This window comes from Miscanthus floridulus, chromosome 6, assembly GCF_019320115.1.
Source record: "Miscanthus floridulus cultivar M001 chromosome 6, ASM1932011v1, whole genome shotgun sequence".
Lineage (NCBI taxonomy): Eukaryota > Viridiplantae > Streptophyta > Magnoliopsida > Poales > Poaceae > Miscanthus > Miscanthus floridulus.
In genome coordinates, this window is record NC_089585.1 from 141683875 (window position 1) to 141738329 (window position 54455).

At 47.5% G+C, this 54455-nt stretch overlaps 6 protein-coding genes and 1 pseudogene across 8 annotated transcripts in view; 1 reads left to right on the forward strand and 6 right to left on the reverse strand.

Moving 5' to 3' along the window:
* Positions 1-10160: 10160 nt before the first annotated feature.
* Positions 10161-13238, reverse strand: LOC136457172 (uncharacterized). The gene is made up of 3 exons (XM_066457217.1): positions 12693-13238; positions 11590-11826; positions 10161-10315 (listed from the first exon to the last, which is right to left on the reverse strand). Exons 1-3 carry the CDS (start codon positions 12857-12859, stop codon positions 10306-10308), a joined length of 414 nt encoding a protein of 137 aa, XP_066313314.1. The 5' UTR covers positions 12860-13238; the 3' UTR covers positions 10161-10305.
* A 4963-nt stretch (positions 13239-18201) lies between these two features.
* LOC136461393 (uncharacterized) lies at positions 18202-20247 on the reverse strand. Its single transcript, XM_066460706.1, has one exon. It carries the CDS (start codon positions 20245-20247, stop codon positions 18202-18204), a length of 2046 nt encoding a protein of 681 aa, XP_066316803.1.
* An 891-nt stretch (positions 20248-21138) lies between these two features.
* LOC136457158 (chlorophyllide a oxygenase, chloroplastic) lies at positions 21139-25000 on the reverse strand. Of its 2 annotated transcripts, none has more exons than XM_066457203.1 (9): positions 24771-25000; positions 24062-24304; positions 23776-23880; positions 23381-23662; positions 23129-23276; positions 22624-22808; positions 22423-22535; positions 22013-22307; positions 21139-21767 (listed from the first exon to the last, which is right to left on the reverse strand). In XM_066457203.1, exons 1-9 carry the CDS (start codon positions 24843-24845, stop codon positions 21546-21548), a joined length of 1668 nt encoding a protein of 555 aa, XP_066313300.1. In that variant the 5' UTR covers positions 24846-25000; the 3' UTR covers positions 21139-21545. The 2 variants fall into 2 exon arrangements, with proteins under 2 accessions (XP_066313300.1, XP_066313301.1); XM_066457204.1 differs by having other exon boundaries at positions 24062-24389; positions 24771-24908.
* Positions 25001-31000: 6000 nt separating this feature from the next.
* On the reverse strand, positions 31001-33436 carry LOC136461394 (uncharacterized; annotated as a pseudogene).
* LOC136457169 (uncharacterized) lies at positions 33164-37117 on the forward strand. Its single transcript, XM_066457214.1, has 7 exons — positions 33164-33590; positions 34092-34191; positions 34274-34394; positions 34960-35081; positions 35515-35636; positions 36028-36187; positions 36409-37117. The coding sequence occupies exons 1-7, from the start codon at positions 33452-33454 to the stop codon at positions 36533-36535; spliced, it is 891 nt and encodes a 296-aa protein (XP_066313311.1). The 5' UTR covers positions 33164-33451; the 3' UTR covers positions 36536-37117.
* Positions 37118-37321: 204 nt separating this feature from the next.
* LOC136457168 (pantoate--beta-alanine ligase-like) lies at positions 37322-40877 on the reverse strand. 2 transcript variants are annotated; one of them, XM_066457213.1, is made up of 5 exons: positions 40413-40877; positions 39606-40174; positions 39102-39215; positions 38093-38224; positions 37322-37682 (listed from the first exon to the last, which is right to left on the reverse strand). In XM_066457213.1, the coding sequence occupies exons 1-5, from the start codon at positions 40729-40731 to the stop codon at positions 37518-37520; spliced, it is 1299 nt and encodes a 432-aa protein (XP_066313310.1). In that variant the 5' UTR covers positions 40732-40877; the 3' UTR covers positions 37322-37517. The 2 variants fall into 2 exon arrangements, with proteins under 2 accessions (XP_066313310.1, XP_066313309.1); XM_066457212.1 differs by having other exon boundaries at positions 39606-40198; positions 40413-40552.
* A 7186-nt stretch (positions 40878-48063) lies between these two features.
* Positions 48064-54455, reverse strand: part of LOC136457170 (uncharacterized) — a 7760-nt gene continuing 1368 nt past the window's right edge. Inside the window, exons 2-7 of the mRNA XM_066457215.1 lie at positions 50135-50234; positions 49909-50029; positions 49327-49448; positions 49106-49227; positions 48609-48768; positions 48064-48376 (exon numbers count right to left, since the gene is read on the reverse strand). Of these exons, the coding sequence (XP_066313312.1) occupies positions 48253-48376; positions 48609-48768; positions 49106-49227; positions 49327-49448; positions 49909-50029; positions 50135-50234 (749 nt within the window). The 3' untranslated portion in view covers positions 48064-48252. The remainder of the gene's footprint in view (positions 48377-48608; positions 48769-49105; positions 49228-49326; positions 49449-49908; positions 50030-50134; positions 50235-54455) is intronic.

A 54455-nucleotide genomic window follows, 5' to 3' on the forward strand; every position in this document is an offset into this window, starting at 1 on the left:
TTTTTGACCATTTTCTATAAAAATTTCAAAAGCATATTTTGTCAAAAGTTTGAATACAAACTTTGCTCCAAAAATTGTGCTAAATAATTCTAGATGATTTACAATTATAGCCAAACATGTTTTATTAGCCTAGCAAGCATAATCAGGGCAAAAATAACTCTAAACAAGTATATGCAACATTCATGTTTCACGAGCATGTTTCATATTTTTTAAAGCATTGTTTCAGTTATTATTTATATGATTAGGCATGTATGATTAGGATGCTTGATGATGCATAATATGCATGATTTGCAGTGCCTAAATGCTTGCATAACATCGGGGTGTTACAGCGTGCATCGCATGACTACAAGAAGATGTGATTTATTAGATATTGTATAATACCAAATAGGATATTTTTCTTGTAACCCAACTCCTCCAGAGCATATAAGGAGGGGCAGGGGTCCCCTAGTCGATATCTCCATATGGATCATAGGCTTAGCCTAAGGCATCTAAACATACGCAATATCATACGATAGCCAATATAAACCAACAGACCATAGGAGTAGGGTATTATGTCGTGCTGACGGCCCGAACCTGTCTAACTCTTGTGTCTCTGTTGCCTTCTTGTTCTTGATTTCATGCACCTCTGCCGATCAATTTACCTCCGTAGGATACCTATCGGAGGACTGTCAATGATATTCTGTCAATAGTTGGCACGCCAGGTAGGGGGATGCGTGCTGTTTCCATGACGAATAAGATGGTACACTTTTCAAGCTCTTCATCCTCTCCAAAGCCCGGCCAGATCTTTACGGTCGGATCAATCTCTTGGATCATCAATGTTGACAGAGACGAAGAGATCTTCAAGCCAGTGTAGATCGATTCTACGTCGACCACACCAACACCTGCAATAGTAGATCCAATCTCAGAACTGCCTCCGAGGTCGTCTTCACTAACAACTCGCCGCCTGCTACCCCGCTACTTGAGGAAGCAGGTCAGCAACAACGATCTGATCGCATCCATCGACCAGGTCGACTAGAAGCTCGCCGACTGCATCTCCCTCATGGAATCGGCTCTGACCACTCCGGTTTGGCGCCGACCACCTTCTGGTTCTGATCTATTGGAAGCCGATCGGGAAACTCCAGGGGATATGGCCACCATCCATCAGGATGCCCTAAGGGACAAATTCACCAACTAGATTGGAGACATCTATCCTCTCGCTGACCCGATCATCGACCAGCTCTCGCCACTATCAATATGCTGCAAATCGACCAACATCCCGAAGAATCGCTCCACACCATCCTGGACGAAAATCCAAACTCTGAGTCCTAGGGCTCTATGGAGATTGTCGCTCAAACCGCTGCCGTCCAACCTCCTTTTCCACCCTTCCATGGAGGTAGGATTTTTAATGTCAGCATCGACAGCCCTCCATGGGATAGAGAAACCGATGAGGACCGCACAACTCATGTCAACAGAAATAAGGACTACGTGATCAACATGGCTACGCAAGCAAACAAGGACTACGTGATCAACATGGCTACGCAAGCTAATTAGGCCTGCATCAACGACGACAATCTAGAAGACGACCAAGAACTACTCGGCAGCTACTCGACTCGATCAAGAATATACCGAAAAGTAGTTTCGACTGCTCGACGTCGTGGCATAAGGATGATGTCGTCTGGACTACTCGCCCCGACCACCTGTCACATCGCAATGATGATCGTCGCAAAGAATGACACTATAACGACCGTGACCGCCGCCATGACGATTGGCCAGAAATCTTGAGAGCTGGACGATTTCGTCGACGCTGACTAGATGTTCTATCTAAAGCTAAGTCACACTTTAATATTTTTCTAAATATTCCCCAACCTTCATATATCTTCATGATGTTTCTTCGAGCTGTTTTCTCTATGTTTGTTCTCCAAACGATTTTCTTTCATGTATACCATCTTAAAGATGACATACAACTAAGTCTAAGGCAAATTTCCGAACAGTCATGTTGATACTCGGGTGTTCCTAGAGACAGTCCTGTCTCCGGCTTCTCCCTACATGTGCATGAATGCCTGCCCTCTGCGTTAGGGGTGGTCGGCAGTGGCTCCTTAGCGATGCCCTGCTCTTCCTACATGCACATGGGCTCCGCGCTTCGTGCTATGGTTAAGAGGCTAGCTAGGGCTAGAGACTCAGCTACACACTAACCAGTCGGACGGTCATATTAAATATAAACACATCTTCAGAATAACACTAAGTGTTCACACCAACTGATCGTCGAGCTGCATACACTATTTCATCAGCATTGCTGATTCTTCTCTGGAGTTCATATATTTTATTTTTACATAATGTACTACCCATTATACACATTTGTTTCGTAGGGGCACAGTTCGGTCAACGAGCTTACGCTCAGGGACTGGACAAGATGATCATCGTCCGGGTGGTCGGACCACCTATCGGACGGACTTCACCATCAACCAACTGGTTGGACTGCTCGGCACTCACTCCTGCTCAGCGTTCACTTCATCGCCAACCAGTTGGTTGGACTGCTCATCGCATGGGTTTCATCGTCAGCTACGCTGGGGCTTGCCAGCTACGTTGAGGACTCCTCGGTGTTTGGATTCTTCATGCAAGCATCGCCAGCTAAGCTGGGGACTCCCTTAGTGGTCGGATCTTACTATGTCTCATCGGTGTGCTATCAAGTTGCTCCATGTTATTCGGATCAGGGTGCTAATCTTGGGCAGCACGTCTAGGGTCTTATGAAGTACATGGCAGATGATGTTGGCAAGCTTTCATTAAAAATTCTTTGACCCTGCTACAATATATCTTCAAAATCTTCCAGCAGGCTCGGGGACTACATGCGTGCACGTCATCTCGCAATGACTATATTTATTTCTACACTGGTTTCCAGTGACATTAGGGACTGGGCCAGCACCTTATGACTACTATTTTGGACCCTGGCACCATGTGACTACTTCATCTACTGCCAGGCTCGGAGACTAAGTGGGCACACTTTATTTCACGGTGAATGTGCTTATTTTTTGACTTAATCGTTTACAAAGTGACTAAGTTCCTTCGTGCTGACTAAGTCAAGGACGCTAAGTGTCTAACTTCGGCGCCCGGAACCTAAGTGGGCACACTTCATCCAAGATGGAGACTTCAAATTTTTTTATTATGAGCCCCTTACATCCTTCTAGCAAACCTCAGCTTTGAGTAAGTCTGGGCTTACTCACAGTTGAACTGCTGGGACGCCGTTCCCACTGCTCGGACAACAGCTCAAATGACAGTTCAACTACTCAAACGCCTGTTCAACTGCTCGGATACTCGCTTCAACAGCTTGGCTCCCAGATAAACTGGTTGGACACCTGTTCTTGATGATCAACAACAAGTTGGACACCTCGAACAAGCTCAAGACAATGTTGCTCAGCGGATACAAGGTGCTCGGGGACAAGCTATGGGGGTATGACCCCCCGGTGTAACACCCTCGGTGTTACACTAAAAATCTTTAACTTAAATATGTCATGAGCATCATATTTATGTGTTAATGCATGTGATATAGTGTTTGGGTCGAATTCCGTAACTCGAAACGATCAGCAGAAACGCGAAATGAAAGTTAATTTCATAGTCACGTTATATTACTTAGGATTTGAAACTAATTTTTATTAAGCGAAAATGTTATAGAATGCATATACGAAACTTTAATAAAGTTAGAAGTATGAACTTTGTAGATGACGATGAAATACATGCGGTCGAGGATGAATTCACTAGCTAGCATACCTAATAGCTTAGAAATCGAATTTGACGCGAATCCAATCAAGACTTAGTCAAATTTCTTAAGTCGGAAAATGGTTTGACAAGGCTAAGTTTGGCAAATTTTGTAGAGTAATTGGATTAAGGAGTGGTGCGGTTTTATGGCTTGTTTTAGTAGCATAACATGCCTTCTTAAGGGTAGCATAGGTGGTTTGGCGATTGAACCAACGAATTGGGTTGTTTGGGATGCTTTAAAAAGCGTGCTTGGCGCGTTCCCGGTCGGTTTCATCATGTGGGCGCGGTCACTGTGCCTCGACACTCGGCGCCATAGTGTCGACCGCCTGACACACGTGCACGCACAAGCACACACGCGCACTGCCATGCTTGGTAGGACGCTGGGGCCGTTTGGCTGGGCCGCTCTGCCCCACCACGCCCCATCCGTTACTGTCGTGGGCCCGACGCCCTGGCCGGTTCGCTACCGCCTGGACACTCTACTTCGCTGTGTCACTACCTTGCATTGCATCGTGTCGTGTCTACGTTGCGCCACATTGTTCCTCTCTAACCGGGTGGGTGCCGTCCACGTGACCTTGCACGCCGTCGCGACACCATTAATGACACCACAGCGCGCGGGCCATGGCCTGTCGCCGATGCGCTCGCTTGTCCAATGCTTTTGGGGCGAGGATCCCTCAGCCATAGTACCCGCATCCCGCCAAGACACGCCCAGTTGAAGTCTGATGGGTCCCACAGCCGTCCCGTCCGCCTACGTGCCCCTGCTTCTCCTCTACTGCCGTCGTCGCCTTGCGCCCGCGAGCGTGCTAGAAAGAGGTCACCTCTCTTCAATTCGCCTCATCCGCATCTGCGCTCTCTTGTCCTCTCACCGCCTTTGCCACCCGTACCCTTGATGATGGTTGGTCGGGCACCAATTTGGCATTTTCGCCCTGGCGAGGCGTTAAGGCCGCGCTTGGTCGTGGGCGCGGACAGCTTGCTCGCCCGTCGCTCGCTGCCCAATTAGCTGCACCATTACCTTCGCTTAGGTCCTTCCTCCACCCCGCGCACCTCATCCTTGCCGCTACTGGCCTGCCTTGGTCGCTGACGCGATGGTGTCGCCATAGTGCGCCGCCGCATTCCACCCTCGCACGTGCCCAGCTCGGTTCGGGGAATCCCCGACCAAACCATCACTACAGCAAAAACTAGGGTACGCTAGTGGTGCTTTAGGGTTAGCTATCTCTCACGGCAGTGACTTAGGATGGCCGGCGTGGTCGTGCCGCCGTCGCGCATGGCCGCGCGCCGTTGCTGCGAGCTCCGTTGTCCCTGTAACGTTGGCTAGGGTACAATCTTGGGTCATAGGTGCTGTTTGGCTCGTTAGCTTGGGTGGGGAAAGGCTAGGTTGGCCGGCATGACCGCCCTGTGCCAGCGCCACCACGCTGGTGCGCGCGCGGGTGCCCTAGGGTCTGGCCGTTATGAAGATAGATTATTTCGAGGGCTAAATTGCTTAAGCCTAGACTATAGGAATAGTATGCATTGGGGTCAGGGGAATAGCAGTCAGTTCGGGGGCGTTTTTGCAAATTTGGCAGGCCCACGCGGGCCGCCCCATCGCGGGCCGTTGGCTTGCGGTTGGGCCGTGCCCCGCGCCGCGCCAACGAAGCACGCGTGAGCGCGCGTGGCGTGGAGTGGGCCGCATCGCTCGTGGGCCGCGCTGGGCTATTTCACCCTTTTTCTTTTCTAATGAAGTTGTTAATGCTTTTCTAATTAATTTGTGAACTGATCTTTGATAATTAATATAAAATTATGTAAGTGTCCAAAAATTGTGAAGTAAATTTTGTTAGGTTCCTAAATTCATGATCTATCATTTAGTGTATTTAGCTCATACAGTTCTGTGGTATCCTTAGGGTTACTTTATTTGTTTTAAAATGCTTGTTGTTATTATGATTATTTAGAGAATGAATTTTCGTGCTGAAATGGTAGAGGTGCTAGCTCTAAAAATTTTACAGTAGACTCCTAACATTATTAGGCACTCACTGTAATTTTTGTAGCCTTAGATGAGGTTTATAAATATGATAGCTAGTACTCCTTGTTTTATTATATATATAGTAAATCGGTATTAAGAGTGAGAATGCATTTAGTTGCTAAGTTAATACATGAAATGTTTCATACCTGCTTAGTGAAAATGATATGCAACTTAGCGTCTTAGTCGGTAGAGCTAGCTTAGTAGCTTGATAGATGTATTCTTATTTTAAGAGTTGCTGTTGCCGTATTACTAAGTGTTGCATCATCATTTCATGCATGTAGATAACGAGTTGCTAGAGTTCGTGCCTGTGGACGAGCAGGAGTACGAGGAGATCATCAAAGAGTATGAGGAGAAGATTCTCGTACAGGAGGGAGCCTCAGAGCTATCACCTGCTGACTTTGTTGACACCTCGTCTGTCCAAGGCAAGCCCCAGTGCATAACCTTTATTTTAAATGGTCACTGAATATATATGTGTTGTGCATTTACGTTACAGGCATTTTATAAAAACTACATGCATAGAAATACCTACCTATAAGTCTTACTAGCATAGGTCGAGTAGTTGCTATGCTTAGGATTTCGGTAGCGTGAGTAACCTGCCGTTATTCATAATAGGTGAATATTATTATTGCTCCTGATAAAAATGGTGAAAGAAAAAATGAAGACCAGGCAGGGAAAGGGTTTGGGTATTGGTGGGTATAAGGGGTTGTGTCCTGCGGCCAATGGGACATAGCTTGGTTATACTATTTCCCTGCCTGTATCGGTTAAGGACCGGCCATTGCATTGGGTTCTAGGCAAGTCACAGACTTATTATCCTGAGTATATACTTGTGCATGGGTGCAGAGAAGGCTTGTTGCTCTCTTATCGTGGGTTTTGACTCTTTTTGGACCGACTGATTGAAGGCGGGGATGGTGGAGGTCTAAGCACCGCACTGAGTCCGGGACTCAGGAGCGGGGGCTTGGAGTCCAAGTTTGGACAAGGACCTGGACCCCATGGCAGGAGAGTGGTGGGTTGGTCCTGCTTATGCCTAGGGTACAAGCGGAGCGTGTGTTTCGGGGTACCCAGCTAGGCACATTGATTCGTGAATCGCTGGACGATCCGGTATGGCTTGTCTATAGTCTAGCATCGTAGTAAGAACTGAAGATAAATGGTGGTGAAATGGAACTGCTTGCTCAACCCTTGCTTGAAAGTAGAACATGTGCTTACATAGAATGGTTAGGTAACAAAATAATTATGACTGCTACTAATAAACATACATATGGATTCACTACTAGTATTGCTTTCTGCAAAAAGAAAATCCAGCAAAACACAAAGCTTATCATATCCTTTAGAGTCGAGAAATTATTCCTACTAGTTGGGTAAGTCTTGCGAGTATATTATGTATTCAGGGTTCATTTACCCTTGTTGCAGGTGCAGCTTAAGGAGTAGCTGTTGTGTGAAGGATTCTTCTGGTGGGCACAGATGGATCCTTGTCTATTATCGATAAATGTTTATTTTAATTCCGCTGTTTAAATTTCACACTCTAAACTTGGTACTGTAATAGTGTATTTCTAAGAACTCTGGTTGTATAAAATGGACTAAGTATTATAAACTCGTTCTTATTATTGGATCCTAAGAGAAAAGTGTGGATTATTCGGGCTCTCTTTTGGGGTGTGCTCGATGGAATTCGCTCGATGTAGCTTGCCTTCGGTGTGCTTAGTGTCTGGTGAAAGATGAGTCCAACCGAAGGTGTGCTATTTTGGGCGGTTCTGTCACACCCGGTATCCATAAGACAAGACATGGGTCGCACTATCAGAGGTGGCTCAGCCCATAAGATCAAGGCGTGCACCGCATGGCTACTAAGAAGATGTGATTTATTAGATACTGTATAATACCTAAATATGATAATTTTTCTTGTAACCCGACCCCTCCAGAGCATATAAGGAGGGGTAGAGGTCCCCTAGTCGACATCTCCATACGGATCATAGGCTTAGCCTTAAGGCATCTAAACACATAGCAATATCATATGATAGCCAATACAAACCAACAGACCACTAGAAGTAGGGTATTACGTCGTGCTGACGGTCCTAAACTTGTCTAACTCTTGTGTCTCTGTTGTCCTTCTTGTTCTTGATTACACGCACCTCTGTCGAACAATCTACCTTCGTGGATACCCCTCAGGAGGACGGCTGACGATATTATGTCGACAGCGACCCTCGACATGGCGGCACAACAGCGCCAATAGCCCCGATCACGAGCGTACCAGCGTGGCAGGGCTAGCACAAGTGGCTCTCCGACAGATCTAGGCTCCCTCTCCGAGTCGTGCGAGCACGTCCTCGTCACGTTGGGCAGCCGCCACTGCCTCCGATGAACTCCACACGCCTACGAGGCCTCCATTCTCCTAAACAACATGGAGATGTTGTGCCTACGCTTAAAGCGCATGTTGCAAGCAGTTTGTTTTAATTATTTTAATTGTTTCAGAGGTATGTTGGAAGTATTTTATATGGATGTTGTAAAAAGTAGATCAGGATGTTGCATATATTACAAGTGTTTTAGATGAATGTTTCAAACTATTTGTTCAAAATATTCCATCTATTTCAGTCGTATGTTTGCAAGCATTTTGATATGGATGTTGCATATGTTTCACACATATTGTAAGAGTATGTTCCAAATGTTTTATTCTTATGTTACAGCAAGTGTTTTTCACTGTTGCAAGTTGTAAGTGTTTATCTGAAAGTTGCATATGTTGCAATAGGCCATACACGTATGTTGTTAGTTTATGTTTCAAATATTTTAGCTGTTTTCAGAAGTATGTTATAAGTATTTTATCTGGATGTTGTATCTGTTACAGTGACTATACACATATGTTACAAACGTATATTTTTAAATATTTTATCTGTTTTAGACGTATGTTACAACAAGTGCTTTATGTTGTTATCATCAGTGAGCTCGGGAAAGCAAGCACAGGCTGAGACGGTGCCCGCGTGCATGCCCAGCAGCATTGTGTGGATGCGCAGCAGCATCGCATGCGTAGGCGCGTAGCAACAGTAGGTTCATGCGGACTCGTGCAGCAGGAGCATGCGGGCAACTGCAGCAGGCGCATACGGGCGTGCAGCAGGCGGAGGCAGGCAACAACAATATGCGCATCAGCCAGGACAGCAGGCGTAGGCACGCAGCAGCAGCAGGTGCGTGTGGGCGTGTGCAACAGCAGCATGCGCATCAGGCAGATAGGCGCGGATGTCTGGACGGGGCTAGCGTCCGAACTTCTGAACGCTACCCACACCGTTGATTTAATATTTTTATTTGCTATCATAGATATTACTGTTTTATATGGATTTAGCCAAACTTAAATGCCCTGTTCGTTTGGCTTATAAGTCATAGCCTGAAAATACTGTTGGCTGATTTGTTGTGAGAGAAAAATACTATTCATTAGCTGAAAAAGTACGGCTTATAAGCCAAGCGAACGGGACGAAAATGTGTGACCATGGCAATAAATATTCAGGTAAGGGCCTGTTTGGTAGGGCTCCAACTCCAACTAAAACAACTTTGGTTGTGGCTTCTACGATGGAGTAGATTCTTTAGCGGAGTTGAAGCTATTTTGATAAAACGTTTGGTAAAACAGCTTTGCCTGGTATTGGAAGAAGTGAAATGTCCATAGCGCCCTTCTCTTTTTTTCTTTTCTTCCTTATTTTTCCTTTTTTTATTTCTCTTTTCTTTCGATATTGTTCTCTCTACCCTATCCCATTAACCCACCTCACGCGACTTCGGCATCTCCACGCATGCGACGGTCGTCTTCAACGCGGATGGGATCTCTTCCACGCACGGGATCCTCCTTCGCTCACCGCACCGGCCTCCACTCCCTCCCAGTGTCGGCCTCCGCGCCGTTGCCGACCCTGGCCTCCTCGCCCGGTCTCACCCCTCCCGGCGACGGCTTCCTCGTCCAGCCTCGCACCTCGCCGCGCCGCCCGGAGGCTCCTCTCCACGTCGGCCTCCTTGCCTTCTCGCCTGGCCTCGCCTCTTCACTACTACATAATCACTTTTAGGGGCGGCTCCAAATGATTTGTAGGGGCGGTTTGGCCAGCTACCCCTACCATACCGTCTCTACAAATCATGCATTTGTAGGGATGGTTCCCAGATCGTCCCCAAATCGATTTGTAGGGGCGACTGGTGTTATCAGCCGCCTGTACAAATCGATTTATAGGGGCGGCTGGTAACACCAGCCGCCCCTACAAAATCAATTTGTAGGGTGGCTACAGTACCATCCGCCTTTACAAATCGATTTATATGGACGGTTCAATTTAGAACCGCCCCTACAGTACATTTTTTCATAAAAAAAAATCAAATTTACAATTATATATATATATATATATATTTATATATATATATATATATTTATATTTCAAATCTGACCACAACACAAGGGCATTATATAATTCAAATCATAGTCTATATGCTTGTATCACCTACCGCCCATTATGCAACAAAGGTCTAACATCTCATATTGCAACTATGTATAGAACTATGCATAAAAATACTTTCTGCTCATCCAAGCAGTGAACGCATCCAGGTGACCACCACCATCCTCTTTTTCTGCTCTTTATTTACTTTCATGCACATCTACACAAGCAAGGCAACAAGGGAAATGATTATTTTCAATACTTGCTAATTGGAAGAGTGAAAAAATACTCAAAACCGAACTGAACTGAACTGCTGCTGCTATATAGCTTCACATATATGAGCTGAAACACATGCATATATTTTAATGGGCAAGAGCAAACAAGGATCAGTACAGAGATTAACTTAAAACTTGTAAAAATACTGCTCATATGCTAGTGACCAATTGAGATCAATACAGTACATATATGCATGCACACCGAGACATCACATGAGCTAGCTAAAAAGGCTTGTGAATGAACAAGGACAAGACCTTGCTCATTTGAGTAAATAAGCACTTAAGACAAGGCATGCAATAATTATTTAACTATTGACAATAATTATTTAACTATTTGTATCCAGCAATCACCCATCTGAATATTTCTATTGGCACAATAGACAAGAGCTGTCATGCAAAAGGAGAAAGAACTTTCAGCCAACTTCTAATGCTAAAGCAGTGTAGAAATGCTCCAAATCATTTTAACAGGTAATATACTAGTATTTCGTCAACAGAGAATCAGTAAATGACAGATATAGCTTAGCAAACAAATAATATTGGTAAATGGTGGTAGTAATGACCCTTGGAATTGATTGGTTTCATTTTCATACAAAAGCAATGCAAATTATTTAAACTCAAGCTTGCTGATTGCTTTACGGGTGTTAGAATCCAGTGAACATTTCCCACAGAAAAGGCCAAATCTCAAGCAACTTTAACAATAGGCCATAGTGGTACACAATTGTAAACTAAAAGAATTGTAATTCCTAAGTATATGTGCATTTTAGTAAGAACCTTACCGATGCTGGAATGAAGATGAAATTGGGTGGCGACTGCAAAGCAAAATCGGACCCATGAAATTCCTCAAAACCATACTCAGACATCAACATATATATTTCATCCTCTAAGCAGGTACTGCATAACCAAGAGATGCTACCACAGAATATTCGAATCTCCCAGCACCAGCAACTTGCAGGTTACTGGCCGTTTGATGCAATCATCTCATATTTCACCCCAATTAAGGAAGCAGTATTAAGCACAAACATAAGCGCTAGATGTAGGATTACGGAAAGCATCAAGAGCATGGCAATTTCCGATTTCCTAGCGACCACGCTAAACAAGTCAGTAACAACAGATTTTTGAGGCGCATCCGTGTCTTCAAGTCAATTTTACCCAACATATGGCAAAGGCAACTGATTCAAACATAGAGAATTCCCAAATAGTTATTCCAGTAGAGACTTACCGGCACTGATGACAGGTTTGGCCCCTCACTTGATCATAGATGCGCTTTCCATCCTTGCCATAGCCATCGACAAAGAGAGCCCAAGGAGTGCTGCATGTACCCAAGAGCTTGTCGTGCTCTTCAGTATATATTTCTTCCTTGGCTCCTATCTCTATTACTGCTGTTTTGCCATCTTCAGAGTGTCTCTCTTTCTTTGGCTCAGTTTCACAATAGCTTACTGGTTCCACGTCCTTCAACCTTAAAAAACAAAAAAAAAAAAGGTTTTAAGAAGATTACTGCTAAAACATCCAATGAGATACGATTGCAGGACATCTACATCCAGTGTTTATTAAACCTATTTAATTTATTTAACATGTGGCAAACAAATTTGGAGCAGAAAACATAACTGACAATTTTGTACTGCCTCGTGGAAAGGCGTTAGGTGTTAACGCCATTAGGACAAGATTGCGCACATGTTATTGACATGACAGTATCGTTATGGGAAAAAAGAAAGGACAGCCACATCCATTCAGATCCATACACACTGAAACTACAATACAAGCACGAGATGAAATAGACAGCGATACTTATACTGAAACGTGTTGAGCTAAGGTGTAAAGGGTGGAAAGAATAGTAAAACATTCCACAAACAGGAACTGCAGGTAGATCCGTTCAGATGACGAAAAATAAACGACTGTCAATCATCGCTATACTAGGGTACCGTTTAGGTGGCAAATTTTTTGGCGAAATGCCACTGTAGCACTTTCGTTGTTATTTGGCAATTAGTGTTCAATCATAGTCTAATTAGACTTAAAAGATTCGTCTCGTTAATTTTGTCTAAACTGTGTAATTAGTTTTATTTTTTATTTATATTTAATGCTTCATGTATGCGTCCAAAGATTCGATGTGACGGGGAATCTTGAAAAATTTGGCATTTTAAAGTGGAACTAAACAGGGACTAGATTCATGAAGACACAGGATGCGCTAAATAAAAAGAACAGATGTTTGCACATAACACAGACTCGCGACCCCAGCGTTCCGGAGGCAAGAACCCGCGGGCATCCCAAGAAAGTAATAATCAGGACACGCATCCACCACCGCAAAGAAGACGATTCGGTCCGTACCTGAGCGACCGCCGCGAGGGCGGCGGCGGCGCGGGCTTCACCCTGGCCACGTCAACGGACCCTGGCTCCACAGGCTTCCAGCGCCACCGCCCACTGCCCGAGGCGGCGGCAGACTGGCTGAGGGTGTGCGCGAGGTCGAGGATGCCGAGCCACTGCATCCGCTCCATGCGCGAGGGTGAACGCAAATGCGCGGGGTCTGCGTCGGGGATTTGGGGATTAGGGTTTAGACGACTTGGGAGAAGACCGCCGATGGGGGAGAGGATGCGTTGGGCAGGAGCAGTCAGCAGGAGGGTATAGGCCGGCTTGGACTTGACGAGGAACGGAGTGGAGGCCGGCCCTAGGAACGGGACTTGGTCGGAGACGACCGAGGCCGGCCATGGCGACTCGCAGCCTCCGCAAGCCGGCGGCGATAGGAGATGGCCCGATCTACGACCATGAGGGGGCGCACGAACGAGGAGCCCCGGATCCTTCGCTGGATCTGTCGCGTGGGGGAGACGAGGAAGACGAGAGGGGACGGGACGGGACGGGAGGCGTCTGCTGAGAGGAGTGGCTGAGGGGGTGTCTGGGAGAGACGTCGTTGTGGGATCAGGCTAGGGTTTGGGTGTTATTTTATATATCGGAGCATTGATCTCAGCCGAACATTAATTTGTAAGGGCGGCTGGTGATTGAGCCGTCCCTATAAATAGGGCGGCTGGTGAGTGAGCCGTCTCTATAAATCAGACCTATTTGTAGGGGCGGCTCGTATCACCAGCCGCCCCTGCTGTTCCCCTGCTGTTCTATTTGTAGGCGCGGTTGGTCTCTGGGCTCCCGAACACACCACTGTAGCGGCTCCGTCGTCGGCCGCTACTAAAAAAAAAATTGTCCCGTTGAACCGTTTTCTACGTGGTGCTTCCCGCGCCGGCTGGAGAACCCTCCCACCTCCCCGGAGCAGCAGCCAGTGTCTGTCCATGCGCAGCGTGTCGCGGCTGCGCCGGCGACGCCGTCGCGCTGCTCGGCCTCAACTGGTTCCTCCTCGGTCTGCTCACCTCGCCCATGCTGCTGGGCGTCGCGCACGCCGTCGTCCCGCGCTCACGTGGCTCGCCGCCGCCGCGCCCCTGTGCCCCGTGTACCCGGCGCAGGGAAAGCGGCAGCGTGCCCGGTGTCCCGTGTTCGTCGGATACACGTTTCTTTACGCTATATGCCCGTAACTTCACACGTACCGGTACTGTACTATACAATACAACACTGGCACATACGGTCATCGTCGTCATACTGAGTCACCTTGCCGTTTTTTGCTTTTGTGATGAACATTGAATTGTTCGGCTGGCTGGCCGGCTGGGGCTGGACTGGCCAGCGCACTCACATTTTTACTGTTCATATGAACAGTGTTTTGGATAGAACAATATTTTTCTTTCGCAACAATCAGCTGAAACAGTATTTTAGCTTATTTTTCAGTCCTGTCGAACAAGCTCCATGAAGCTAGCCGAAACATACTCTGACAAATCCTGAAGCCAGGCACAGCATCTTTCGGGACCTGATGTCTAAAACGGCAAAACCTGATGTGCATCTCGATTAGGGACAGATTTTTTTGAAGACATCACCGGAGGGGTGAGAGCCCCACCTGAATGGATTTTCCATTGATTCCGGCGAGCCGGTGGATGGAGGGTGCCAAGGCACCTACAGGGTCGAGGACCCGTAGTCATATTTAGATTACAAATGAGGAGGTAGGAGAGCTTAGTTCATTACAAACATTGCGCACCACTTGTCAACTATCCATCGATCTTCGACTTTTAGGCGGCAGCTCCAGAGGCGACATGCTTCTTTGGCAGTAGCAAGCAGCCGCCGAAGGCAAGGCTGTTGCTGACGGAAGACGACATCGTGCCTATGGTTCCAAACTTGCCAGCAACAGAGGAGAATCATTGTAGAAAAGAGCTTGGATGGCACCTCAGCCGGCCTGGGCAATTCCCAGAGCCTGTTGACAGGAGGGATAGGCAGGTCTCTCCATCCAAGGTGGTTCCAGAAAGATCTAGCGACCGTGCACTGGAAGATGAGATGGTCACATGTCTCAGCGGATTGACCGCAGAGTTCGCAAATGTCGTCATCCAGGACATGCTTGTTGTGGAGGTTTGCTCGGCACTGAATTCTTTCATGGAGCAGCAACCAACCGAAGAACCGAACCCGGGGGGGAGCACGGCTTTTCCAGACGAAGTTGTCGATCATACCGACTTGTCCGGAGTGTGTCGAGACACGGTATATGCTGCCGGTGTCCAGCCTGTTCGCCGTGCAAGTAAACTTGCTGGAGCGTTCGTCTGGCTGCTGTTGTAGGTTGATGGAAGCGATGATAGCCTCGACCTCAACCTTCTCGCTGCATGCCTGGGGAGAGAGTCGCGGCACCAGGATGGTCGCAAGGCCGCGAATGCATACTTCCCTGACTGAAACATTTGGCTGAGTGTAGTGACTGAGTAGGCAGGGAAATTTGAGTGCCAGCGTGGTGCCCTCTGTCCATGAATCCCACCAGAACGTCGTAGATGCACCATCTCCAATGACGACCTTGGTTATACATCTGTATGCTGGCAGTAGAGATTTCAGGCCATCCCAGTGGTTACCGTCATTGGCCCCCTCCAATGTTGATAGGTCTGTGTGTTGCCGTGCCCAGGCTGCCCATGCTGACTCTTCTGGATGGTGTAGGCGGTGCAGCAGTTTAAGGAGGAGGCAGGCGTTCTGTGTAGCCAGATCGCGCACCCCCAATCCTCCTTCAACTTTTGGCTTCTGGGCAACCTCCCATCGTACTAGGCATTTGCTTCCTGAGGTCTTATCTGTTCCAGCCCAGAGGAAGGCACGCCGTTTCTTGTCAATGGCCGCGATCACTCCCGGTGGGAGGGCCACAGCTTGCATCATATAGGTTGCAAGGCCGTCAAGTGCCGAATTGATGAGGACAAGCCGCCCTTGGTGGTTCAGGAGGGCTGACTGCCACCCAGCAAGCCGACGGTCCACTTTGGAGATGAGCGGGGTGAAAGCGGCGAGATTCAACTTGACATTGGACAGAGGCAAACCTAGGTATACCTGTGGGAAGGACCCCTTTTGACACTGCAGGATACGCACAACACGCTGAAGGCGGTTCTCAGGAACGTGCATGGGCACCAGAGTGCTTTTGGAGAAGTTGATCTTAAGTCCAGTGGCCAGTGCAAAGTCATCTAATGTTGTCTTTAGCCGCCTGACATCAGTCAGCTCCGCACGGACTAGCAGTAGCGTGTCGTCTGCATATTGTAAGACTGGGCATGGACCGTCAATGGAGGGGTGACGGATGCCCGAGTCTTGTTTGATCAGCTGCTGTAAGACATCAGCCACCAGAAGAAAGAGGTATGGGGACAGTGCATCACCTTGCCGCAGCCCCCTTCTGCACTTGATCCATCTTCCTGGACAGCCATTGATTAGGACCGAGGAATGAGAGGTGGTGAACAATTGGGTCATCCATTGAATCCACGTTGGTGGGAACCCCCTGGCATGTAAAATTGCGAGCAAGCTGTCCCAACTAACAGAGTCAAAAGCCTTGGCGAAGTCTAATTTGAGTACCAAAGTGGGACACTTTTTGCGGTGGCAGTATTGGACGAGCTCTGTTGCATAAACAAAGTTCTCTGAAATTGATCTGCCTTTGATAAAACCAGTCTGGTCGATGTCAATCAACTGCTGAACGTGCCTTTGCAGCCTGGTGGTAAGAATCTTGGTGATAATCTTGACCGGGCAATTCTGGAGGGAGACCGGCCTAAAATCTTTCGGAGCTGTGGCCCCCTGACATTTGGGCAGCAGAACAATGTATGCCCGGTTGATGCGGTCTAGATCCACCGTGCCGTTGTAAAAGCTTGAGAGGAAGCTGAGGATGTCATCTTTGATGGCAGTCCAAGCAGTCACATACCAGGCTGGGCCGAATCCATCGGGTCCAGGGGCGCTGTTGATGTTCATTGATTTAACTGCATTGAGAGCTTCACCTTCAGAGAAAGGAGCCACCAGGTCGGCCAGAGCAGCAGCATGCGTCACAGGGTAGAGTGTTGCCACATCGAAATTCCATCTCGTGTCGTCAGCCACACCAAGGATGCTGGTGTAGTAATTGGTCATGGCCTCAGACTTCGCCGCATGATTGACCAGAACTGTGCCATCCACAGTTATTGCCGCAATCCGGTTCATTCTTTGGCGGCAAGATGCACGAGCGTGGAAGAATTTGGTGTTGGCGTCACCTTCCTTGAGGCTTTTCATTTTTCCCCGTTGCTTCCAGTAAGCCGCTTTCTGGCTGAGGAATAGCTGCAACCGGTTTGAGCACTGGTCCCTGAGACAACGTTCACCTGGAGAGAGTGATCTGAATTCTTCCAAGTAGTCAAATAAGCAAATGAGGAAGTAGCAATTATGGTATATGAATGGGGGGGAGCGATGCTTACGCAGCCAAACCTTTGATGCTAGCCGAGCCGCCTTGACCTGTGCAACCATGACACGAGCAGCATCCCCAGTGCGAGAGACAGACTGCCAAGAAGGGAGAACAGAGTGTAGGAAGGAGGGGTCCAGGAGCCAAGACCTCTCCAGTCTGAAAATGCTGGGCTTAGGAATATTAGTTTGGATGGAGGCAAGGATTGGAGTATGATCAGAGGTTGGACGGTGGCCGGAGGTGAGAGTGGAGCCAGGAAAGATGTTTCCGAACTCCGTAGTAAAGAAAGCACGATCCAGTCTAGCGAGTGTTGGCTCAGCCCTTTTGTTTGTCCAGGTGAACAGTCGGTCTAAGAGCGGCAGCTCGATCAGCTGCAGGTCATCAATCATTTGGTTGAACCTGGAGGCTAAGCTAGAGTTAAATGAAGTCGTATTCTTATCCGACGGTGCCCGGGTGAGGTTGAAATCCCCAATAATTATCCAGGGGTCGTTAATGGTGCTGGCAACGTTGCTCAAGTCGCTAAGGAACTGATCGGTGAAAGCATGGTCCGCAGGGCCATACACGTTAGTCAGGGCGAGGCGAAGGTCAGAAGTGGTTGACTGTAGGACCACAGTTATAGTGTACGCCGAGAAGTCATGGTGAACCAGGGTGAAGAGGCTGGAGCACCAGGCAGTAACCAGCCCACCACGAGTATCATTGGCCAGTTTAGCACGGAAGGCGTCGAGGTTGGGGGGCATGAACGAGCGAAAGCAGAAACTGTCTACGACGTTAAGCTTGGTTTCCTGGAGGCAGACAAGCTGTGGGTGGTTCTTGTCGATGTTGTCTTTGACAACCACGCGTTTGTCAGACTGGCTGAGGCCACGCACATTCCAGGAGAGCACCACAAAGTTGTGATACGAACGATTCATGGATTCAGACTGAAACAACCAACGCCCGCTGAAGGCAGCAACAAGTTCCTGAGAGACAAAACAGACGGCGAGAGGACATTGCACGAACGAACAGAAACTAACACAGCAAGGTTCAAAGGCCTAAGAAAAAAGGACGGCGACGGAGAACCGCGATGACCGGTAAAGGCAGTGGCAATGCCAACCAGCCGGGCCGCAGGCGCAGCGTCGATCATGGGTAGCGACCGGTGGCCGCCGCCACCGCAACAGCACGCCTGCTGGGGCCGTCAAGACACGCGGCCTTGGCCAGACGGGAGAGGTCGAGCGCCATCAAAGGATTCTTCTTCTTGAGGATGCGGCAGGCAGAGACCTGCGCCTTGAGCTCAGAAGAGCAGAGTACAAGGCTCTCCCGAAGAGCCTTCCTGTTGACCGCCTTTGTGGTCATGTCGACGAAGGAGCCAGACTCCCGAGCAGCAAGCCTGGAGCTAGCACGCTGAGGTTGGCGCCCAGCAGGACCGCGACTGCGGCGAGGCTGCGGCAGGCGATCAGGAGCAACCGGTAGGCCCGAGGAGGCTTCAGGGGCACCAGAAGGACTCGGGCGCCCGACCGGGCGACGACCGCGGCGCGGCTGGAGGTGCTGGACCGCCGGGGACGGCGGCGGCGCGGGCATAGTGTTGTCGACGTCGTGCCAGGGGAGAGCGAGGAGCGAATAGGAGCAGAGAGGCGTGGAGGGCACCGGGTCCCACGGCTCCAGCACCGTCGACGGGAGGATGACCGGGAGGCGCGGCAGCGGTGCAAGCGGGAAAGGGCGCACCAGGCCGTAGAAGAACGAGTCGAAGCCCGGGAAGCCAGGGACGAGCCGCAGGTTGCCGAAGGGGCAGGGCAGGTCCCGGGCAGGGGGACGCACAGGGCCGAACCGCGGGAGAGGGGTGTCCGGCGCACTCGCGGGCTCGCGGGGAGGCGGTGCCGTGGGTGGTAACTGGGGTGCTGGTGGGTTGGCGCTAGAGGAGGCTACACGGTTGATGGGGTCAACGGTGGGGGACTGGAGGACCGAGGAGGAGGGAGGCGGCGACGCGGGGCGAGAGGGAACATGCAGGACGACAGGGACAGGCCTCGCCACCCCGTGCGAAGCAGGAGGCGGCGACCCGGGGTTGCGCGGGGAGCGTTTGACCGCCCAATGCAGGCGCGCCGAGCGCGGAGTTCTGCAGTTGCGAACCATGTGGCCGTAACCACCACAGCGCCGACACCGGACAGGGTCGCGACAGTCCTTGACGTGATGGTCGACGGCGAGGCAGCGGTAACAAGCGTTGGGGCTAGCACGGAAGCGTCTAGGCGCTGTGACCGGAGTAGGTTGAGGCGGCTTTAACACCGCCTGGAGGAAGGAGGCCGGCTGGACGGGCCTCGGTGCGCCGCACAGTGCAAGGTTGTTGGCACGGTAAATGCAGGGGTCGCCATTGTCAGCCGCGCCGCCTGACGTGGCGTGCATCGGGAGAGGGAGCAAAGGGGGGAGAGAAGGGGAGCCGGGCGTGCACAGCTTAAGCAGGTAAGGGCGCCGCGACGACGCGTTTTGGGCCGCCCTGGCATGAATGCTCTGTCCCCCAGACTTAGCAAGCGAAGCAACTGGATGTGAGAGGGTTACAGTGGGGGACCGTTGGGGCGCATTGAAGGCGGGCCCAGCCAAACGATCGGCCGCGGCCGCCGCACGCGCTTCGTCGCCATGGACGTCGACCTCCATGGATCCCAAACGAAGGTGACCACGCAGCGCAATGAAACGAGCGACATTCTCGGACGCGACTAACACGTGGAACAAGAACGGGCGAATGGATCGTGCTTTCAAGACCACTGGAGGGGACGTCAAGCAGAAGGAGAGAATATTGGAGACCTGGTTGGAGTTGAGGGTGGTGGGGGCGGAGGAGAAGGAGGGTGTAAGCCAGAGAGTACCTGGCTTGGGGAGAGGGACTCCCAGCAACAATGGCGCTGCCGTGGAGTAGAAGTCGCGGAGAAGCAGCTCCTGGAAGCGGTGGCCCGGCCTCCCGGCGGGAGCCTGAGCGGCAGACTTGAACGCAGCACGGGGAGGGACGACGTCGGGTTGCACAGGACAAGGCGACGGGGGCACCTCAGGCAATGACGGCGTAGCTGGGGTGGTGGAAGAGAGGGGGTTGGGCTCAGAGGGTGAAGGTGGCGGAGGGGTCTGGGCAGACGGCGGCGGCGGCGGCTGCGCGAGGGGCGTCGCCGCTGAGTCGCCCGGGTCGAGAGCTTCGGCCCAGAGGCACTCCATCTCAGCCAAGCCGTTAACTTACCAGTTAATTAAGAATTAATAAGATGCGCTTCGATTAGGGACAGATGAATTCTGCTTCCAGTTCCAGTTCCAGTTCCAGATGACTGGTGCATTTCCATATTGGAATCTCCCTTTCCAAGTTCCAACAATGGCTTTGAGTGACAATCTGTCTGTCTCTGGGACAGTTCCATCCATGCCAACTCGCTTTTTCTGTATTGTTTGGCACAAACAATTGTAAAAGTTCTTTCAATTTGTTACATTTTCTACAAATATTCGTATACATAATACAAGGAGGTAATAACTGCTAGCGTGCCAAAAGAATACCTGGAGCACTTTCAAACTGTTACATTTTTCACCAAGTCCTGAAGCCTCACGCCCAGACACTGCAATCTTTCGGGTTCCAGAGATCAAAGCAAAACCTACTCATAACGTGCAACTCGATTAGACGATTATTGATCCTGAAAACAAAGCCACAGATGAATGTTGGTTCCAGACAAGATAATAATTACTGCTGCATTCAGCAATCTTGCCTCTATCCATCTCGGAGTCTCCCCATGCAAGTTCCAACGATGCATTCTTTTGACAATCTGTCTGGCTGTACCTGTGACAGTTCCATATCCATACAAACATTTTTTTTCTTCGCGCAAACTCTGGCAAAAGATCCTCCACATTGTCAGATATTCACAGGGATTCGCACAAAAGGAGGCTAGCAAAAGAGGAGATCAAATACATGCCAAAAAAAAAAAACCTGGAGATACATCTGAAACGCAGAGCTGTTCGGTTGATAATACAGTATCATGTAGTAACATTAACTGAACTTTTCCAATAGACAACTTGCTTCCCTGAACTACAAACCAAGGGTGACTAAACCGAGTCAACAAACGGGACAGGTGTACTATAGGAATAGCTGCCATTTCTCATATGAACATGTCTCCGTAGTTGGTAGTATGATTATACATGCTTTGACAGAGTAACATTGCTTAATCTTTACACAAAAGGGTGAAAAAGAAGAAGAAAGGGACAAGAAAAGAAAAAGAAAAATAAAACGAAAAAGAAAAAAGATCAATCTCAGATTACAATTGCATCCCATGATGCCGCCGCTAGTGTACATTTCAAGACCAGAGACGAGATGTTGCCCATCCTCCTCTCCATCAGCCTGCACCTTCCAGATAGAATCCTTCAACGCGCAGCAGCATCAGGCCGCGCAGAGACGCACGCCTAGGTAACTAATTCTGGCCATCGTCTCGCGAAGAAATGCGACGAGGAAGAAACAGACTACGGGTGAAGAGGCCCACCGGCTATGATCCACTCCCAGCTTGGTTACTGAATGGCAACCGGTCGGAGCCCCTCTCAGCTTGGTTACTGAATGGCAACCGGTCAGATCCCCTCTCAACGGCGTCCCTCCACAACCGATACCGAATCCCGAGCTTGTCATATGATACCGGCCAGTTCCAGATGTTGGCGCCGTTGATCATTCGCTCTTGCTGACCAAGAACAAGCCGTAGGTCCTCGTTCAAGACCTGCACAATGATCATCCAGGAGTAGCACGATCAGATATTAGAGATTTCAAGAATATTTTGTGAATCAATTCCAGCTGCATTCTGGCTTACTTTAGAATCAGTATTCAGAGAGGTACTTTTAATTCAGTATTTCCTTGGTCGTATTGATTGATATCTTATAGATAACAATGGTCAATAAACTTAACCACCGTTAAGCGCAAGCTCAGCAAAATTAGCAAAGTAGTTGTCAAGAGCATGGAACTTGCCTTCTCTGCGAAATGTGACCACAGCAGGTGCATGAGTGGTACGTGCTTGAGCCATGGAGCAAAGTCTAGCGACATCCGGTACAGCAGCCTAGTTTTATTCCTAGAGGAGGGCAAGCAAACATGGAGTTGGTGGAGATGTGTAGAACATTGCTGGGTGCTCTTCCCTTCTAGCTTTCCAGGCTTTGAGATGCCAATGGTCGATAAGACCATGCACGGTGGTCGGAACTCCATGTCGATCGGGTAAGGATCCCAGTACCCTTGGAGCCCAGATGCAGGCGTTAAAAACTTCACCAAACTGACAGAAATAACACAATATCAGCATGTTGATTTGCACAAATAATATCACCATGGTTATGAAAGTGTATATTCGTCAGTCAGTCTTCACAAGTGAGATGCAAGGTATATAATACCTTGGAACACTCCAACCCTTGGCAAAGGTGGATGTATGTGTAAAAGGAGCATGAGCCAGGTCCAACAGATTATCCAGGAGGAGTCCATGTTCAACTGGCAGTTCCATCACTATCTGTGGATGATCAGAAGAACACACCGTTACAATATAATACATCTGTGCCATAATAAAATCGCTGCATCATAGGAGGATTTCCCTTTACCTCTGCATGAATCGTAAATCCTGAAGGAGGCAGCAGAGAAGGGATTGTAGCCTTTGGTGGGTCATCCCCAGGCCAAATCCAAACCATTCCTTCCTGCTCAAAGCAGGGCAATGACTGGATGCGCACGTTGAGCATCTTCGTTGATGGCATTTTTTCACATTTCCCATCAGTCGAGTACTCCCAACCTGGAGATCATTATAAATCCTAGATGTTAATTATGCATCATCCTTGCTTTTTTTTATATTTTTGTTGAAACAATATCACAAAAGAGCAATAAGAATGTCGAAAAAATAAATTTCCTCCTTTGTCACGGCATTTTTCAACTACTTTTAAGGTTGCAGAACTAAATGTGCAGGATCCAATACATCGACCTTTTAAGAGAAAAAATTGTGGTTTATAAGCATGAGAATCTAATTGTCACTACTAAATACTAATTCAGTTATTCAGACAGTGACCCCGAGAATCTCTGAACTAATTCAGACAGTACGAGACTTTCTGTTCTTACCATGGTAGGGGCACTGGATTCTACCCTCGTTTACTGAACCAAGATGCAGCGGGCAAGCCCTGTGAGCACATGTGTTCTGAACACACCCAGGCCTTCCATCTTTTCCTCGGAATATCACCCACTGCTCCTCGAAACAATCTATCGGCACCTAAGAATGCACATATGAATAGCTCATCAAGTAAGCACACACGATTCAGCAACTCCCAACTCTGACTCTGTAATGGCTTTGAGACATTCAGTGGTTTAGTTTACCATGGTGTCATCTTTCAGATCACTGGAGAAGGCAACTGGGTACCAGAAGTTCTTCAGGCTGGGATTGTACGGCTTCACTGGGCCGGACACGTTAAGACTCCGATGTGGCTGTTTCTTGGCTCGGACATGGGCGGTGGACGATGTGCTTGGAACCAGGGAAGTGGGCTCGGCTGTGGACGTACTGGAGGCTCCATCCGGTGGCAATAGCCTGTCGTTCACCAGGGTCTCCATATGCGCTAGCTTGTCAAGCGCAGATGAGACTCTAGCTTCCGATAGATGGACCTGCATCAGACATGTAAAACAAGCATCAGGTTAGGTTCCATGTGGTGGTATTGGTATTCCGTAATCCCGTATTGAAGGGTTTCCTGATGGCTTGTTCTGGTATGGTAGCATACCTGATTGTGAGCTTTTTCCAGCTCCTGCTGCAGCTCGGCAAGCTCTTTCCTCAAGGTTCCGATCGACTTGAACTCCCTCGCTAAGGGGTTGAGGACCTCCACCACCTGCATTTCAGTTGCAGCAATGCACCATGGCACAGAGTCTGTGTCAGTTCCTCACTACATCGATGGCTGAACATCTGATAGCATTCATTCAGCAAGTGAACTGAACTGAACTGAAACAAAGGTTGTGTTTCTCTGAACTTCGCATTGCTGAAACTGAACTGAACTGAACTGAATTTGGTACCTTGTTGTGGAGAACCATGATGGTGAGGAGATCCTGGCGCGCCCTCCAGTCGCAGTACTGGATGTCGAATCGGACCACCTCGAGGGCCTCGTTCACGTCCAGGAACTTGCCCTTCTTGATGGGGCACCTCGGCCCGGGGTCATCCACGTGGAACAGGGCCTCCAGGTTGTTGCTCTTGGCAAACTCAGCTCCGTCTTCCCTGAGCACGGCGTACACCTTGATTCCGCCATAGCGGCCAACGCCCTGCACAGCCATAGCATCATCGTCGTCGTCAGAACTAAGAGCTACCCTGGGTTACTGTCCGATTCCCACAAATCTAGTGCTGAAGCTGCTGGGGAGAAAGCTCAGCGATGAGCAGAGATAGGCCTCAGTATCCAACAGATTGCCAATTCCAAAAAAATTGACGCAAACGAATGAAGGAGATAAGAACCCAGTGAGAAGCAGGACTCATTCGGAACTTAAAATCGATTCGCACAGGAAAAGTCTTTGCACTATTGCGGCATCAGTCAGGACCGTTCGGCTTAGCTCAGAAGCCGGCCTGTGTGGGCTTCTTTTTTCCAGCCAAAATAATATTTTTCTCAGACACTCATAATAATTTAGCTTTATCTTATTTTTTCAGCTAATTTCAGCCAAACAACGTGAGTCTCAGAGAAGAACAAACAGGGAAGAAACGGAAGACGGTAACGAGGAAGAGGGAGAAAGAACCAACCTTTCTGGAGAAGCAGGCGATGGAGGGCTTAATGAGCAGGTGCGGCACCAAAGACAGCGAAGACACCGTGTTCATGGAGAAGGCCGCCGGCGCCGCCACTGCCGCCGCTACCGCCGCCGCCGAAGTTTTGAGCAGGGTGAATCCAATCCAAGAGAAAAGAAAAACGAAAATCGGGAAAAAGAAGCTGCTTGTGTCTAATTTTTTCTCGAAAAATGAAATCTGGCGTCTGAAGTTGACCTGTCGATAAGAGGCCGGAGGTTCTCGCGATCTCCATGAGCCTCACACGCGCCGCCACGTGTGATCCGGCGCGAGGCTCGAGCTCCGACGTGGCGGCCTCGAGCACCAAGGGTTGCGCGGTCGGAATTTTGCACCCACAAATCTACCGCAAATAGTGGCGGGACCCGGGTTGGAAAACTCATACGGAACCTTTAACTTTGTGAGAATATGAGATTAGGTTAGTGTTAGGGCCCAAACGGTATGGTGAAGGCAAATTTGACACCGCGCATTCTAATAAGCGCTTCATAAGGCCATGTTTGTATACTATATGAATTATTGGAGTTTTATATCAGTATTTTTCAGGATTTGGAATGAATTGAATTGGCTAGATTCCGATTTGAATCAAAACTACATGAACTACTCCCCCTATTTCAAATTAAGACGTTTTGACTTTATGTTTAGATTATAGTAGAAACTATGTATCTAGAAAAACCAAAACGTCTTATAATTTAAAATGAATGAAGTATGTCTTTAGGTGCACATGAATTTTCTTTCTAGGAATCAAATTCAGAAGCTTTTTTCTTTATATTCAACACAAACGATCACGTTTGGGACATAATGGCTGGCTACGCAAATACTTATGGCCTTAGGTGTCAGAAACTGGGCACCAGGAATGTTGCGTTGTTTGGGAAAATTCAATGTGTACTTAACCACACAACCCCTAAATCTGCAAGGGGTCATGGTGTATTGTTGGGTGCGACATTCATAAGATAACACACTTTTTTCTGGCGTTATGCTATGCCAATGGCGAACACCCCATACAAAAGCGGTAAGAACGAAAGGAGGCAAAAAAAAGGATGATGGCTGCGGGGACATGCACAAAGGCAGCGTTGGATGTGCTCCGCGACGTTGGAAAATCACTCGACGTGGAAATCACTCGATGGGTAGTATGTCTTAATAGGGTCGCACACGATCATAAAGATGGACTGAACTTTCCCTTTTTTCCACTTATAGAAAAAGTCACGTAGTTTTAGAGTATGTTTGGCATATGTCTAGTAAAAGTTTCAGCAGGGCAACTACATCAAACATCCTAAGAGGAGCCATTTTTTTCCTTGCACAGAATAAGAGCCAAAGCCGGAGCTGTCTTTTTATATATGGAATCAGAGCTACAATTTATGGCTACGACTCCTCCCAAATAGTATCAGAGGAGTAGCCATGTCGAACTGTCATTTAGTTATTATTGACTGCATTCAATCGAATTTGGATATTTGAATTCCATGCGACCCAAGCAATTCAAGAGCCTGTTTGGATTCTCATGTCACAAGTTTAGTCTACTAAAGTAGCCACTAAAGGTTGGGGTTTCCCTGCTGACTTCGGTCAAAAATATTTGGTGAGACAGTAACTTTAGACAGCACTTTAAACCTTTCATTTGTAGCCTCAAGAGCTAAAGTGATCTAAATTTTAATTACTGGCTAAACTTTAGAATATAGGGGGGTGGGTTTCAAAATAGGGCTTAAGATGAATTTGAATTATTTGTTCGTTAAAACTTTATTAATGGACAGTGAATTCCAGAGGACCGTAGGGACTGAATTGCAAAAGAGGGTCTGGCAGCGTAGCGATAGATCAGGCCCAGCGCGGGGATAAGAGGCCGGTTGCGTGTTCGTTGGGATGTGCTGACGTGGCAACAGGTTGGCAGCGTGGAAGATACATGTAGGTATGTGGTGATTTTTTTTATTTTTAACACTTTTTTAAAATTTTAAATCTAACGCTGTTAATTTTTTTCTCCAAAACTAACACTTTTGGCCACGTCTATTTCTCTGGCGCGGCGAAATACTTGTGCTGCACCATACATGGTGGCGCGTGCGAGAGGGATGACGTGGCGACGACCGGGGCGTTGATCGGTGACGTAGCAGGGTCTGCCGCGCCATCCCTCACGGCGCGGCAGGAGAGGCCAGGAGAAGTCGACGTCTACGAGGCCACTCGGTCAGCGCCCCGGTCGTCGTCACGTCATCCCTCTTGTCACGCTACCATGCATGGCGCGGCACAGATATTTCGCCGCGCCAGGGAAATAGGTGCGGTCAAAAGTGTTAGTTTTGAAAAAAAAAATTAAACAGTGTTAGATTTAAAATTAGTTCAAAAAGTGTTAAAAATAAAAAAAAATCTATGTGGTGAGATATTTTTTGGCTTTTCCGGTCGATAGTTTCTGGCGCGCCAGCGTAGGCGAGCGCTCTCAGTTTCGTCAGCCTTCCGTGCCCCGTGTAGAAGAATCTCAGACGCTCCCGCGACCATACTGGGATGGGCCTTCGTTCATTCGTTCCTAGTCCTATGGAATCGAGTTCCCAGCCCGCGAGCGATTCGGCACCTCATATCGGGCCGAGCGGAACGCCGAACGAAAGGCCCGGAGTGAACAGAGCATGCAGTTGAGCTAAGCCCAACCAAGGTCCACCATATAAAAAAAAAACTGATGTATCTTTTTTTTTTTCCCCGAAGTCAGCGAGGAACCCAACCTATTTTTTATTTTTTTATTCTACACCGGTTTAAATTCACTCCCACATGGAGTCGAACACAGGCCTGGATGCTACCCAGGTGCTCTAACCACTAGGGTAGATACCCTTTGGCAACGCCTTCATGTACTAGTCGTTTCCCTACTCCCTCCGTCTCATAATAAGTACACTTCTAGAATTTAAAATTTATCTCAAAATAAGTGTACATCTAGATAAGACAAACTTATTTATTTGTCTTTTTCTACTTTCTCCATTTTTAAGGCGCAATGATTATACCTTTATATGTAATTTCTCACAAACCCTGATCTCCTTGAGACGTCCACAATTGTGCTAGCTACGTAGGTAGCTTACATGGAGGTGAGACACAAAAACAAATACTATTTTATATATTTTTATTTTTCTATATACTATTAGACCTACATGTTTCTCTCTCAAACTCTTGGACTATATAAAATAGATCAACTATTTGTTCGTCGCGAGCTACGCGGATACTTCAAGAGGGGTTCGTATCTTGTATCCGACACGTATCGGATATGGATACGGCTCGGATACGTATCCAATCCGTACTGGGGCCTTGTTTAGATTGGGGTTAGGAATCAGTATTTGGCACTGTAGCACTTTCGTTTGTATTTGACAATTATTGTCCAATCATGGCCTAACTAGGCTTAAAAGATTCGTCTCGTAATTTACAATCAAACTGTGTAATTAGTTATTTTTTTATCTACATTTAATACTCCATATATGTGTCCAAAGATTTGATGTGATGGAGAGAGAGTGAAAAAAACTTGCAATCTAAACAAGGCCTGGAAAATATTGGATACGTATTCACTCAGATACGTGTGTCGGACACGTATGGACCAAATTAGATACGGCCTCTGAAGTCCCAACGTCGTGCGTGAGTGCGTGACGTAGCGGCCAGCGCTTCGTCGGTTCCTCCCCAATCCCCATCGTATTGATATTGAGGACGCCTCGATGCTTGCAACTCAGGCTGTCAGGCAAGACACTCGACGCTCAGGCTGTCAGGCAAGACACACAGTACAATATATGTTCTCTGATCTATTTTTTTCTTGTCTAATCTTTGTTGGCACGAGTAGATGGACCCATGTGATGATTGTTGAGTTATTTATATATGAATTATTGTTTTTATAAATATACTAGCCGTATCCCCGTGTCACTCTTTTTTAGCGAATTGCGTATCCGATACGTATCGTATCCGATACTCGTATCCATATCTTGGCAACGTAGGTCGCTAGTGACTACTCTCTTTTCCTACTTTTTTTCTGTCCATATCAGAATAGCTAGCAAAATAGCTACATATTGGGGGACGCTCTTACCTAAACTCTAGAAGTGTACTTATTTTAGGACCGATGGAGTACTTGTTTTTGATCGGCGTTCATGTTTTGGATCCGGTGTTGGTATATTTTAAACGCACATAGATAAATCTGTAAGCGTACGGATACCGTTGTAGTTTTCACCCAAAAATATTCCAGAGTATCGTATTTATCCACAGGGAAACAATGGTTAAAGAAGTTGATAATTCACCATCATGTATCTACTAACTATTATACTAACTAAACTAAAGTAGGGGTAAATGTTGTTTATGATAAGAGTTATGAATAATGACTCTCACTTAAGAGAATTACATAATAAATGAGTAGTCTAGCTAAGTTGAGAGGACAACGGGTGAGTTCAATGTTCATAAATACTTCTCTATTACTTTGGTTCTATAGGGTATAACTAATCATGGGTAAATATAGCGATCATACACAATAACATTTTGAATCAACAATACATTTCCAACTCTCGAGGGGATGAGAAATCGTAGTTGGGGGAAGGCTGCCTAAGCTTTACGAACATCAATCCTAACATGGTGGATTACAACGGCTGTCACCCCTAGGGCTGCCACAACTAACTATAAAATTGAGCGCAATCTCAAGTAACCTATAGTCTAGACACCATATTTATACTACAGATTACTGCTCTAGTAATCATGAGTTAGGACTGCCTTGGTTATCACTTTCTACTCAAGAAACCATCCATAGAAACCATGGGTTAGAACTGCCTTACATGTTATGTTAAATTAAAACATATTAAAAAACGAAAAAGGTAGAGGAAACAAAACTATAAAACCAAAAAAACTATAAGCTTGCCATTGGGGGAGATTAATGGATGATAGTTTTCTTTGCCCAATGGATAACCAGGGCAAACTCATACACCTGAACCTTGCATAGCATGACTTTTCCGGTGGCGGCGCGGAGGGAGCGCCCTTGCGTCGCCCTCAGTAGTCACTACGTTGGACACACGCAGTTTCTCTCTTTACCTAAACGACTAATTCCAAGGAAGAAAAAAAAAATCAGCCGCATTCTTGTGCACTAAAGTTTACAGTTGTAAAGTAATTACAGGTCTAAAAAAATGCCAGCTACCCAAACAGGGCCTTATGGTCCAAATGCTCCAGCATATTAAAAAAAAAAACTCGGCATACGGTGGGCAGACAGCCCCCGCAACTTTGTGTTTAAGGAAGAAGACCTTCTCACGCAGGCCGAGAAAACCCCCCAAACACCGTGTCTCGCCCTTACACAGGGGCCCGTTACCCTGTGAGTGGGCCGGTCTGTTGCCTGTGCTTTGGGAAACTCAAGACAGGCGAGGGGATTTTTTTAATGGGTACCAGAAATTCTGCCCTCGTCGGGCCTTGAACTCCGGTCGGCAGGTTGAGGCCTCAAGCCTCACCGCCTGACCAGTCGAGCCGAAGCTCGTCTCCCATGCTCCAGCATATTAACACAGCGATTTCCATATAAAATGTAGATTTGAACAACTCTAGAGTCTGGGCACTGGGCAGGCTATAGATTGCTTCAATCTAAAGCCAATACGATGCAAATATTATTATTTTGAGAAAGAGCAGTGCAAGAATTAAATTGCAAGAACTAAGGGTACAGAAGTTGGCGCTGCCAAGTAAGCAGCAGAGTGCTTTATATATATAATATAAGCAATAAATTAAATACAATGAAGAGATAATGACCCTATTGGTCTGGACATTATGGTCTCTGGTCCTACAAACTAGGATACGACTAAGCCCTTGTTTAGTTTCTCTGTCAAAACTTTACATTCTATCACATCGAATATTTGGACATATGCATAGAGTATTAAATATAGACTAAAAAATAACTAATTGCACAGATTACGACTACTTAGCGAGATGAATCTTTTAAGCCTAATTAGTCCATGATTTGACAACAAAGCGCTATAGTAACACACGTGCTACTGAACGGATTAATTAGGCTTAATAAATTCGTCTCGCGGTTTATTGACGGATTCTGTAATTTGTTTTTTTATTAGTATCCGAACACCCCATACGACATCCCATGTAACATCTATTGTGACACCCCAAAACTTTACACCCTGGATCTAAACACCACCTACCTCCTTAACTGACAGCATAACAGCCGCTGATACTGACCAAAGGAAGACTCAAACTGAAAGAAACTGAAACAAAAGGACTCGAGCCAAACCAGCACGTGGTTGGTTTTACAGTAACAGATGTTGCAAGCTTCATCCACACCTTCATCACAGGGCACACAACTGTAAGACTGCAATTGCATGCTTTTCTCCTGAGAAGCTCACGTGTTGACTCGGTTTCAGAGAAAGAAATTTGAGCTTGGCCTGACAACATAATTTCCAAATCCACTGGATAACCAGGTGGACTTGCGAATAACTGATCATTATTCATTACTCCATATGCTTTGACTCAGGAGAACTGTAATAACCCCATATGAACATCCACATCGTTATCACCGCAAATTGATATTTTGGAGTAGACCTTCTATCTGCTGCCACTCAGTGAAGGGTTGCATCGATGGTGGTAATTGAAAGAATTGCTGTGGCACCAAGGATGCACACCTTGTACAGGGTTACCCTCTTACTTTTGGCAAAAAAATACAGCTCTGCGAGGTACCCTTTGTATAAGTATCAACAAGCTTCAAAATGTCCCTTCCACCAGAACCCTTGGATGTTGCACCAGGGAGTTTGCCATTGGTGTAGTAATTCTGCCAGATAAGATTTACCGAGTGTAGGTCATGACTGTCAAGCAAGCTGTCTGCAATAATTTCCAGCCCAAGGGGCATCATTTTCATTGTCGCTCAGACCAGCACAGTAGGCATCAATGCGAGCAAAATAATTGTGCAGGAATTCCACAAGACCAGTATCCCTGTCGGAATAAAAAAAAAGGTAGTCCACGCTCAGAGTTGGCCCAAAATCCCACTCATGATCAATTGCACCAATCTCGTAGCACTGCCCACCAATGCAAAGATCATGAGTGTGATCTACAGGATCAGAAGCAGGGTGATCGATTTTGTATTCATGCATCAGGCATGTGTGGCAGTTATCTGCGTTATGCACAAGAAGGGTTAGCCATGTATAGACTGTATATATATTTATGATAACTTGAACGACCAGGAAGATAAACAAAATGCAGGCTTCAACAGAAAGCATCTGCTTCATTTCAGCAAATCATGTATTCTAGTTCAGCATGCCAGTTTTGATAAATTAGAATCGCACAAGAAATTCAAGTTTCGGACTTCCGGGGGTAATAGGCTAATCATCAGTTCAGAAATTTTGTTGTGAAACAACTGTGCCAAAACTTCTAGTGAAGACAAAAAATACTAGTCGCAAGATACTCAGGTTACCAGATATGCAGCTTAAACCCCACAAGATCAAGTGAGGGGTTACTAAATTTATGGCAGCAATTAGAATCCAAACTATACATCTTGCAATAAGGGTCACAGAAGTGACTGGTTCCACTAATGAAAACACTCTTCGCAAGTAAAGGGAAGCAAAAGCATTTTAAAAGGAACAAATCAATAAGTTCCACTACCAAGGTGTCAAAAGAATTATGTAACATATTTCTGGGAAATGTTTTGGTATGAGAAAATCTGCAATAATCTGAGGCAGTGTCTATTTGAACAGTTCTTAAGAAAAGGCTACAGATCAAAACAGCAAATATGGCAGCATATGCAGTCCTTAAGTTCAAAAGAAAAAAAAATGGAGAGAGCATTGAGATTTGACAGTACCAACATCCGGTGGTGAAGGTTCAACCAGGCAGCAAATGGAGATATTCTCTTCACGAAAGTTGTGGTGAAAAGGTGCTTCAGCAAAGAAAAATAGGCAACATCCCAGTCCTGCACCAGAACTAGAGCTATGATCCTCCTTTCGCTGCACCATGAAATTGATATGGCAATATTTGTTGAAGCGCTCATCATCCAGTAAGCTATCACCATATATGGTATGAAGCTCATAGTGTAGCCCAGTTTCGCTGGTAAACTTGCAAAGTGCGGCATCTGCTATCTCAAGCAACCCATTACACCATTTTGTGGCACCTCTCTTATTGTCAGAGATGAACTGGCTGACCTTTGGGCTCGCATCTGGCGGAGAAAGGTGTGAGGACAGTTCACTAGGTAGAGGCGACGGATGTCGAGGCTGCGCTTGCTGGCTAGCAAACGGGAGACATCAGGCTCCACATCAGGAAGCACTGATGACGCAAAGAGCGCAAAGGCAGCAGGGTTGGGATGCCTTGCTGCCACAGCAGCCATCTGAAAGGCAGCAGCTTTGACAACCTCTCGCTCCGTGGAGCGCAGAACTGATGGTTTGGCACACGGAACAGAGGCAGAGCCAGCGGAGGCGGAGGCAAGTTCAAAGGTCTGTTAAGAAAAACAAGATACATATTTTTAAAACCAAACAAGATCTGTTAAGAAAAACAAGGCCGTACGAGCGTGAAAGGTCCACCGCAAGAGTTAGCCAAGCGTGCGAACGGAAGCCAAGCAAAGAATTCCAAATCCCCACGCCGAGTCGCCGATCCGCCCCTCTCTACGGCTCTACCCCACCTCGCCGCCGGCCAGCCAGGCCTCTCCTCCCGAATCCCGATCCATCACCATTCACCCAGCCGCCGCCGGCCATCCGCGAGGAGGGGCCATGGACGCAGGCAGGAAGAAGAAGTGGGTGGCCTGGGCGGTGGCGGCCGCCATCTTCGTCGTCCTCATGCTCGTCACGCCCGCCATCCCGCAGGACGAGGCCTACCACGACTTCGCCGACCAGCGCACCCTCTTCCTAGGTACTGTACCCTCTACCCGCCACCACCATCCTCCGTGCCTCAATTTGCCCGCCCCCCCGTCCGCGCCTTAGTGCCTACTATAGTATGCCTAGCTTAGCTAGGAATTGAATTCCCAGTGGGCTCTGCCCTACCGATTTTGTTTCTTCGATTCATACTAAATGGAATCTCTACCTACGGATGAACTTGAGTTCAAAAGGGGAAACAAACTTGGTTAATTGGCGTGACCCTCGCTTGTTGTCATACTGCACGGTGCGTTTGATGGTTAATTGGCCACTACGTTCAGAAATTCAGAATTGTATCATGTTATTTTGATGCTACTGGCTAATTGAATCGGTAGCTGGATCAAATGCTTGTACGCTCTAGTCGATACTGATGGTACAGATAATCGACAGATGGCATGGACATGCTGCCATACTGAGTTTATATATTTATCTAAACAACATATTGCCATGCTGAAATTTGGTGTCACCCTTTCGATCTAACCCTTCATCTCTGCTGCAGGGATTCCTAACACCTTGAATGTGATCTCAAACATCCCCTTCTTTTTTGTTGGCGTCACGGGGCTCATCTTGTGCCACTACAAAAACTATTTCAGGCTAAGGTGCTGAACACCTGCTCATGCATGTTTCACTCCTGTTCTGAGTCACAGACTCAAAGCACTCTGACAGTAATCTTGCTGCCAGCTCGCAGGGGGAGCTCTGGAGTTGGACACTGTTCTTTGCCGGCGTCACTGCTGTTGGATTTGGTTCTTCCTATTACCATCTCAACCCAAATGATGCCACGCTAGTTTGGGACAGACTGCCAGTGAGTCTTTTTTTTTCCTCGCTCTACCTTATGTTTGCCTTATGTTCCATGGAGTCCCATAGTTTCTACTTGTGTTTAGTTCTAAGGAGTCCCATAGTTTCGGTGTGTGCAATGTACCACAATCATGGGAATTTTGGCAACGAAATCATGGAGAGGCCAACTGTCTTTTATTTCACTACTCAACTAGGATCAGTTACCTGATATTCCTCAACATACTAAGGGCCTGTTTGGATCCTCTCCTCTAAACTTTAGAGCTAAAGCTCCAAACATGTGGTGTAAAGTTAGCTCTAAACTTTAGCCCACCTCACATTAGAGCTTTAGACATCAAAAGTCATCTTACATTTTTATCATTACTCATGTTCTAGTTTCCCCCCCTGAACGAACCATCACCAGATCATGCCAATTTCTATTAACAAAATAAAGAAAGAACAGGTTTAGGTACAAGGACCTAAAAAGCAAGGGAAAAAACCTGCACAGTAACAAAACAGAGATAGAAGAAAGCCAAAGGAGATGTTCTAGATTTTTTAACATGGTGAAGGTTGACATAATTGTTTTCTTTTTCTAGATGACGATTGCTTTCACTTCTGTCATGGCTATATTCATCATTGAAAGGGTTGATGAGAGAGCAGGTGCAAAGTCCCTTGCACCACTTGTGATTACTGGTGCCTTGAGCATCATGTATTGGAGGCAAGTTTTTCCTATGTTTTCAAATATTCTTCCCTCAGAGAATATATATATATATATATATATATATATATATATACACACACACACACACACACACACACATACGGTAAGGCTATTCTATAGCTGGCTACAGAATAACTTATTCTATGGCCACCTTGATTTACGATAATGTTTGTACCAATTTACGATAATGACAATACACATTTACGATACATGGGTTACTATAATTCAAGATGATACTTACCATAATGCTATAGTAAATCACTTATGAGGGAGTTACCATAATCTCGTAAATTAGTATAGTAATTATCGTAACTCAAAGTGGCCACAGAATAACTTATTCTGTGGCCAACTATAGAACAGTAGATCTCTCTCTCTATATATATATATTGCTTTCAACCCCCTCAATTTTCACTGTCTATCCTCTATGCAGACACTTTGATGATCTTCGCCCGTATGCAGTGGTTCAGTTTGTTCCATGCATTGCTTTACCTGTGATGGCTATAGTAATTCCACCGATGTATACACATTCAAGCTACTGGTTGTGGGCAGCAGGTTTGTGAGCGTTTCTCAATGCCACTGTGATGTTTGTTCTTTTGGTCTATTGGAATTTGGACATTAATTTAAGAAAAGCTTAGGACTTACATTCAGATGGAGTAGAACGTGTATTTGCAACTTATTGAATTCTTCAATTGCACAGGCTCTCAGCAGCGGGAGTTTTTCTATCCCCACTTATCGTATATGATTTATCATTGACAAAATAATTCATGTCTTCTTTTTTCCCCCAACAAAAAAAATGATGTTTCCTGGATTTTGGTGCAACAGCAGCTGCCCACTCTAACGGATCTGTATTACTAACTGCTAGGAATTTCTTGGAAGCAAAATTTACCATTGATCCAAGTTATGCAATCTGGATTGTTCTGATTTGTCAAACAATTAATCTCAGGATTTTACCTCCTTGCTAAAGTGGAAGAGGCTGCCGACAAACCTATCTATAACTGGACTCTTCAGATTGTTAGTGGTCATACTCTTAAGCATCTATGTGCTGCGATGGTACCGGTCTTCTTGGCTCTCATGCTAGCTAAAAGGACTATTGAACCAGAAAGGTGAGCTTCTAGACTGCTTGTTGAAGAACAAACGTTGTTCGGTCCATCAATAAGAATGTACATGCTTTTTTTTTTGGTTGCATCCATCTTGGGTTGCTCTCGTAGGATTCACGACAACTTACTGCATTGAGTACGCTGTGGATATGCATAAATTGTCGTATTTAAATGACTGCATCTATATATGTGGTTTTTTTTTACTGTCGAAATTTTGTGGCATGCAGGGTAAGCTTGCTCCAGAAGTGGAAGATCAGTTGGGTTACAGTGAGAGAGAGGCGTTCCAAAGACAGCAGCACAGTTGATGTGGATTGCAACTACGCTGCTGTTTCAAATACTACATCTGAACAGTAAACATGCATCTAGCTAACATGCTGCGCACGTGTACGAGTGTATGGGAGAAAAGCAGGGCACGTCTGAAACATCAAGAAACCCAAGCTGTTGAGTTTTATCACTTGTGCTGCTAGTCAGAGTCGCTGATAAAGCTGTGGGTGCAGACAAATCTTGTACATAGCAATAGAAGCAGCATAAGTATCGGAAGCAATTATTTATTTCATCAGTCGTTCCATTTTTTTTATTTTTTATTTTTTGCGTTGGGATCAAGATGCATGATATAGTTCTGTACTCGATCGATCTATGAACATGAAGAGCGAGATTATATTGCTCCTGAAACAACGAACACACACTTGCCAGCAAATCGGCATCTCCCATACCCATACTGAGGGGTTAAAGTGCTGTTGAAGCCTAAAAGAAAGAGTCCTGTCCTGCAGTGCATGTGCATCGCAGACATCCGGCGGGTTGCTCACCTTGTGCCGTGAGCCTTTCTCATTAGTAATCTGAGTATCTTGTGGCTGATATTTTTGTCTTCATTGGAAGTTTTGTGTACATGGTATTAAAGCAGATGTTTTATGATTATTAAGCATTTATTTTGCTGTACGTATGTCTGTTCAAGTTATCATAAGTATATCCTACGTGCCTAGCTAATCCTTCTTGTGCATAGTGCAGAAAACTGCCACGCATGCCTGATATATAATCACAAAATCAATCACCCTAGTGCTGATCCTGTAGATCACACGTACTCATGATCTTGGCTTCGGTGGGCAGTGCTACGAGATTGGTGCAATTTGATCATGAGCAGAGTTTCGGGCCAACTCTGAGCGTCGACTACCTTTCAGTTTATTAGATTATATAATCATAACATTTTTGTTATTCAGAGAAAGAACTCTAGCCACTCAGGCAAAAGCAGGCATAAATAAGTATTTGAGACAAGAAAGGCTCAGCATGTCGGTATACTCGTTGCACAACGAGAAGCCGTCCGTGTCTACATCTTCCTTCATCAAGACTCAGCAGATAGACAAACAACGGAGTTATATTTATCAGAGGACGTCGACTGGATCTCGATATTGTCAATTAGCCTGACCTTTCCGAACCACGCCGCAACACAAATTACACAAGGCCGGTCTATCCTCTCCACAGGCACCAATCTTTCTTGCTCCACAATCTGCATTGACAACAAGTAAACGTCGACTTTGAATTGAATCAATAAATATGGAATCACTTGATCATCATCGATATATGCTTTACCTAACAGAATAGCCTAATCAAAACAGGTAGAAGTAGTCATCATATCAGGTAAGCACTGGGTTCTCATCATAACAAAAAAAGGGTAGGTTTAGTTGTACTGAATTCTCCTGTCATTTGGAGGCAATAAATTTGCAACATGTCAGTCATGCATATTTCAGCAGTTTCCCCTCCCCAGGGGGAACCCAGCACCACTACACTACTAAAAGAAACACAGTACGATGAAAAACCTATGATCGGTGAGATAGCAGAAAACTCAATCGCTAATGGAATAGCTACGAAACGTAGTATTGCTCAGGAGCAGCACAGAGACATAGTACAACATATTACCTCAACATAGTCAACCTGGCCACCAGCTTCAGCAAGTGTCTGCACTATTTGATCTTTTATATGTTGGCTATGATTGCTTCCACTGAGGGCGGCGGTTCTAGCATCCACCAGTGATCTACTAATTGATAATGCCTAATGAAGGAATGACCACAGTTAACAGCCAGGTTTCTTGTGAGAAGGAACAAAGATATTTACAAAAAATTGATTTACTACATTCCTCGTATGTTGTACCTCCGCAGGTAATCCATATATGCAGCAAAATTATTAACAGACAAATCAAATTGTTAAGTTGTAAAAGGGGGGGGGGGGGGGGGGGGGGGGGGGGGGGGGGGGGGGGAAGAAACGAACTGTTAAATTCTAACAATGAAACAAGAAAGCTACCATCATCTTCTGATCTATAGCATGGAAGGTACACCACAGCGAGGGGTAATATATAGTACATGTGAAAATCAGCATAATGAGTAACAGTTCGAAAATTATGGTTTCTTCTAGAAATTTTACATGCAGTCGACTACCACACTATACTATAGACCAAAATCATCATGTTTGCATTTGCAGATTAACTCTCATTCTTCCCTCCTGTCTAGTTCTATGAGCTGACTTAAGATTGCTGTGATGATAAACTGACAATTAAATCCCATTCTTCCCTTCTTATCTAGTTATATGAACTGCCTTAAGATTGCTGTGATGATAAATTGTCCATAACTTGGGTCGAAGCAAAACCCTTGCAACAGCAAGGCAATTTACTAGTTGTCTAACTTATTTCTGCAGCTCTTTACGTAGATTCAACAAACACTTCTAACAGAGTATAGTTTAAAACCATGCCTACTGCAGGTAAGCTGCTGCATGAGTCCAACCTGATTAAATTAAACACTGAAGAAACTGCACTATAATTTTTTTCTTCAAAATACTTAAAACTCACCTCTCTATTTTATGGTGACTGTTGTACAACATATTAAAAAAAAGGTTCATTGCAAAAACAAAATGCAACTTCCAGTAAAAGACAGACCTTCTCCCTATCCTCCTCTGACAGATTTACATTGCGAGAGCTCATGGCAAGACCATCAGCTTCTCGCACTATTTCCGAACCAACTATCTGTATGGCAAAATCGAGATCACGAACCTGAAAACAGCAAGAGCTTGTATCAGTAACACAAAGCAAATAAACTTGATCTGAGATAAATAGGTAAGACACATTACATGGGGCTAGAGTTGAAGTGAACATGAAAACAGAAAACAAGCAAAGTTGGCTTCTAAAGAGACATCCCGTGACAACTTTTTTGTTTTCTTTTAGGGGGACTGGTGCCAGGTTTTCAGCTTGGTGAAAGCAGCAATAAACCAGAGGTCTAGAGCAAAAGTAATTGTCTGAATGGTTGATGGTCTAAGGCCTATTTGGCTTCAATTTGCCATGGCTGTCTTTTTCTGCAGATATGTACTTGAACTATTGAAATTTGACAATTGCTGATTGTAAACAGAAGAAATTATGTTTGTGTATCGATGTCAAAGTTGTTACCATCCGGCAGATGAGGCACCACTGTTGATAATCCTTTTTCCCGAACACAGCAACGTCCGGCTCCACGATGTTGAACAGCTTGGCGACCACAGTGGCCACGCCGCGGAAGAAGACGGGCCTGCTGCTCCCGCACAGCCCCTTCTCCAGCTGCTCCACCTGAACCCACGTCTCGTGTGCATGCCCACCGGCATCCTCCAGGCACGACACCGCGCCCCCGGACACGCCGGCCGCAGAGGGGCGGTCAGCGCTACCGCGGACGTAGAGGTCTGGGGGGCAGAAGACTGCGGCAACGACCCCGGTGGCGGCCAGCTTGCGGAGGTCACTGGCGAAGTCGGAGGGGTAGGTGGCAAGGTCCTCGGTGGGGGCGAACTGGCTGGGGTTGACGTAGATGGAGACCACGACGGCGACAGGGCCGGCGGAGGCCGCCACGGCCGCGGAGACGAGCGAGAGGTGACCCTCATGGAGGAAGCCCATTGTGGGGACTAAAGCGACAACCTTTCCCTCCACGCGGCGGCGGCGTGACCATGCGTGCATCGCCGCCTTGTCGCGGATCACCTCCGGCTCATGTACTGCCGCCGCCACCATGGGTCAAACTGGAATCAGATGCACAGACTCTGAATTTCTAGCAGCAATAACAGCCACTGAGTTCTACCAACAACACTATGGCCTACACTACGTTGATTATGAGCTATGAGCTACAAAAAAATGATATGAAATGCACACGCAGGTGATACGTTGACAGCATCCCCATCAGGGTGTTCTGCAACTACCAGAAGAGCTACGGCGTCTTGGTGGAGGCGTGCTCACCTCGGCAGCTTGGTGGAGGACGGACGGAGTCTGGAGGGAGGCGTGATCCAGGCGAACGGCGGGATCTCAGAGAGCGGCGGCGTCCTGGAGCCTTGCTGGCTGCCGGCGGCCGGCGGGAGCCTCTGGAGATCCGGCGTGCCGGAGCTCTGGAGCCTTGCGGTGGGGTGGGGTGCGGTCGTGGAGGCCAGATCCGGCAGGGACCTGCCCGCCGCCGGCGGATCTGGGCCAGGGGAGGCGCTGAGGGTGGAGGGAGGCGGCGGCGGTGCTGCACCCGCGGACCAGGATTGAGTAACTTTGCCTCTGGTGACTTAGCTCTCATCTCATCCCTCCATTTCACATCCAACAGCTCGTACTGATCCAAAGCAAAATTTTCAGGACTTGTCGTTTCGTCTTCTGCTGACTCCGGTGGGTTGGAGCAGCGTCCGGAGCCTTGCGGACGAAGAAGCAAAGCTGAATCGAAGCACGTCGGCCCGACGATTCAGACAGTCGTCGTCGTCCCCTGTCGGCAGCACGAAAAACGCACTCACCTTCTGAGCCGCGCCGCCCAATGCAAGCCACGGCGGCAGAAACGGCAGCTCGGCGAACGTGCAGTTTCGTCCACAGCCGCGGCAAATACGGCGCCCTTCGGCCCGACAAAGTGCCCGTCAACAGTGAGTCCGGCGATGGCCGGAATGGCAAGCATGGTCACCGCGGTGGCGAAGTAGCGCGGCCTGGCGACGACCCACCTTGGCAAGCCTTCGGCAGCAGCAGCCCGGAAATAGTTCGTACTTGTACAATAGCGTGGGTGTGTTTGGTTTTCTGGGGTTGAGGTGTAGCTAACAACATTGAGTTATTTAGTTGTGTACTATTTAAGTCTGACTGTCGCCACAATGTGTTTGGTTGTCTAGTTTATTTTGATATAGTCACCTCTCTTTTGGATCGGTAACTTTACCTTTTAAGCCTTGTTTAGATGTGCATGTATTTATCGTAGTCTGCGTATGTTAAAATGGATTGAAATATAATTAAATAACTTCTCTTCCATTCCACCCCCAACGCCTATGGACTGGATCGAATACACGGCATCCGGCCTTAAGAAATTTCGTCGAACATGCGGTGAAAAACATAAGTGTCAGTTAATTCGAGACAGAAATGAGATGGAAATGGCGACTGAATCTGACAACAAACCAACACTGACGCCACAAAGCCTACTCTATAATCATATATTCAGTGGACTTGCACAAATATTTTGACAACAAACCAGATTTTTTGACTTGCACAAATATTTCCTATTGCCTAAATTCAGACTGGACGCCATTATCTGCAAACATTAGCCTATCAACGAACAATACACAGGGACAGGGGGAGGATAGATAATCAAAACATCAGAACGCGAATTGCTCAGTATTCTGCTCAGGTTGGTTTTAACACCACCCGACATTGGAGCCAAAGAAGCACAAATCAAAAGAAAAAGCACAAAACTAACACATCAATAGACCGCAAACAGTCAAATCGGCCCGAGGAACCATCTAATTTGAGGAATTAACACCCAAACCCTGGAGCGCTAGGACAAGCCGGAGGCTGTAGGCGTAGGGACGGTAGGAGCGCCTAGATCGAGCGGAGGTTGTAGGCGTCGGCGGCGCTGGACATGAGCACGACGAGATGGCCCTCGGGCTTCAGGATCTGCGTGGCCTCGGTGGCGAGGTCGGCCGGGCGCGTCCCGCGAAGACGAAGTCGACGGACGATGCGTCGAATGGCAGGCAGCGGTCGTCCCCCGCAACGACGAGCTTTGAATCGAAGGATATAGGCGGGGTACGGCGTCGCTGCTCTCTTCCTCGCGGCACGACCTGCTCTGCAGATGGCACAGCACGCGGCTCGTGGCCACCACGCCCTCGGCCGCAGCCTGAGCCACTGGTGGGGTGGGTGCCGGGGACGAGGGCGCGCACGGCCGGTCCTTGCCGGTGACGACCTGGTAGGAGACTTCACGAGCTCCACCGTGCGCCCCTCCTCGGTGTCGTCAGGGAGCCCCAGCACGACGCCCCAGATGCGGAGGACGACCAGATACAGAGGAGCACGAGGGGAGGAGAAAATGGCAATTTTGCCATCATCAAACTTGGCTTTCGCTCGTTTGTCATCTCGCAAAAGGGATTCGCTACAATGCTGTCGGGGACCTAATATCGGGGTACCCGATGAGGTGAAATTAATAACCATCGAACGTTAACGCTTTCGGTCAGACAAGAACGCTACTACACTTCTTGTCCGAACAACAGAAGACTGGTTCCGCCTCGCCCGACCCCCAAGGGCTAAGACTCCGCCTCACCCGACGACTGAGGGCTAGTTCCGCCTCGCCCGACGTCCGAGGGCTAGTTCCGCCTCGCCCGACGTCCGAGGGCAGGATCCGCCTCACCCGACGTCCGAGGGCAGACTCCGCCTCGCCCGACGTCTGAGGGCAGGCTCCGCCTCGCCCGACGTCTGAGGGCAGCCTCCGCCCCACCCAACGACTGAGGGCAGGCTCTGCCTCGCCCGACGTATGAGGGTTGGCTCCTCCTCGCCCGACGACTAAGGGCAGGCTCCGCCTCGCCCGACGTCTGAGGGCAAGCTCCACCTCGCCCGATGACCACACCCTGCTCCTTCATAAAAGACGAGCACAGGGTACGACAGGACATTTGAGTCAACCATTCGAGTCAACCGCAGAACCGAGGGCCATGCCCTGCATGCCTACAGGATGGTACTGTTAGGATACAACGGGACTGGCGCTTTAGACCCTTTCCGACCTGACAGAGCCCGAACAGTGTTGTAGGCGTCGACTTTTGTCCCACAGTGTTGTAGGCGCCACCATCAGCCCTCGGACGTGGATACTAAACCGAGCATACGACAACCACTACGATCCAAGACAGAACTCACATCATCTACAGTGACGGACGTATGGTCACTTCCCCGTCTACTCCCCGAAGGGTCACAGCTCGGCTCCCTGGCATGCCGCACCGTCTGCCGGTGTAGGATGGGACGCACCCAATCAACGAACACGTCATTTCTGACATGGTCTGCCATGTTAGCAGGGCAGGCATAGGGGAAAAGGAAGACCCGACTCCCTCGAAGGACCTTCTCTACCTTTGATTTTTTCCTCTTTCTCCCGTCTGTAACCCCTGCTCCCCCCTTGGTCTATAAAAGGCAGGGCAGGGCACCCCACTAAAGGGACGGATCGTTTTTGACGCATAAGACGACGGATCAATTCCGCACTCAACACACAGCCAAGCAACAACTGAGCTCTTGGCGTCCTTTCGACCCTTCTATCAGAGACTTGGGACATGTCCCTCTCTCGACCGTTTGTACCCCCTACTACGAACCTTTTTCGATACTAATAACACGAGCAGCAACAAATTGGACGTAGGGACATTCTGCCCGAGCCAGTATAAACCTTGTGTCCTTTAGTACACCATCCGAGCATAACGCGCAACAATTATAAATTTACTAGCCGGTGTTTGTTTGAAATACCGACAGTTGGCACGCCAGGTAGGGGCTTTTGCGCGTTCCAAATCAGGCCTCGGATGGCTAACCACGCGATCTGCTAGGTCCCGGGCGCACACGTGCGTTTTGGTGACCTGGACTTCATCGTCACGGTGGGAAGCAAGTTGGCGTTGGCCCACGCCACCATCCAATCTCTCCCCTCCATCGGTTTCAACTGCGGGTGGCCTGAGCGACAGCCCGGTGTCTCCCTTCGACCCCGGTCGTCCAGGGAGGACCCGCGCCGCCTCACCCTCTCTCTGAAGCACTCCGCACGGAGCGCCCCGATGGTGCTTCTGTTCGGTCTCCGCAACGCCGCGACAACCATTAGCCACCTTGTGGCACAGCGCACGATCCCATCCCCCACGAACAATGAGTTCGTGGGGATGATCGAAAGCGTCACGGAATCCCTCCATGGCCTCCTCGCGGAGGAGCTGGGGTCGGACTCTGGCTCTGACTCCAGCAGGGGGAGTCATCACCCCTCCCGAGAATGTTTCATGGCGGAAACCCCCGATGGACACGTCGAAAGCGTCTCCGCGGAGGAGACTACCCCGATAGGCAACCTCGGCGGCGGAACCAAAGGGGGACAGTGGCCCCACCTCACGTAGGGGTGGAGCAGCTGAGAACCCAAAAACGGGAGATAGATGGGCCCTAAATTACTTAAGTACGTAAGAGCTACTGGCTCCGTTCGCGTGCTCTTAAACCCGACTTGATCCGTTTCTTTTTTTTATCTGGAACAGTGTTTTCCTCTCACAAATTCCTCCAGATTCTTCCAGAATTCCTCCAAACGAACGGGGCCACTACGTCAAGCAAGCAGATAGGGTGTTGAAGGAAGCTACCGAGTTTCGGCCTGTTTCGCTGGTAAGTTTCTAAGCTGATAGGTCTGGCTGGTGCTAATTTGTTGTGAGAGAAAAACACTGTTGATTGGCTGATAAGTCCTGGCCGAAACCAACGAGGAAACAACTGCTGGAGAAGGAACCACGGGCAAGGCCACGCCCAATAATAACATACACCACGGATAACGCTCAACACTCTACGCAAAGAAGAGGTAGTACTGGTGATCGTAGTGTTGTCCAGACACTGGGAACGGGGATTGATCGGGCACTGGTAATGGCACGCGGCGCACGCTCAACAGACACCGCGGAACAAGCAAACAAGAAGCGCAGAACAACTACTCCCATCAGTGACTCGACGACGGGGACAGGTAGGAGCACCACTCAACATTACTATTTGCCAAAGCCAAACATACATTGACCCAGCACACTCGCAAACGAGACACTCGTCATTATTATCCGTTAATACAGGGAGAGAACTGCTGAAGCTAAAGGCGGAACGGTCAGCAAGGCCACTATCAGCTACCATGCAACAAAGAAAACAATCCAAAAAGGAGCAATTATTTGGCAATAAGTTGCTGCAAAGAGGTACTACTACTGTCACTGATCCTGCAAAACATCTGACGACTATAAGCAGACAAGGAATGCGGGAGCGGGATCTGGATCGCACGGAAGAGTACAGGAGGATGCTGGGGGACCTTTCTCGTTCCAAAGGGATGACATCCTACGGGGTGGAGGTACGAGATTTTGTGGAGCGTGGTGAGACGACAGCCATGGCTAGACAACACTTGGCTGGAAAAACGGCTAATGCTGATCTGTTGTGAGAGAAAAATACTATTATTTCGCTGAAACGGTACGGCTGATAAGTTCAAGCGATCAGAGCTACAGCGTGTCCTCTCCGTATACTTAGGTTTATTACATTCGTCAGATAATAATAATAATGATGATGATGATGTCCCTGCTATGGCAAAACTTATTTCCACTTCTCTGGAACCAAAGAAATTCTTGTTGCTCCTTGATGATGTGCGGGAGAGGCTTGATCTCGCCGCCGTGGGTCTGCCAATGCCACTTGGGCACAACCAGAAGGTCATCTTCACGACGAGGTACCCGGATATCTGCGCTGACATGGGCTGTGGTGCCGACAACACTGCTACTATCCGGATGAAATGCTTGGCTGATCATGATGCGTGGAGCCTCTTCATGGAGAAAGTTGGGGTTGATTTCATCCCTGCTCATCCTCACATCAGAAACCTCGCCGACAAGGTAGTTTACGTACATTATATCTGGCAATCACCAAAGCTTTATGTTCAAAAAAAAACATTTTTATCGTCTTCTCCCTTCCTCTGTTTTACTTTTTTTTGAAACAAAGGCAGGAGCTCTGCTGCTCAATTAAGACAGAAAGAATTTATGTACAAGAGGGCTAGCCAACGGGATGTCAAAAGGGCACCCGAAGGCTAACCAACCCACACGACGCGGCTGGGCACTAACACGGCACACTACCATGGGTTATCGTTGCCGAGCATGGCAGAAGACGCCAGCAGCTCCGACTTCTCATGGCAGTCCACACACAAGACACCCACCAACGAGCCCGAAGCAAGCGGCCGCAACCGGTCGTCGTTGCCAAGCTCAAGCACCCCGCAAAGAGCAGCTCCGACTTCCAATCACGGCCACCCGCCTTGCCCCCAGCGCTTGCCGACCCCTAGCAGACCCCAGCCAACGATGAAGGAGGTTGCTCACCGCGTGTCATCGTTGCCGACCCACGTCCCTGACGCAGCAGCTTCGACTTCTCGCAGCAAGACCCACCTCCACGCGTCGTCGAGGCGCCAAGAAGCGAAGAACAATCACCGAGGAGACATCGAGGCCACGACGAAATCCAAACGCGACGCCTTCAGGAAGGTAGCGACGCCGATGGCGCCACCGTCGCACGTCCAAAGTGGACCGGGCTTTCACCCTTGGATGATAGTGCTAGAGGGGATACACGACGCCCCCAACAGGGAAAGCGGCACCCACAGGTGTCGCCGTCGCTAGGCTTTCGCCCAAGGAGTCCTCAAGCATGAACGTCGGGCCAAGAAGCAAGGCCCCTTGCCATCCGCCACTGCCTTCACCGTTGTCCTGCCGCTCCACAGTAACCCCTTTAGAGGGGCCTCGACGCGCCGGCTGCACGCAGCAGCCGCACAGCTGCGTCGACCGTCACCCCCTCCGACCGGGCAACGCGGAGCCGGACCTGACTCCGCTGCTCGCGAAAACACCGCCGCACGACCAACGCCTCAGGCGGCCGCCGTCGCCGGCTCCTGGCACGTGCTGTCGGTGCTGCGATCCGACGTCAGCCACCAGCAGACACGCGCCCCACCCCCGTGGGCGCCGCCCCCTGCCCAGCGGCGTCAGAATCGACAGTAGATCACTGGTGCCGACCCCCTTTGCTGTCGCCGTCGCCTCCGCCTTGGCCAGCCACCGCCCTCGCCAGCCCTTCGAGAGAGTGCCGGGTCCAGGTACCGAAGCTCCAGATCCGGCCGCGTGGGCACTGGATCCAGCCACCCTGGACCCGATCCAGCGATCCGGGCCAACGCAGTCGCCGCCGCCAAGACTGGAGGAAGGGACGGGCGAGGGAGAAGGGGATCCGCCGCCGTCCCCACGCGCCAGCTGGGCACCAGCCGGCGCCGCCAACAGCCGCGGCGGACGCCCCCGCCGGGCTCCACGCAGCCCGAGTGGGAGGAGATCCGCCGGCTCACTGTCACCTGCGCCACCACATCGCGAGGAGAGGAGGAGCCCCGCCACCGCCATCCCGGCGAGCCGCGTGGCCATGCCAGCGCCCAGCTCCGGCGGCGGCGTGGCACGGGGAGGGGGGGAGGGGCGGCTGCTAGGGTTTGGGAGGCCGCAGGCGCCCGTGTCGCCCGCGTGGGGGAGCGACGCGGGGGCGAGTAGTGACGTTTTTTTTCTCTGTTTTACTTATGACAAGTGTGTTTCAACCAGATGGTGGTGGAATGCCGTGGCTTGCCCAGCGCCTTATGCGCCCTCGGTCGAGTCACGTCTACCAAGAGAGACGTCAAGGAGTGGAGATATGCCTATGACGTCCTGCTCAAGAGTAAACAGACACAGCTCGACGAAATCCAAGAGATGGACGATGAAGGATATTCCCATCTCCATCAGTTAGAAGATACGCTGCAGGACTCCTCTTTTTAGACACCTCTTTATGGCCACAACCCACAAAATGGGAGATGCCGAGTTGCTTGCAAATGTGTACCTTGTCCAGGAGCAATCTTGGCTATTCATGGTCATTGCGTGCACAAAACTATATCATCTTGATCAAACGCAAAATCTTGTAAAGGGAAGTTTGGAAATATATGCTTCCGGTATTGATGATTAATTATTGCTATGTACAACATTTGTCATCTACGCCTTTACAGCAACTCTGATTAGCACAAGTGACAAAACTCAGCTAGGGTGGGTTTCTTAATGTTTCAGAGGACGTGCCCTGCTCGTCTTCCATACACTGATACACATGTGCATCATGTTAACTAGATGCATATTTACTGTTCAGATATATCTGAAACAACAGCGTAGTTGCAATCCACATCAACTATACTCCTATCCTTGGAACGCCTCTCTCTCACTGTAACCCAACTGATCTTCCATTTCTGGAGCAAGCTTATCCTGCATGTCAAAAAAAAAATTGTGAGTCACAGACACACAGATGCAGGCTTTTACGAGTACATATGACGACGGGTGATGCATATCCACAGCATACTCAATGGAGGAAGTTGTCATGAGTCCTATGAGAGCAACCCAAGATGGATGCAAAAGAAGGAATTCTTTTTTTCCCACGAAAATTCTTATTGATGGACTGAACAACATTTGTTCTTCAGCAAACAGTATAGAAGCTCACCTTTCCGGTTCAATGGTCCTTTTAGCTAGCATGAGGGCCAAGAAAACCGGTACCATCGCAGCACATAGATGCTTAAGTGTATGACCACTAACAATCCGATGAGTCCAGTTATAGATAGGTTTGTCGGCAGCCTCTTCCACTTTAGCAAGGAGGTAAAATCCTGAGATTGTTTCACAAGTCAGAACAAATACAAAATCCAGAGTGCATAACTGGGATCAATAGTAAATTATGCTTAGAAGAAATCCCTGACATTTAGTAATACAGATCTGTTAGAGTGGACAACTGCTGACATCATTTTTATAGATCAAGTGGGGAAAGTAATAGAAGAACTCCCACTGCAGAGGGGCTCAGAGCAATTGAAGAATTCAATAATTTGCATATACCACGTTGTACTCCATCTGAATGTAAAGTCCTAACCTTTTCTTAGATTAATGACCAATAGATCAAAAGAACCAAAAGAGCATACATCACAGTGGCATTGAGAAACGCTCACAAACCTGCTGCCCACAACCAGTAGCTTGAATGTGTATACATCGGTGGAATTACTATAGCCATCACAGGTAAAGCAATGCATGGAACAAACTGAACCACTGCATACGGGCGAAGATCATCAAAGTGTCTGCATAGAGGATAAACAGTGAAAATAGAGGGGGTTGAAAGAAAAAGAAAAAAGTATTCTCTGAAGGGAAGAATATTTGAAAACATAGGAAAAACTTGCCTCCAATACATGATGCTCAAGGCACCAGTAATCACAAGTGGTGCCAGGGACTTTGCACCTGCTCTCTCATCAACTCTTTCAATGATGAATATAGCCATGACAGAAGTGAAAGCAATTGTCGTCTAGAAAAAGAAAACAATTATGTCAACCTTTACCACATTAAAAAATCTAGAACATCTCCTTTGGTTTTCTTCTATCTCTGTTTTGTTACTGAGCAGGGTTTTTTCCCTTGCTTTTTAGGTCCTTGTACCTAAACCTGTTCTTTCTTTATTTTGTTAATAGAAATTGGCATGATCTGGTGATGGTTCGTTCAGGGGGAAAAACTAGAACATGAGTACTGATAAAAATGTAAAATGATACCATTTAGTATGTTGAGTAATATCAGGTAACTGGTCCTAGTGAGTAGTGAAATCAAGGACAGTTGGCCTCTCCATGATTTCGCTGCCAAAATTCCCATGATTCTGGTACATTGCACACACCGAAACTATGGGACTCCTTAGAACTAAACACAAGTAGAAACTATGGGACTCCATGGAACATAAGGTAAACATAAGGTAAAGCGAGGAAAAAAAAAAGACTCACTGGCAGTCTGTCCCAAACTAGCGTGGCATCATTTGGGTTGAGATGGTAATAGGAAGAACCAAATCCAACAGCAGTGACTCCGGCAAAGAACAGCGTCCAACTCCAGAGCTCCCCCTGCGAGCTGGCAGCAAAGATTACCATCAGAGTGCATTGAGTCTGTGAGACTGTGACTCAGAAAGTCAGATTCAGAACAGGAGTGAAACAGGCATGAGCAGGAGTTCAGCACCTTAGCCTGAAATAGTCGTTGTAGTGGCACAGGATGAGCCCCGTGACGCCAACGAAAAAGAAGGGGATGTTTGAAATCACATTCAAGGTGTTAGGAATCCCTGCAGCAGAGATGAAGGGTTAGATCGAAAGGGTGACACCAAATTTCAGCATGACAATATGTTGTTTAGATAAATATAAACTCAGTATAGCAGCATGTCCATGCTATCTGTCGATTATCTGTATCATCAGTATCGACTAGAGCATACAAGCATTTGATCCAGCTACCGCTTCAATTAGCCAGTAGCATCAAAATAACATGATACAATTCTGAATTTCTGAACGTAGTGGCCAATCTACCCTACCCTATAATACACCAGTTAGAATAAATCTACAGCCACACAACAAATGCCTGCTCCACAGTCATGACCTATGCTACATCCACACCCATGAATGCACCCAGAAAATATAACACCATCAAAACGGATGGACCAGATTATCTCTTAGCCATTCTCTCTCATTACTCATCCAAATCCGACGGCTCATGTTTAGTGTGTCTGCCCTCCATCGCACTCCCGCGGACCTCCCACGCGCATCCAGTGCGCCCGAACGATGGCCCACCCCGCGTGCGACTCCCTCAGCCTCCCACGCCCGCACCCGCCGTGGTTCGATTCCTGGCGGCGGCCTATCAATTAAAAAAAAAAAGAAAACAGCCTCCCGATGCTTCTCCTCGCACAGGCTCCGTCCGTCTAGAACGCCGCCGCCGCCGCCGCCGCCCTTGCCCCCGTCGTGGTGCCTCCTCCTCCCTCTGCCCCCACTGCTTCCCAGCCGCCTAGCGCCGCCCCCGACCACGGCGAGGTCGCGCTGAGAGCACCGTCCTCAAGCCCCTCTGCGAGGTCACAACCGCCCAGCGACGTGGCTGGCCCCCAGCGGCCGGAGTCGCAGCCACGGCCATGGCGGCCGGAGTCGCAGCCGCGACCATGGCTGGCCTTGCGGCCCCCTGCCCGGCTCCGTGGTTGGCGGCGCGGTCCCCCTGGCTTTGGTCACTTGCTGCCGGCTGCGCCGGGCCATCAACGCCCTACCACCTTGGCTGGTCGAGCGCCGGCGACGCCCCTGGCCATCGCGCCGGCTCGCCCTTCCTCACCCTTGTCGTTGATGAGCATCACCAGGGTGAGCTCACCTTCCTATTCCCTTCCTGCTACGGTGCGAATCTGAGCACTCGAACCCTAACTAGCTATTTGGTTATTTGTGTTCACATCTGATCCATTTACAAGTGTGTATCCTTGTGTTATGCCTACTGTGGTGAGTTGCTTTCCCCTTCGTAATGGATGTCAGTTCATGGATATATGAATGGATCGATGTCAGGTAAGCCTCTGGCATGTCCATTTCCATTAATTTGTTGCAATATTTTAGTAAAATAATTTATATTAGAATAAACTGGATACTTTTTACCCAAATTGACTATGGTTAATCGAAACAAAAGCAGAAAAGGTTAATCGAAACAAAAGCAGAAAACTCTCAATAACCTCGCCTCCCTAAACCATTGCCTTATATTGTCTGCCAATAATTGTCGGGGTTCATGGCTACTTATTCTATGGATGAATTTCATCTTGTCGGGGTTCATGGTTACTCAGCATCTCTGGTTATTTCAATGCTTCACTATTTTTGTTGAAGAAGCTGATGAGCTGGTTGCCATTTTACATGGTTATTCATGATTTCTAGATGTATGTTGCAAAACAATGAGATAGTAGTTATATTATAACATGGTGACTCAATTTCTATCTCTATTTTCTTTGTTGGTCATATCTCTGAATACATCCAGTTAATTAGCTTTGCTTCTAGAGAAACAAGCAACTAAACGCACGACAATATTACACTATGTTCATCAAATGCCTATTTGTTTATTGCTGATTTGCCTTACAAACTCATGACAACATGAGTGTCATTAGTCAGAAAAGGAATGAGTGCCAATAAACTCTTCTGACCATGTCCCCTACTACGACGGTACAGCCTGCTCTTGTGCCACTAATATTTTCTCTATTTTTTTTTGTTATGAACAACTTTTATTTGCTCATGAGATTTGACAGAAGGGATGATAGATACAAGTATCATGTACAATATATTAATCTGACAACTGCATCCTTTGTACAATTTGAGAGATTGGTTCTATGTCCTGGTCAAGGACCCTTTTGGGTCTGGTTGTTAAAATTTACTATAGTTATGATAGTGCCTTATCAATATCGAAGAAATGTCATTCGTTGAAAAGAAATGCAGGCACACTAAATTTATAATACATGTGATTCTCATTGCTGTGTGTAGATGTACTTACCTTTCAGCTGATTGATTTGTTCTGCAACTTCAGTCATGTCTAAAAGGTTATCTATACTGAAAGTGTTTTTCTTTTGGGATGCGGGTGTGAGCAGGAGGACGTACTCGCTGTACGACCAGATCAATAGAGTCATGACTTTCAGACTCGAATTGTATTTACCCATCTGTATTTAGTTGTTTGATTTTACAAGGTTTGAGTATATATTTTTCAACTCTAGCCTACCCCAACTTGTTTGGGACTTAAAGGCTTTGTCGTTGTTGTTGTTGTTGAGTATATATTTTTCATTCTGTTTTATTTAGGTACGGATTACCTGCAGAAAGGTTGTGGATTAGTGTTTTTTGAAGATGACAATGAAGCATTCGACATCTGGCACAATGAGGTCAGCTATCTAAATCTAAAGTTTATAAATGTCTTCAACCATATTTCACTGCCAACCTAGGCTAGGAGTACAAGAGCGCCGTGCACAATTAGAGGGGAGTGAGGGAAGGAGGCAGGGAGGGAGGGAGCAACAATAACAGTGAACTGTAGTAGAAGCAGGAGTAGATAATCTTCTGATTCATTAATCATCTTTAACTGTCAAAGCATGCATACTCTGTTCTGTAGATGCAATGGCTATATTTTGTAACACTGGAGACGTTGGACCTGAGAAAGATATTTGTTCCCTTTTTTATTATATATAAGCAGTAGCTTTGCAGTATGAGTGATAGATTCTATATTTGTTCTTTTATGAAGGTTGGTGTACCAAAGGAGCGGATTTTGAAGGTTGATAATGGAGGCTATTCTTGAAAGACCAAACTAATGAGTGCTTGCTGTTTGGTGTGTTCCCTGCTCTTAAAAATCCAGAGAAATTTGTTGCTGCGTTTATTTCTTCATCTTGTGGTACAATCAAATAATGATGTTTTTCGTATTTCATTTTCAGATCTTGATGACACTTTGTATCCCTTAAGCACTGGCATCAATCTAGCTTGTCGCAAAAACATACAAGGTGGGTAATGATACTAATCTTTTTTTCACTGCTTCGTGCTTCATGCATTTATAGGCTGTTTTCTTGGAGCTCTGTATGAGCACAGTTGCCATTTTGACACCAGAAAACCTTCAGGTATCACATATTTGTAAGATGGATAACAAACATTCTTATTGCAAGGGGCATTCTTGTTGATTGTAATTCCTTATATAAAGTTGGGCAAAACAATAAACTAGAATGGTGTGGCCTGTTTCCTGTCTGGATTACTGAACATTCTCTAGCATTGGTTAAGCCTTTGATTTTTATCTCTAAGTTGGCAGATAATACAATTTCTAAGTTCCAATGAACTAATATAGCAGCAGCCATAATATTCCATGAAAATTTTGACATGCATTTGACTGAAAGTATATGCCTATTTCAATAAGCAACAGTAGCTTTTTTTTAGCATAATAAGCAACAGTAGCTGACCAGTCAACGAACACACACTCATAGCCTATCCAATAGATAGAAATTCACCTGGACAAATGTTTGTTATTGTCTTGGTGAATGAGACATAGGTGCCCTGGTCCAGCGATTAAGAAGCAAAGCATGGTGAGTTGGTCTCTTTTCTTTGTTGATTTGAGTGCATATATGAAAATTTTGGAGAGCAATTTAGGTTAGCTTTCCATAGATCTATTTGGACAGTAATTATTTGAGTTCTGGATATTTGAAAATTTTGGAGATGCTTAGACTTGTTTCTGAGAGGTTACGAACAGCAAGTTGTTGCCTTCTGTTAAGGTACTCTCTCGAGTTAAATGATTGCATGTTTAGCTAATTTCCTTTGTTTGCTGGCTTAGGTTCCTTCATGATTTTTTTTTTTTTTTTGCGATTAGTTCTTTCATGATTGTTTGCATGCCTTTCAAAAAAATCATGATACTGCGGATTCATTTTTTATGATAGTACTTCCATTCTTGTAATTAGGTTCCTTCATGTTTTTTTTTGGTTTGTGATTTTTGGTTTGTGATTAGGTTCCTTCATGATTGTTTGCATGCCTTTCAAAAAAAAAATCCT

What these genes read in the sequence shown, in the direction of transcription:
- LOC136457168 (XM_066457213.1), bottom strand. Translation starts at nt 40,731, where the DNA reads ATGAGAGCTAAGTCACCAGAGGCAAAGTTACTCAATCCTGGTCCGCGG. An exon ending in TCCTCCACCAAGCTGCCGAG is followed by an intron (nt 40,175 to 40,412) that starts GTGAGCACGCCT and finishes TGGCGGCGGCAG; the next exon opens with TACATGAGCCGGAGGTGATC. An exon ending in GCCAGGTTGACTATGTTGAG is followed by an intron (nt 37,683 to 38,092) that starts GTAATATGTTGT and finishes TTGTCAATGCAG; the next exon opens with ATTGTGGAGCAAGAAAGATT.
- LOC136457172 (XM_066457217.1), bottom strand. Translation starts at nt 12,859, where the DNA reads ATGGAGCGGATGCAGTGGCTCGGCATCCTCGACCTCGCGCACACCCTC. An exon ending in CCCTCGCGGCGGTCGCTCAG is followed by an intron (nt 11,827 to 12,692) that starts GTACGGACCGAA and finishes TTGTTTTTTAAG; the next exon opens with GTTGAAGGACGTGGAACCAG.
- LOC136461393 (XM_066460706.1), bottom strand. Translation starts at nt 20,247, where the DNA reads ATGGAGTGCCTCTGGGCCGAAGCTCTCGACCCGGGCGACTCAGCGGCG.
- LOC136457169 (XM_066457214.1), top strand. Translation starts at nt 33,452, where the DNA reads ATGGACGCAGGCAGGAAGAAGAAGTGGGTGGCCTGGGCGGTGGCGGCC. An exon ending in CCAGCGCACCCTCTTCCTAG is followed by an intron (nt 33,591 to 34,091) that starts GTACTGTACCCT and finishes TCTCTGCTGCAG; the next exon opens with GGATTCCTAACACCTTGAAT. An exon ending in CTACTGGTTGTGGGCAGCAG is followed by an intron (nt 35,637 to 36,027) that starts GTTTGTGAGCGT and finishes AATTAATCTCAG; the next exon opens with GATTTTACCTCCTTGCTAAA.
- LOC136457158 (XM_066457203.1), bottom strand. Translation starts at nt 24,845, where the DNA reads ATGAACACGGTGTCTTCGCTGTCTTTGGTGCCGCACCTGCTCATTAAG. An exon ending in TCGCCTGCTTCTCCAGAAAG is followed by an intron (nt 24,305 to 24,770) that starts GTTGGTTCTTTC and finishes ATGGCTGTGCAG; the next exon opens with GGCGTTGGCCGCTATGGCGG. An exon ending in GATTTACGATTCATGCAGAG is followed by an intron (nt 22,536 to 22,623) that starts GTAAAGGGAAAT and finishes GATCATCCACAG; the next exon opens with ATAGTGATGGAACTGCCAGT.